The following is a 71651-nucleotide window of genomic DNA, read 5'->3' on the forward strand; positions in this document are numbered from 1 at the left end:
AAGAAACAATAAAAAGTTTCTGGAATAGAGGGGAAGATGGGGAAGGAGCAGGGGAGTGAGTGAACCCTACTCTCATCAGAATTAGCTCAAAGAGGGAATAACATACTCAAGTGGGTATTGTAATATATTTTGCCCTGAGGAAAAGTGGGAGGGGAAGGGGATAAGGTGGGCAGGGAGAGGCAAAGGAAGGGAAGGTAGATTGGGGGAGGTGGCAGTAAAAAGGAAAACACTTTCAAGGAGGGATAGGGTGAAAGAAGATAGAAAATAGAGGGGAAGGAATATGATGGAGGGTAATACAGTTAGCAACAGTAACTGTGAAAGAAATAATGAGGGGCAGCTAGATGGCACAGTGGTTAAGCACCGGCCCTGGATTCAGGAGTACCTGAGTTCAAATCCAGCCTCAGACACTTGACACTTACTAGCTGTGTGACCCTGGGCAAGTCACTTAACCCCTGTTGCCTGCAAAAGAAAAAAAGAAAAAAAAAAAGAAAGAAATAATGAGCAGGATGCTATCAGAAGGATGTATGAAAAATGCAAACCATCAACAGAAGAACTGATAGTATCTGAATACAGATTGAAGTATAATTTTATTTGTTAGCTCTTTCTAAAGCTATTTTGTCTATTTTCTTTCACAACATGACAAATGTGAAGATGTTTTGCATAATTGTACATGTATGACATATTGGATTGCTGGATTTCATAGGGAGGGTTGAGGAGGGAGAAAGAAAATTTAGAACACAAAGTTATAAAAAATCAATGTGAAAAAAATTTTTTTACATGTAACTTGGGGAAAATTCTAAATAAATTTTTTTAAAGTTGCATTAAAAAACTAATAAAGTAATTTGGAGGGGAGTAAAGGATGGGGATTTTTAACTAACCATCTGATGAGATGGGAAAAAGAAAGGAAAAAAGAGAGGAAGAATTAAATAATCAAGTGAAAAAAAAGAAAAATCAACAATTCAGGTAAATCCCCAAACTAGAGAAAGTGTTGACAAATAAAAGGGGAGGAACTGAGGTGAGGAATAGAGCATATGAGAATAAGATTGATTCAAAGTAATTTAAGCAAAACTAATCATAGGAACAAACAACTAACAAGTCATAGGAATAAACAACTGTCAATTTTTGGTTTTATGCCTGTATCCCATAGAAAAAAAACAGATCAGAGAAATTATTTTCATAATGTCTCCTACAGGAAAAACCAGATCAGAGACAGACAGGAATAATATAGTACCATTTTATTTGTCCCAAGAACAAGCAAACATGAATCATACAGAGACCCCTTCCAAAGAAGGAACTCGAAGACTCCCTCTTTCTAAGGGTATATAAAGTTTCTTTGTTCTTTGCTATCATTTTCATTAGCATGATACAAATCGACGTTAAAGCAAATACTATGACAAGAATGGACATAATGCAAATCAGTTTAATAATTTCAGGTATAACAAGAATGTAGAGAATACCAATCAGTTTGATAGTTCAACTTAACAGAAACACTATGATAAGATTATATGATTCCCCAAAAGGGGTTTGTCAAGGAGGAAGATGCCCAGATGTTTTTACAAGATAGGGACTTATTATCCTAGGGAAAGAAGTCAGCAGATAGGGATTTATCTGCTGGCTATCTGGGTTCAGTTTGTAGTTCAGTCAGAGGGTCAGGAATACTAAAGACACAAACAAAAGAGGAAAACAACTCAATTCTCATGGCTTTCTATGTGAAAAGATTAAACAATCCAATAAAATGAGAGTAGCAAGAACGGACAAGAAAACAAAACCCCACGATTTGTTGTTTAAAGAAAGCACACTTACAAAGCAAAGACAAAGAGGAGGAACAAAATTGACTCTGCATCAGATGAAACCAAAAAAGTAAGAGTTACAATCATGCCATTAGACAAAATAAAAAATAAAAAATTTACAATATGGAGGTGTACAAGTGAATTACATTATGCTTAAAGGAACTATAGACAATGAAATTCAATATTAATAGCAAACATATGCTCCCAATACCATAGCATCTAAATTAATAAAGGAAAAATTTAGTAGACTGCAAAAAAAAAAAAGATTAACAGAAGGGAAAAAAGAAAAAAAAGAGTTGGAAAATTTAGAGCTAAAAGATTAATTGTGCCTTCTGTTTTTTGTTTTTTGCAGGCAATGGGGGTTAAGTGACTTGCCCAGGGTCACACAGCTAGTACAGGCCAAGTGTCTGAGGCCGGATCTGAACCCAGGTACTCCCGAATCCAGGGTCGGTGCTCTAACCACTGTGACATCCAGCTGCCCCAATTGTGCCTTCTGAATGAATCAATTAAAAATATACCTATTTCTTAGCACCACATGGCTCATTTAAATAAATAGAACATGTATTAGAGTACAGAGAAATCACAAATAAATGTTTTTTGGGTTTTTTGTTTGTTTGTTTGTGTTTTTTTGCAAGGCAATGTGGATTAAGTGACTTGCCTAGGGTCACACAGCTAGTAAGTTTCAAGTGTCTGAGGCTGGATTTGAACTCAGCTCCTCCAGGGCCAGTGCTTTATCCACTACGCCACCTATCTGCCCCTACAAATAAATGTTTTTAAAAAGGCAAAAATGCTAAACAAATACTTTATAGAACATAATGAAATAAAAATAGATATAAATTCAAGGAATATAAACAAAAGACACAGATCTAAGTAGAGGGAACAATAGAATCCTAACTATCTAGTGGGTCAAAGAACACATCACAGAAACAACAAATAACTATGACAAGGACAATGAGAAAAGAAACCCATATTTCTGGGATGTAGCTAAACCAACCTTTGGAGGAAAACCTATATTCTTTAAAATATACAATAACAATAAAGCACTAGCCCTGGATTCAGGAGGACCTGAGTTCAAATCCAGCCTCAGACACTTGACACTTAGTAGCTGTGTGACCCTGGGCAAGTCACTTAACCCTCCTTGGCCTAAAAATAAAACAAAACAAAACAAAAAACCAACAAAAAAAAGATAAGGCAGCTAGATGGCATGACTGATAAAGCATGAGACTTGAAATCAGGAAGACATAAGTTTGATTCTTACCTCAAACGCTTACTAGTTGTGCGACTGCTCTTAGCCTTGGTTTCCCCACTTGAAAATGAGGATGATGATATCACGTACTTCCCTGGGTTGTGAGGATGAAATGAGATAAAATATGTAATGATAAACAGATATAATAATGTTATTGCTTTTCCATGTTATTGCAAATCTGAAAGTGACATAGAAATGATAGTAATGGGACAGCTAGGTGGCACAGTGGATAAAGCACTGGCCTTGGATTCAGGAGGACCTGAGTTCAAATTTGACCTCAGACACTTGACACTTACTAGCTGTGTGACCCTGGGCAAGTCACTTAACCCTCATTGCCCCAGCCAAAAAAAAAAGAGATAGTTTTTTTAGTTATTTTTATTATTAATAATAAATTTAGAAAGTCAACAATAAACCCAAAATAAGCACAAGAGGAAATCTTGAAAATTTAAGAGAAATAGATAAATTGAGAAGCAAAAAGACCATAGAATTGATAACCCTAAACTCTGATTCTTTGAAAAGACAAATGAAATTAATTTTAGCCAACTTGATTAAAGGGTAGAAAATCAAATTTAAATTTTAGAAATGAACAGGTTAAGAGTCTAGCATTTAGAAGCCACTATTGGGGATTCCCAAGGGCTAGGGTACCTACCTGTCCCTGTCATTTATCCAACCAATGTGTACTGTACTAGGTTCAATGTTAGGGAAAGTCTGACATCTCCTTAGGAGATTGGACTTCCCATTCCCATATTTGCGCGTTCATCCCTACTCTGACTGCCTGAGGGACACATTTACTTTTAGTTCTTGTCTAAGCTTTCTCCCACCAAAGGGAAAAGTCAAAGAGATACCCAATTCTCAATATGATTTAGGTATGGTAGAGATTATTTATTCCCACGCAGAGAGCAATTATAACTATAATGGAGTCACAGTGGGAATTACAGAATAATTAGAACAAAAGTTCATTACCTTAAATGAATTGCTGGTGAAGCTATAAATTGGTCTAGCCATTCTGGAAAGCAATTTGGAACTATGCCCCAGAGGTAACTATACTGTGTTTACTCTTTGACACAATTATATCATTACTAGGCCTATGAAGCAAGGAAATGAGCATTTATTAAGTGCCTACCATGCATAGGCAGGGTAGCTAGGTGGTGCAGTGGATAGAGAAGTGGCCCTGGAGTTAGGAGGACATAAATTCAAATCCAACCTCAGACACTTGACACTAATAGTTGTGTGACCCTGGGCAAGTCACTTAACTCCAATTGCCTCAAACATCTGGGGCCATCTCCAGTTGTTCTGATGTATATCTTGCCACTGGACCCACATGGCTCTGGAGGAGTGAGGTTAGTGATGTTGCACAGCCCTCCCTCACTTCAATTCACTGTAAGTCATGACATCCCCTCTGTATATCATGATCCTCTTTGAGAAGGAAGGACAAACAACAACAACAATTATGCACAGGCACTGGGCTAAGCAATTTACAAATTTTATCTCATTTGATCCTCACAACAACTCAGTGAGGTAGATGCTCTTATTATTCCCATTTTACCAGTGAGGAAACTGAGGCAGATGGAGAAGTAAAGTGACTTGCCCAGGGTTATATAGCTAGTAACTGTCTGAGACTGGATTTAAACTTGTCTTCCTTTCTCCAGGTCCAGTGTCTATCCACTGTGTCACCTAGCTGCCTTTTTTTTACCTAAAGAGATCAAAGAAAGAGGCAAAACACCCACATATACAAAAATATTTATAACAGTTCTTTTTGAAGCTGTTGTTTGTCCTTTGTTCATGAAGAAGACTATGACCAATGTCATGACTTGCAATGAATTAGAATTAAGTTAGGGAGTACTGTGAAAAGTCACCAGCCTCACTCTCTCCTCCAGAGTCATCTGGGTCCAGTGGCAAGATATATATCAGGACAACTGAAGATGAACCCAGATGTTTGAGGCAGTTGGGGTTAAATGATTTGCCCAGGGTCACATAGCTAGAGTCAAGTGTCTGAGGCTGGACTTGAACTTAGGTCCTCCTGAACCCAGGGCCAATGCTTTATCCACTGTGCCACTTAGATGCCCCTTGTTTTTCAGTCACGTCTGACTCTGTGACCCCATTTGAAGTTTTCTTGGTAGAGATACTGGAATAGTTTGCCATGTCCTTCTCCAGTTCATTTGACAGATGAGGAAACTGAGGCAAATAGAATTAAATGACTTGCCCAGGGTCACACAGCTAATAAGTGTCTGAAGTCACATTTGAACTCAGGAAGATGATGCTTCCTGACTTTAGGCCCAGTACTCTATCCATCTAGCTGCACCAGTAGGTACTGAAGTGTGGGCTTGGCTATGTAGGGAAGCAGTCCTTACCTTCAGGACCCCAGAAGTGATTGGGATATTAACTTATCTAAAGATAGGCTCCTACTTTGTCCCAGAAGGAGCTGGCCTATGAAGTACCCAGCAGAATTCCATTCAAAGGGAGGGACCTTCTATTATTTAAAGGAATTCTCCACAGGGTAGAGACTGATAGAGAGACAAAGGCTAGGAGGAAAGTATCCTGGAGGGAATAGGAAGGTGACTTGAATTACTAAACTATTCTGGAATGTTAACCCCAAACTGTATTTTTATATATTGTGATTTTCTTCTTGCAGGACTCTACAAAACATTATCTTAAATTGTCTTGAGAAAGAGGGAAGACTGTTAGGACATCTCTTTCTTTAAATGAGAAACCACTCAGATACAATATTAACATTAAATAAAATTATTTCTGGAAGATCTGTGCCTAAATCACCAAGATTAGTGTTAATATTTGTTGTTCCGCATTTCAAGTGGGATTGTCTCATCTGCAGCCACTGAAGCCACTTAGGTGGGTGCTGCCCCTTGCCATGAGCAAACCTCCAGGCCTTTCCAGCCCACTGGGCCACCTACCAAAGGGATGGAGCCAAAAAAGAAGCAGGCAGCCAGGGGTCCCACCTGGGTGCAGGCTTGCCTAGCTAAGTCTCCCAACCCTACTTGTTATGGAGGTGGGATCTAAATGATTCCCCAAGGTAATCCCCGACTAGGCTCACATCTTGTCACCTCAAGAACCAAGAGCCAAGAAGCAGGCCAACTGGAAAATGGGCTTTCATAGAGGTCCCCTGGGCGCTCAGTTCTTCTGCTTCAGTTAGTTAGGGGACTCTCTCGGTAGATGAATTTGAGGGGCCAGAAGTTGATCCCCAAAGTTCTTTCATGGTCGACAGGCATGGTACCTCTATGTACTCCAGAAGACGGCTAGAAGTAGGGATCCTTGGGTTTGAAACATTGCACAGACATTTAACATCAGAGTTTTTCGATGTCACGACTGGTTTTTGCTTTTTAAAAAAATTCTCTTCTTTCTATTTTTCTTTTTTCCCCAAAAACTCTTTGTTAGAAGCATGGCTCTCTGGGAGTGGGAGGAGGGAGAGAAGGGGAAAATATAAGCAATGTAAAAAAAAAAAATCAATAAAAATCTATGAAAAAAAAAAGAATGACCTCATAGAAGAATGACTTATATTGCGCTTTGAGGTTTGCAAAATGCTTTTCACATGTTCTCAGTTTATCCTCATAACAACCCTGTGAGGTAGGTGCTATGATTATCCCCATTTTACAGATGAAGAAACTGAGGCAGATATTAGTTAAGTGACTTGCCCCAGGTCATCCAGCTAATAAGTATTAAAGGCTGGATTTGAATTCAAGTCTTCCTGACTCCAGACCCAGCCTTCTATCACCAGTGTTTCCTAGCTTGCCCCTATAAGGAGGCTGAGGGAAGTTATCAGAAAAGAATATCACTATGATTGATGAATTTGTCCAAAAGTAATGATGGTGGATGAGGTGCAGAGAACAATTATTGAAAATTGTGAGAAAATGACTCAGGGGTTAGCAGAGAGTAGCACTGAACATTGGAAGAAGGAGGTGTAATCTATCACAGGAGGTCATCTTCAAAGGTGTTCAAGTCATGGAGTGATGGCAAGCTGGGCAAGGGTTTTGAATTGGCAATGGGAAGCAAGGAGTGTTCTGCCACATCCTCCTGGCTCTGAAGATGGGGTGTCGAGGGGTTTGGCATCCTCAAGGGGCAGATGAATGCAAGTTAGTTTGAGGAAGTAGGGCTGTAAAAGGAAAAGAAGGGGGAGAGAAGTTACGGTAGGAATATACTGTTAGGGAAGAAGTTTTTGCCTCTCTTGCTGGGGCCCTTAACAGAAGAGGGAAGGAGGGCGGCTGTGTGATGGGAAAGAGGTCTGTGAACTTATTTTCTGAAATGCTTTGATAATTATATTTCAATAGAATTAGTTTCCTTTGTAATTCTATGCATTTTCTTTCATGCATTTAAAATATTATTCTGAGGGCAGCTAGGTGGCGCAGTGGATAAAGCACTGTCCCTGGATTCAGGAGGACCTGAGTTCAAATCTGGCCTCAAGACACTTGACACTAGCTGTGTGACCCTGGGCAAGTCACTTAACCCTCATTGCCCTGCAAAAAAAGAAAAAAAAAAAGAAATATTATTCTGAAAAATCTTCCCCAGACTTCCAAGTGGGGGTGGGGATACAACAAAAGGCCAAGAACCCTTGCTGTATTGCAATGAGCACAAGGCAGTAGGTACACTACTATGAATATCTTGCTTCACATAAAGCCATGGGCTTATGAAAAGGATAGCAAAGGCTTGGCAGGAGGGATGGGGGGGGGGGGGAGCTACACAGCCATGTTTTAGAAAAGCAGTGGCTTCTGAAGGTTGCATGCAGATTAGGCCATGGAATCACCCTGGCAAGCTAAGTAGGTTGTTTGTCCTTTTTTCTTGAAGAGGACCATAACATCACGATGTGTCATGACTTGTGCTGAGGTAGGGCTGTGCAAGGTCACCAACATCACTCTCTCCTCTAGAGCCCTCTGGGCCCAGTGGCAAGATATATATCAGGATGACTGGAGATGGCCCCAGGGTTAAGTGACTTGCCCAGGGTCAAAGAGTTAGTAAGTGTCCGAGGTGAGATCCTCTTGACCCCAGGGCCAGTGCTCTATCCACTGTGCCACTTAGCTGCCCTGAGTAGATTATTAGACAAGCTGCAGAGAGGGGGCAACTGTGACCATGTTTGATGCCATGCAGAGAGTGAGGATGCTACAAGAGTGGGTGGGCTAATGCAGTACAGCAAGGATACACAGATGCTAGAACATGTGGTTTTTCATGGTTTTTCTTAATTTCCCCTATTTTTAATCCAAGATCCATGGATGGGATGTAGACTCCCCCTTTCCTTTGTCAATTCCCATGAGCTATGAGTGTATATGGTCAGGAGGCCTCACCAAAGATCTGAGAAGTCCACCAGGAAGTGATTTAGGAGGTGGCTAGATGTGGGTGCTTCCATAAAGAAGCATTCGATCTATTTCCTTTCTATTTAATTTCATGTAAAATAAACTATGTTATTACAGCAGGCTAATTGAATATGAGTTATACAGTGCATCAAAAAAGGGAAGCCCAGACACAATGGGGTTTCTTGAGCTAAGTACAGGTTGAAATTCTTTAAAAGATCACTAAAGAGATGGTTGATTAATATCTAGAAAGGGAAGCAGTAATTATAAAGAGTTGGCATGATTTCATCAAGAACCGGTCATGCCAGCTTTAACTCAGTCCCATTTTGGAAAGGATTGCTAAACCAGAGGATGAGGGAAAGGCTGTGGATATAGTTAGGTTGATTTTTAGCAAAGTTGTTGATAGTGTGTCGCAATGCTTCTTGTGAAGGTGTGGATCGCCAACAATATGGTCAGATGGTTTCAGAACTGTTTAGATGGCCAGACTCAAAGAATAGATTGGCTTTTGAAATCTGACCAGCGGATGTTCATCTAAGCAATTATGCACCAGTAATTGAAGTGCGGGCTTGGCTATGGAGGGAAGCAGTCTGTATATCTGTGGGTTGAGTCATGTAGGGTTACTGCAGCCTCCTAGGAAGTCTATCCCATGCTTGTGCCAGAGAGAAAATGAAGAGGCCGCTGGCTCTATTCAAGTACCATCTCCTGGACTACACAAATTTTGCCTGCCTTTATCAGATAATTAACATAATGACAAGTTATTTTCTTTCGACCTTCAGGAAGGCATTTCTGTAGCCTCATGGCTCAAGGGCACCAGGAAAGGAGCCAAGGGATCACAATTATAACATTTGAATGGGAACTAACTTTCTAGGAGAGGACAGGGAAGAAAAATCACCTTCTTCCTTTGCTAATTAGACTTGGAGGCAGGTCTCATTCCTGCCCTTTATGTATTTTGTAATCAATATGCTTGATGCATGGAAGACAGATGTGGAATCCAGAAGGCAATGGAAAGATGGATGTGGGGCAGCTAAGTGGTGCAGTGGATAAAGCACCAGCCCTGGATTCAGGAGAACCTGAGTTCAAATCTGGCCTCAGACAGTTGACACTTATTAGCTGTGTGACCCTGGGCAAGTCACTTAACCCTCATTGTCCAAAAAACAAAAACAAAAAACAACAACTGTATTGGTTGGGGGCAGGGGGCAGAAAGAAAATTGTTATGAGTTTCTAAATATTATTAATTAAAACATTTTTCTAACATGCTAAAAAAAAAGAGTTCCTGTTCCCAAGGAGCTCACTAATGGGGAAGACAACATGCAAGTGACTGTATAAACAAGATATATACAGAATAAACTGCCGGTAGTCTCAGAAGGAAGGTGCTGAGATTAAGGACTGAGGGGGCCAGCTAGGTGGTACAGTGGATAAAGCACAGGTCTTGGATCCAGGAGTTACCTGAGTTCAAATCCGGCCTCATACACTTGACACTTACTAGCTGTATGATCCTGGGCAAGTCATTTAACCCTCATTGCCCCACCAAAAAAAAAAAAAAAGGACTGAGAAAGACCTTGTAGAAGCAGAGATAAAGAAGAATATTCTAGGCATGAGAGATAGCCAGAGAAAATGCCTTTCTACTTTTAAAAAAAAAAGTTATTTTCTGTTTTTTACATCACCATAAACATCCCAAGTATTTGTCTTTTGCCCCTTCCCAAAGAAGCATTTTTTAAAAAGAGGAATAAAAAATCAGCACAATTGACTGATATTTTGAAAAAGTCAGAAAATATATGCAATGTGTAGCACTGGTGGACCTCTCACCTCCACAGAAAATTAGATTGGGGATGTCTCCTCATATCTCTTCATGTGAGTCCCATTTGAGCTTTATAATTTTACTGCTTATAATTTTGATTTTTGGTTTGTCATTGTTCTTTCCATTTATGTCATTGTAGTTACTTTGTATGTTATTTTCTTGGCTCTGCTTACTTCACTCAGCATCAGTTCACATAGACCTTTCCATGCTTCTCTGTATTCATCTCACATATCATTTCTTACAAAGCAGAAATATTCCATTACATTCACATACCCCAATTTATTTCACCATTCCCCAGTTGATGGGCATCTACTTTGTTCCCTCTTTCCTTTGTCAATTCCCATGAGCTATGAGTGTATATTGTCAGAAGATCTCACCAAAGATCTGCAAAGTCCACCAGGAAGTAATTTAGGAGGTGGCTGGATGTGGGTGCTTCCATAAAGAAGCATTCGATCTATTTCCTTTCTATTTAATTTCATGTAAAAATAAACTATGTTATTACAGCAGGCTAATTAAATCTGAGGAATACGGTGCATCAAAAAAGGGAAGTCAAAAAAATGGGCCCAGGGTACCTCAGAAGTTTTTTGGGGTAAATCAAAAGAACCTTCTCCTTGAGAAACTAAACCAAAGGACAGACATACCTAAAGAGATAACCAGCACCTAGATTGAGTTTGCCCCAGGACCACAACCCTTCATTCCAGTCTCCCCCACCCCTGGGGAGATAAGATTAGATTAGGTGTAGCTGCTGCCTTTGTGGCATGGGGAGGACAGAGATGGCTTGAGAGATCCAGAGCTGCCCCTCACCCAACTTCCCCCAGCCACCACCAGTTCCCCCAATAAGGGAACTTTCCACAGTCAGATAATCACCCCCATTGGACCACCACCATCTGTCCTCTGTAAAAGTATCTGCCCATCTCCTGCTCAGGGAGAAAGGTATCTCAGAGAGCCACGCCTCTGTGCCACACCCTCTCCCCATGAGAAGTCAAAAAGAGAGAGAGAGAGAGAAGAAAAGAAAATGGGGGCAGCTAGGTGGCACAGTAGATAAAGCACCAGCCCTGGATTCAGGAGGACCTGAAGTCAAATCCTACCTCAGACACTTGACACTTACTAGCTGTGGGATCCTGTCACTTAACCCTCATTACTCTGCCTCCCCCAAAAAAAGAAAAAAGAGAGAAAAGAGAAGTCCAAGGATTTCTCTCTTGGTTTCCTTTCCCTAGCACCTAAGTAAACTATTATTTTATTCTAATTGGATTTGTGTGCAAGAAAGTGCAATTCTTTTTTTTTTTTTTGGCGGAGCAATGGGGGTTAAGTGACTTGCTCAGGGGGTCACACAGCTTCTAAGTGTCAAGTGTCTGAAGCCAGATTTGAACTCAGGTAACTCCTGAATCCAGGGCTGGTGCTTTATCCACTGCGCCACCTAGCTGCCCCCAAGTGCAATTCTTTAAAGAGGAATTCCTAAGACTCCCTACCCCAAACCCCCACTATTTCCCCATAACAAATATGAATATTTTTCTTCAATAATATATACCTGGGGGCAGCTAGGTGGCACAGTGGATAGAGCACTGGCCCTGGATTCAGGAGGACCTGAGTTCAAATCCGGCCTCAGACACTTAACACTTACTAGCTGTGTGACCCTGGGCAAGTCACTTAACCCCAATTGCCTCACTAAAAAACAAAAACAAGAACAAAACCAAAAAACAATATATACCTGGTTTTGCTGACTCCAAATCCGGCACTCTACCCTCTCAACAATTGTTACTGTTTGTACTTAGTTCTTGAAGAGGACCATGACATCGGGGTGATGTCAAGATTTGCAGTGAACTGGGAAGGAAGGAAGTGAAGAACAAGTACTTATATAGGTCCTAATATGTGTTAGGCATTCCGTTAACCACTTCACCAATATCTCATCATTTCATCATACAGCAGGTTTCCCAAAAGTTATAATGGAAAAGGTGTCAGAGGATAGTGAGTGGTGGAGAGGGGATTCTGAACTTGAAAAGGGTACGAGAATTGGCAGAAGGCAGGTAATGGTGGAAAGGTGTTTGCAGCTGGTTTGTCATTTGTTTAGATTAGGGGAGCAGGAAGATTGACGGACAAGCTAAAGGGACTTGCTAACTGATAGCACTGTATTTGAGAGGGTGGTGGGAGATGTAGATGAGGTGGAGCTGAGCTGAGACAGATGTGGGTGAAGAAATGAAGATGTTGTAAGTGAAATGAGACTATACCAAGATGGTCAGTGTCAAGGTTTAGGGGAGCAGGGAATTGGCATGCCAAGTTCTGAAGACAAGGCAAGAGTGCCCCAAAACGCATCAGGAGATTAGAGGGATTTAGCCATAGGGGAGGGAGAGAATAGAGGAGGCAGAAGCTAAGAAAATCAACAAACCCCAGTATTCCCAGAGGCATGACTATAGTCTGGTTTTTGAGGACAGTGTCCCCGATGTGATTTCAGTGTGATGTTACTTAACTCTCCACTCTGTTCATAGAATTATATCATCATCCATAGATTTAGAGCTGGAAAGAACCTTAGAAACTGTCTTGATGAATCCCCTCTTTTTACAAATAAGGAAACTGAGGCCCAGAGAAGATACTTGCTAGGAACCTCAAGAAGTAGCAAAACAACAATAACAACCAAAAACCACCACCACCAACAACAACAAAACAACCAACTGGTTTTGATATCAGAAATCCCGGGTTGGAAGCAGGGGTGTATTAGAGACAGCTTGAATCTATTAAATTTTCAGTGTGACCATTTCACCTCGGAAATTGGAAAACTCTGCAAATCAGGGCTTGATTGATTGTCTAGAACCAAAAAAAGTGATGCATATTAAATTTATAAGTGTAACTTGCTTTTCATTCATTCCTCCCATCCCTACCCCAAGCTGTTGTTAAACATTTACCAACATGTTTCTGGTTGGAACAACATGTTTCTGATTGGAGCCTTGGAAGCACTGTCCCTTACTGGCTTGCTATGTGATATTGGGCATTGCCTGACCTAAGTAGACAGGATAGGCAACCACTTATGGAGGGGCATGCCCATGCATGATATGGGGCGATTGTCAATATTTTCTACATTTCAAATGATCCACCCGTGAGAGACCTTCCTTCACACTTGAAGGTCAAGACCCAACTATACCTTCTCCTGTGTGATTTTTTCATCCATGTCCTTCCACAAATCCTTCAGAAAGGTTTGCCTGGTGGTGGGTTTTTTTTTTTAATTTTGTGGATATTAGTATAAGCTCTAGGGCTGCCCATTTGCTATTCCTCACTCTCATGATCTTTTCCATTCACAAGTGTCCAAGTTAAAGTCCAAAAATAAAACCATCTTTGAAAATGTACTTATTTTAATACCAGTGATTCTTCTTTCTATAGCCTGTGGGTAGTCATTTCCTGCTAAGTCATTTTACATGTGCAACATGATTTAGATCTGGAAGGATCTTTAAAGATCATTTTTCAATCCCCTCACTTTACAGATAAACATTGGCCTAGGGAGGTGAACCAAGTGACAGAGCCTGGATTTGAATGAGATGTCTTTTAATTCCCAATCTAGCAGGCTTCTCTCTACACCATGGCTGCTACAGTAAATTTAACTCAACATTTATTAAACACTTACTATATGCAAGGCGCTGATACAAAGGCAAAAACCAAAAACATCCCCTGCCCATATGCATTTCATATTTTACCAGGATATATAACATACACACAAAGTAAATACAAAGTAGTGAGTAATGATTAGGGGTAGGGGATTTCATATTTTAACGGGATACATGATATACACACAAGAAGTAAATACAAAATAAGGAGTGATTAGAGGTGGAAGGTGGGAAGTAGGCAAAGTAGAGAGCCAAGTGCTCCAGGAAAATTTGAGGGAGAGCCAAGGGCCTTCTGTGGACAGTCATACACATGGACACCATTTTCCAAAAAATGCCTTTTCCATAGGCTCATGGGGTTAGCGTTGGGAAGGACCTTAGATTCTAACTCCCTTCATTGAAGGGAATTGAAGCCCAGAGATATTGTGATTTCTCATTTTCACAGGCATAAGGGGCCGAAGTGGGGTTCAAACGCAGATCTTTTGGCTCCAAACCCAACCCTTCTCAATTCCACCACGCTGCCTTATCGGTGGCAAATCAGTTATCCTCTGAGCCTCATTTTCCTTATCTATGAAAGGGGTATAATAAAACTTTGCATTGCTTCCCATCTATTGGGAGGAAATTGCTTCCTAAAGCTTTAAGCATCATAGAAATGCGAGCTGCTGTAGTGACTCGTATTATCGTGAAGGAGTCGCTCGTGGAAGCTTCCACACAACAGGGCAAGTTCACAGATTCACCCTTGGCAGCTTCCCACTAGATCCGTTGACATCACCCCTAAGGCGATCCAACCTCGACCAGACTACATGTCCCAGAAGCCTTCCTGCTCTATTCCAGACATACTACAACTCCCAAAAGGCTGAGGGCGGTAACAGCTGCGGGAACCGCCGGAATTCATCAGGTGGTCACGAAACGTTGAGTAGGGATTGGTGGAGAGATGTTTCTCCGTACACGCGTGAGGGCTGATGGGCAGAATTGGGAAGATCTTGCCTCCCGCGTCCTGGCTCTATCTGCGCATGAGTGGGATCTGGTGATCAACGGGACTGATGGGAGGGATCTCTACACCCGCGCCCTGGCTCTATGCGCATGCGCAAGGAATCGTGTACACGGATACATAATCAAGTTTCTGTTCAAGAAGTAACAAGTTGGCTACTTCTCTTACGTTTCATGGAGGCGGGGGGGATGGAACCCAAAAACGGAAGTGACATGCCTCTTGGGAAACGAAGTCTCCACATTTCCTGCGCTTGCGCGGCGCTGGATCCCTCTAGTGTAAGTGTTGTAGGGAGGGATAGGGCCATTTCCGGCTCCACGTGGTTAGTGGACCTGGCCAGATGATAAACTGAGGTCTCCCACTAGAAAACATTCCAGGTCCTGGGTAGGGGGTTGGGTGACAAGGAGACCTTAGGGTGCAAACCCCAGCTCCTTTCATAGTAACTCGAGCTGAATTTCCATAGCACTTAAAGGTCTGCAAAGCGCTTTACTTCTCCTTTGATCCTCTCAAGGACCCTGAGCTGTGCTCTGATTAGCCCCATTATCCAAAATGAACAAACTGAGGCAGACAGTTAAGCGACTTGACTAAGGGTCCGAGACAAGATTTGAATTCGGGTCTTCCAGACTCCCGAGCCCAGTGCTCTCTGCACAGCACTTCCAGCTGCTTTTGTGCCACCTATAGGATGGACCTCCCTCTAAAGGCTATGAGAATTGCAAAGAAAGGGAGCCATAAACCTGGTCATGATTGTGGGAGGATCCCTGGGGAGAACCGGATCATGTTCTTTCTCTTTGAGCCTCAGCTTCAAAAGGACCCTTTCACTTCCTTAATGCCTGCACTCTATGAGGCTGCAGGTAGTGGAGGGCAACAGCCAACTCTGATTTTATCACCAATTGATTTGGGGGGCACATAGCCTGCCTGCGCCTCAGTTTCCTCATTTGTAAAATGCAGGTTTGGGGGCTAGATGGCATCTGAGGACCTTGTCAGTCCTATGAGCTTTTCTGGACTTGAAATTGGATGGGATGGGGCAGCTAGGTGGCAAGCACAGGCCCTGGATTCAGGAGGACCTGAGTTCAAATCCGGTGAGACACTCCACACTGGGCAAGTCACTTAACCCTCATTGCTCCGCAAAAAAAAAAAAAAAAAAAAAATTGGATGGGATGTCTGTGAGCTTTCCTTTCTGGTTTGGGCTGGATTCAAGTCACTTCTGCCTTTCAAAGGCCTTAGACTTCTCTGTTATCTACTCCAGAGGACTGTTTGAAGGAAAGCACTTTTGCACATCATAAAATAGGAGTTAAGAGATTGCCAATGCTCATAGCAACCCTGTCTCTGTCCTGTAGGGTGATACACGTGTATACCCAAGGCAACAGTATTACCATTTTGCACTCACCCCCACCACCCATCTCCCATTTCCTACTACTGCCCCACCCCCTTACACATTTATCCTGTGTCAGAATAGGAACAGAAGACTTGGCCTATTTAGGTTGGATGGAAAGGGGCACAGCCAAGTCTGCCCAAATGCTCAAGGGCATGGTTCAGGCAGATCCCAGTGGAGGGTAGATCAGACCAGGGATAGCAACAGGTGAACACCAGAGTCCATTGGGAAAGGGGATGGATTTGGGGTCAAAAGCCCCAGATTCAAATTCCGTCCTGGCCATTTGATTACTTCTGTGATCTTGGGCACATCCTTTCCTTTTCCTGGGCCTTTGAATCTCATTTATGAATGACAGATTTGAACTAAGGAATGGAGAGGTTCAGAGGATCCTGTAGCTTTAAGCTGAAAGAGATGTAGGTCCCTTTCTGAGCAGTGCTCTATCCAGCATTCTTGGAGATCAACCTTGACCAGGTCTTGTCCATAATTATTAAAATTAAAATCTACGAACTTAGGACCCCCCCCCTTCTCCTTATTTTGGCTCCCAATCCCACAGCCAGTTGAACAGAGAATGAGGCAGTATGGTGCCTGTTCAGATTCTGACTTGGATTAGAAGGCTTCTCCACATTCTGCTGTTCCCCTCTAGGTATGTGAAGGATTTTCGTAGAATGCTAGATTGAGTTGGAAGGACCATATAGGATCTAGCAAGAAGGTACCTCAGATTCAACCTCATCTTACAAATGAGGATGCTGAGGCCCAGAGAAATGAAGGGATCTGCCCAACATCACCCAAGTAGTAAGCTGATGTGTGGGGATTTGTACCCAGGCCCGCTGAACTCCAGATGGCAGACCTGGTTTTCTAGAGCCAGAGTCGCTGGAGCGAGAGGCCCAAGTGGTAGGGAACAAAGGACAGTTTCTCTTGCGAAAAGCAAAGTTTCATGCATGTCGCCGGACTGATGGACGGACAGCCAGCCAATGTAGAAATCAGGCTTTATAAGTGCACCTTTCAGCTTCAGATACTGGGGAATGAATTTGCAGGTATTTACACGATGTCCTGTCCGTCAGATATGCTATAACTTACTGCTATTAACATCACAAACAAAATATATATATAATATATATAAATATCTTCTGATCTATACACAGTGGGCCAGAAATATCCGTGTCTGGGGAAGTGACCCTCGCATCACCGTCACCACCCTCAGGCAGCTAGTTCTGTATATCTATCACCCCTCTTCCTTCCAAGGTTCTGTTTGGCAACCAGCTCCTGGGCTGGGGACTGCTGGGGGCAAGATGGCAGCCTCAGAGCCCATGTTCCTCTCCTCCCAAAGTGTGTCCAGCCACCCCCTGGACAGAGGTTCTTCTCGGGGTGGAGGCCAGTAGGCAAAATAGCCCAGGCCAGGGGAGCAGAGGGCCTGCTTGGAAGGCCGCAGCAGGGAAGTGGGAACTCATGCCAGGTTAGTGTGTCTGTCCTTGGTAGCAGGTCCAGCCCTATAGATTAGTGTAGTGGATAAGAAAGGCAAAGGTCTGAGGTCTCCTCCACCCCACTGCCAGACACTCAGGTTCATGTGCCCCATAGTGACCCAGCTGGGGTGGGGAGACTCGGGCTGATTTAATGTTTTTTAAAAAAATTTAAAAGTTTAAAAAAAATGTTTTGACTTTTTTCCTCCTGTGCACAATATGAAGGAGAGAGCTCCAGTTCCAGCTTGTCCTTGGCCAGTCAGTGCCGCTGGCTTGGAGATCCAGGGACAGGGGGGCACAGGAAGAGGAGGAGCCCCAGCAATCTGTTCTTGTCCAGGATGCTGAGGCTGGGGAGGGCCAGAGAGGGGTGGGGAGGAGAGAAGAGTCCCAGGGCTCAGGAGGTCCAGCAGGCAAGCCCGTGGCCAAGGGACAGCCGTTGGCCATGAGCTCCTCACACTTGGGAGTCGGCTCCCAGGCTGTGGAATTCATCAGGTGTCTTGTCACTCTGGCTAGCTCCCCCTTGCCGGAAGCCAGAGGCAATTTCATCAAAGGTCCGGCCCCTTGTCTCAGGGACTTTGAAGTAGGTGAAGATGAAGAAGAGGATGAGCAGCACAGTGAAGATGATGAAGACGTAGGGGCCGCACAGTTGCTGAAAAGCACAAAGGGGTGTCTGTGAGAGGCCTGGCCTTGGAGGAAAAGGGACTGGCCAAGGGCTAATATGGGGTAGCCATGACTGCTGCTGCCCAGGAAGTCAGAGATTCTCGCTCTGGCTCTGTGGATCACGGAGCAAGCCAAGGCCCCTCTCTTGGCCTTAGCTGCTTAAGCTCTAGGTTATAGGAAGTTTGTGACTTCCCTGTCTGAGAGGGCGGGAGGGGGAGAGTGATGGTGCATAGAAGGACTCACCTCTACATACTGGAAGCACATTCCCACAATAAAGTTGGAGGACCAGTTTGACAGGCCTGCCACGGCAAAGGCAGCGGGGCGAGGGCCCTGGCTGAAGAGCTCAGCAACGATGAACCATGGGATGGGGCCAGGGCCGATCTCAAAGAAAGCCACAAAGCCAAAGATAGCCACGATGCTTATGTAGGACATCCAGGGAAGCTGGTCCTGTTCAAGAGAAGAGGGAAAAGGAGGGGGGTTGTTTAGTGAACCTCGTTGCCAAGTCACCACACAGAAGGAACCCTTGGAGCCTGAAGACTGCAGAGACTGACCCCCCCAAAATGCCAAGCAGGCCTAGGAAGTGCCATTCCTATACTCCTCCTTTCTTCCACTCCCATCAGTCATGTTCCCAGACTTCCCAGTCTGGCTATAGAGAGAGAACACCTGGTCCCTATACAAGCCCAATGGTTGGTTGGATAGTTGAAGGATACCTTCCATACACCTCCCCATTCTCCATGGTCCTTAGGCATGTGGGAGGTTGGAGGCTTGTTGCCCAGTGAGCTTAAGTGCATCTTTTCAAACCCTACCCCAAGGGCTGGTTGAGGACACGGTCTAGTCAGTGCATTTCCCCAGGTCCCATGGCAGAGGGCTCAGGGAAAGGACATGGGAAGGACCTTCCTGAGGCTGTTATTGCTGTTGGTGAGGTGGAGAATCCCTGCCAACCAGCAGTACAGATTCTGGCTCTTTGTGTCCAATTGTGCCATCCCAAGACTTGGGTAAGAACTTGGTTAAAATCCAGAGTTCTGCCACTTGATACCCATAGAATCTTGGGCAAAATGAGGTCCCTCCATAGTCTAAATCTTCTTTTATAACAGGGCCCTGACCTGGGACTCAAGAAATCTTGATTTGCATGTATGTCGGCACTTTGAGCCCTCCCCCTCCCCGGGGAGGCAGAGCCTAACTCACCAGCAGGGCCAGGGCAATCGTCATGAGCACGGCACAGCCTGCCATGCCCGCCAGGCCGATGAGGTGCAAAGTCCGCCGTCCAGCTCGCTCTACCACAAACAGCTGCAGGAGGAGTAGAGGCATCAGAATCATGTGTGTCCCACATCTCCCTTCATCCTGTCTGCCCCATTCCTATCACCCTTGTGTGGCTCTAGGTCAGCCCCAGTCCTTGACTCCCCTCCTAGTCTTCTAATAGGGTCACTAATCCCAGGTCTAGGATCCCTGGATAGTGTAGGGAGACACAGCTTCCTGCTGCTGTCACACCATTATCCAGTGTTGGGGATGAGCTGGCCTTGGGAAGATGGAGGAAGAGGGAGATGGGCATGTAGGATCCCTTCTCCTTGGAAGCAAGGCCTTCAATAGAAATATCCAATGGGGAATAGGTCCTGTGGGGCCAACCCTGGAACCCAAGCTCCTGAGAATGGGCCGGCCTGGAAACTCACCGACACAACAGTGAATGCAGTATTGACCACACCAGAACCAATGGTGGCATAGACTGGCTGTTGCACTCCAGACTTCTCAAAGATGCTGGTGGAGTAATAGAAGACCTGAAAAGCAGAAAGAAGCCATGTAGAGGGTAAGGATGATTCAGGTCACCCCGCCCCAATCCCCTGCCTCTACATAGCAGGGTGTGGGACTAAGGGTCAAGAGCAAAGATAAAAGGGAAGCCCAGGAAGCCACAGAAGGGGCCAAGTTTAAGTTTCACTTGAACCCTATTGGCTTAGGTTGGGTCAATGCGGTTGGGGTTTGAGGCTCAGCCAACCATATGCATTGTTCTGGTGCTGGGCTCATGGTACCAATTCAAAGCCCTACAAAAGGAGCCTGGCAAAGAGATTTGAGGCTGGCTGTTGTGTTCAGCGTTGGGGAACCACTCACAGCATTGATCCCGGACAGCTGCTGGGACAGCTGGAGCACCACAGCGATGAGGACCGGCTGCCGATACATGGGTGAGCGGAACAACTCCAGGATGGTCACCTTCTTCTCACGCATCATCTGCCGGCTTTCCTCCTTCATCTCCTGAAGGTCGCTGCTCACATCAGTGGTTCCCCGGAGCTTCTTCAGGACTAGGGAGAGGGGATAAGAGCTATGAGTACATAAGCAGGGACAGGGGGCAGGGAAGGGAGAAAAGGACGGCAGCAGGTGGGCTACTGACCGCTTTTGGCCTTGTTCTCTTCATTGCGGTTGATGAGCAGGAATCGAGGGCTCTCGGGACAGAAGGGCAGCAGGGCACACTGGATCAGAGCTGGGATGAAGATGAAACCCAAGAGAAGGGGCCACAGTTCTTCATTACCCATGATGGAATCCAGGCCAAACACCTAGGGGGGGAACCAGGAATCCAGACCTGAGTGATAGAATCAACTTGCAGGGGCACCATCAGAGGCCATTTGGTCCAATCCCTTCATTTTACAGATGAGGAAATGAGAGGTGACTTCCTTGGGGTCACATAGTGAGTAAATGTCCTTGCTGGGTAAATCTTGCCCTCCACTCCCAAGTAGAGTTGGGGGAGGAAAAGATAGGCCTTTGTTAACTCTACATGGCACCCCCTCTGATCTGACCAGGTCCTTTCATTCTTCCTCCTTGGAATACATCCTAACTCCCAAGCTTTGCTCAGGTTTGAGCTCCCTACCTAGATAAAAGGCCCTACTTATCCCTGTCTCTAATATATCCAAACCCTACTTAACTTTAAGGCTTAGCCCAAGTCCAAGTTAAGGAAGCTCTCACTGATCAGTCCCAACCCATAGTGGGGTTCCTAAGGTTCTTGGTGTCTGAACTGCTCTGGGAGCCCTGGGGGTGGAGTGAGGGATTGTAGAGATACTTTCAAGTCCATGACGGACAAGAGGGTTGAAATGGAATTGAAGGGATTCAGATTCTATTTTAGCAAGAGCTACCTGGCTTTAGGGGTTAGGTGAGATAGAATTGTGTTTCTGGGGAAGGCCAAAAAGGACTTACCTGGGCGATGAGGATGCCAATGACAATGCCTAGCTGGTGAAGGGTGCCCAAGGCTCCACGTAGGGACGTGGGTGACACTTCGCCCACGTACATGGGCACAAAGCCTGTGGTGAGACCGCAGTACAAGCCAATAATGAAGCGGCCCAAGATCAGCATCTCAAAGGACATGGCCATTTTGGAGAAGCCCATGAGCACAGCCGCAAGAAAGGCCAGGCTGTTCATCATTAGCATGGAGTTCCGCCTGGGAGACAAGAGACCAAGGGTCTTCGGTTATGAGAGTGGGGGGGGGGGTGAGGGAATGAAGGAGTGGGGTGGAGTATAAAGGGTCAAAGTCTGGGACAGAGGCCATCAGAGGGAATGGTTCTTCTCAGAGGTGGTGGAATATGGGTGGGGAATGAGGCATACACTGTTTCCCTCTGCTATTACTTTGTTATAAGGGAAGATTCTATGGAGTGGGAGAAGTCATTGGGAAACATCAATAAAAAGTTTTTTTAAATGGGCAGATAGGGCTAGGGGATAGAACTAGGGTGACTTAAGTGGATTTTTTCTTACCTTCCAAAACGATTGACAAAGAGACCCACAGAGAAGGAGCCAATCATACCACCGACGGAGAAGATGGCCACAGAGAGGGACCACAAAGTGGTCAGTGTGGTGGGTGATATGGGTTCACTATATCGTTTCAGCCAGGTAATATTATAAAATTCCTCTATCACCTGTAAAGAAAACATTCCAGTTCTTTGAAGGGGGAGCCTTGACTAGGAACCATAACAGCTAAGCCACTCCCCCTTTCCAGAACCCAAGTTTCCTTCATCTTCTAGGGTACTAGACTCTTAAGGTTCCTTCCAGCAATGACATCCTCCCATCATACATCAGACTATTTTAACAATGAGGTTCTCTTGATGCATAGGACAGCCCTAGATACAGGTTGCTGACTCTAAATGAATGGTGGAATTTCAGGCAGCAGGGAATCTTAGGGGAGGGAGGTAGAACCTATGGGAAATGGCCCTTCTTTTGTGACTGCAGTGGGTATGAAGGGACACAGGCCACAAGCAAAACAGCCTGGGAGTGAGAGCTTGGTCCCTGGGGAGTTTTTTCTCTGAAGCCCCCCATGAATGTAGGTCTTATAGGTTGGGTGCTTAACTTAGCAAGCAGAGCTCCTACAGTGGCCTGGGTTAGCCCCACCCACCACCTGGGCTTTGGCAGTGCGGCAGCTTTGCCAGCCCAGCTGACAGGTAATGCAGAAAGACAGGTTCTTCCATGCAGACGGTCCCCCAAGGCCAGGAGCAGGGGGTGGGAGGAAAAGGAGGGGGTGTGTGTGTCTACGTGTGTGTCTCTGTATGTGTGTGTATGTTCAGGTTCTGAAATGAACATGGGAGTGGAACCCCAAATCCTTCCTCTCCCAGCTGTGCCAGCTCATTCCCCTTCACCCCCCAAAACAGCTTTCCCCAAACAGGAAAAGGGAGGCAAGAGGAGCCTGCCTTGGAGTTGAGGGATCAGGAATGGAGGCTGCAGGGAGTGGGGGGAGGGCGAATAAGGGAGTGGGTGTAGAACAAGGAAGGACAAGGATTCCAGGAAATGCAAACACCTGAGTCCAGGACTGAGCCTCCAAGACAGCAACGCCCCTCCCTGGCCAGAGTGCCCCACCAAGCCAGGTGAGAGGAGGCCAGGTCAATAGCAGAGTTTGGCAGGAACACCGAGCGTGGTAAGCAGGAGGCGGTGCCTGGTTCTGCCCCAAATACAGGAATGTATGACAGACAACTGTACACAAAGGGCCTACATTTATTTAAGAGACAGTGACTGGAAGACAGCCTCCTGTAGGCATAGAAGGACATTCATATGTGCAGGGGGGAATCAGAGACGGGGCTTAGGGTTAGCTGGATCTGGTGGGTGAGGAAAGGCAGAGGCTGGAGCCTTTAAGAGTGGATATTTTTCTCCTTGTTTCTAGGGCCACAAGTGGAAAATCCCCAGTTGTCCTCCCCACCCCCCTTCTCTCCCTTTGGGAGAAGACTTGGGGAGGTGGAATCTGATGAATATGAAGGGGTCTGAGAGTCTCAAACTACAGCTGAATTATACCCATTTTGTTCTTTTCATAGGTGGGGAAGCTGAGGCACAAGGAGAGAGTAAAAGATGATAAGCTCCTTGAGGGCAGGGATGCTTGTTAATTGACTAATTGAGGGAGGCTCTAAGTTAAGGTAACCAAGGCACAGGGAAGCACTAAGCCAGATATCTTGGCTTCCTGGTCTGGCCCAGCCCTCTTCCCTGTGATATCACCTAGGTCTAGTTAGAACTGGAAACTATAGCCTGGTACCCACTCCTGCCCAGGGCTGGGTTTGGGAGGTGGCTCGTCAATTCCACCCACTTCCCTTTTCAGGTCCTGGGACTGAATGGGCATGGGGGGTGGGGGGGAGCAGTGCCGGGTGCCTTTGGAGGAGGGGGTACATTCAATGCACCAAGTGACCTCTCATTCCACCTTGTTTCCCCATCTGACCAATGAGGGGGTATAGACTCAATGATCTCTAAATCCCCTCAAGGTCTGACAAGTCTAATATTCTAGTAGGAAGGTCCTGGGGGCATTTCTCCCCAAAGGAGCTCATAATTCAACCTCCTGGACTAATTGGCCTTATTGGATTTAAGCCTGGCCTCTGCGATGGTGGTGGGATCACCGGTCAAGGATGGGCCCTGGAAACTCCTTGTGTCTGCAGAAGTAAGTGGAACATCGCCATCTGTCCATGTCTATAGCCAGTTATTCCTTCAGTCTCTAAATACACATAGAGGATCCCAGAAGCCCATTTACAGAAACATGGGAATCTCAGGGCAACTAGGTCCAACCTATAGTTGGGGTATAAACCTTTCTGAACACCTCTACAATATCTATGAAGTGTGGGAGGGAGGAAGGCTGGCATGGGAAGGGAAGGGGAAGGGAAAGGGGAGGGAGAGAAGGGGGAAGGTCTACTATGGAGGGAAGCCTTGTGGTTCCCAGGGGGTCGCTTGTGTGCAGAACAGAGACAAGGAATCCATGGAGGGGGAAACAGGGAAGCACTTCCAACCCCTTGGGTCCAAAGGGCTGGCCTGGGCACCAGCAGAGTGGAAATCTGTATAGGGTAACTGAGCTATAAGCCTGCTCATTCTTACCTAGGGTCAAGCCTCCTATGCCACCCAGTATGCACCACAAACATATGGAGATGCCATGTTCAAGGTCAAGCCAAGTGGCCAATTCACAAAGCCTTTATGCATGAAATGCCCTTTGTGGGGAGCTAGCTGAGGCAGCTAGATGACATGGACAGAGAACCAAGTTCAAATCCAAACTCAGATACTTACTAGCTGTGTCATCCTGGACACATTTTCTAATCTCTCTGCCTCAGTTTCTCCTCTGCAAAATGGGATAACAGTACCTACTTCTAAGGTGGTTTTTGCGAGAATCAAATGAGATAACATTGAAAGTGCTATATGAAAATGTTAGCTAATTATTACTAGTACTGCTACTGTGACCATTACTATTACCAACCATTCCTACTACCCACAAGCCTTTCCTTCAGTGCCCAATTCAACTGCTACCTCCTTTGAAGAATTCCAGTGACTTCTAGTCCATAAGGTCATAGATCTAAGGTTAGAAAGGACCAGAGGTCATCTAATCTGAGCCTCTGGTTAACAAAGTAACTGAGTATGAGAATATAAATGACATGCCTGAAGTCACACAGGCATCCCTTCTTTTTTTTTTTTTTAAGTGAGGCAATTGGGGTTAAGTGACTTGCCCAGGGTCACATAGCTAGTAAGTGTTAAGTGTCTGAGGCCAGATTTGAACTCAGGTACTCCTGACTCCAGGGTCGGTGCTCTATCCACTGTGCCACCTAGCTGCCCCAGGCATCACTTCTTAAAACATCCCTAACAAACTATGATCTGGTTGTCACCCACAGCACTGAGGAACTCACTACCATGCATGGCAACCCTTTCCACTTTTAATCTCAGGCTATGTATGAGAAGTTCAAAATCAGAATCAGAGTCTGGAGTTGGAAGGGCCCTCAGGTCCCCATTTTGGTAGATGCCCATAGCTCCTAGCTCTTTTCTCAGCCTGTTCTCTTCCTGCATCCAGACTGATAATAAAGAAGTCAATCCAAGAGGAGGGTGAGATGCTGGCCTAGCTCAGTGATGCCTCCTTCCAGTATCCCCAGAAATGCACCTTAGTGAGGTTTCCCAGGAAGCAGTTTAGCCTGTTAAATAGCAGGACTTATTTTAACTGTGTAGGATAGAAACCACACTGAAATGTATCCCTGAAGTTCCAGAAGGCATCATCCTCTAACTATTTTTCAAAAGCTCAAGCTCACTAATAGCTAGTGAATTACACCCCTGGGCTTGGGGAGGTCTGGGGTAGGGAGGTGGGGGATGCTGGAGGCAGTTTAAACCTGCCTGTAGCTTATCAATGTTAGGGAAATAGGTAAGTTACAAACCAGGGTCTGATTGTTTTGTTTTATAGAAAGTGATGGAGAAATATGTTAATATTGCACATTCAAACTTAAGTGAGTCATGAGCACACTTTTTTTTTTCTTTTTTCAGAGAATGGGATGAGGAGTTATGTATGCACTATACTGAATAGCCCCATAAGCTCTGGAAATTGTCTCCCTTTTGCAATCTCTCTTCTCTACGTCTCAGCTGTACACATTGCTCTTAATTCATGTCTTCCTCTTTCTGTAATACTAACATTATTATTATTATTTTTTTTTTTTTGCGGGGCAATGGGGGTTAAGTGACTTGCCCAGGGTCACACAGCTAGTAAGTGTCAAGTATCTGAGGCCAGATTTGAACTCAGGTCCTCCTGAATCCAGGGCCAGTGCTTTATCCACTGCGCCACCTAGCTGCCCCTAATACTAACATTATTAATACTAACATCTGGCTTAGGCTCAGAGACTAAATCTGTTTTTTTCCTAATCCGCTGTGGCCTTGACCCTAGATATAGAGTAGAAGGGGAGGGGGGGTCTCAAGAGGTCATCTACCTCAAGTCCCTTCATTTTACAGGTAAGGAAGCTAAGCCCCATGGAGATTAAGGGATTTGCCCAAGATCACACAAGGCAGTGAGTGTTAGATGGAAGAACCAAACCCAGCTCCCCAGACTCCAGAGTTAATGCCTACTCAGTGGTCCCAATGAAAGATTCCAGAGTCTTGGCTTCACTTTGCACAAGAGAAGCTACTGGCTAAGTCAGACTCTTTGGAGTTATTCCAATCTCCCAGACAACTAAACTGAGAGTCTCGATATCAGAATCAGTCTAGAACTGAAAGGGCCCTTAAGGTGTCATTTGGTCTAGCCTGTATGAAATCTGAAAGAATCACGGGCCTTCCCCGCGACACATCTGACAAATCATCTTGCTTTTGCCTGAGAACTCGCTACCTCTAGTGGCAGCCCATTCTGCATGGTATCACTCTCAATTGTTAGAAATTTGCCCAAATTCTCTTTGTAACACTCAGCTTTGGGGACAGCTAGGGGGCGCAGTGGATAAAGCACTGGCCCTGGATTCAGGAGGACCTGAGTTCAAATCTGACCTCAGACACTTGACACTTACTATCAGTGTGATCCTGGGTAAGTCACTTAACCCTCATTGACCCACCAAAAAACCAAACCAAAACAAAACAAAACATTCACCTTTTTTTTCCTTTGTTCAGTTCTGGGGGAACCAAGGAGAAGCAAGGCAGATCACTCCCTCCATGACACAGCCATCATCTCTACCTACTCTAACCCCAAGCCCTCAGCAGGTGTACCTCTATGAACAGCACCCAGAAAGTCAGTGAGAGAGTGGATATCAGGCTGGATTCAGAGACCCAGGCTATTTCCATTTTAGGACATTTGCCCCTTCTCTTGAGCTGAGCTGGTGGGGCTGAGTGGAGTGGGCAAGGGAGACACTCCAGTCCTGGGCTACTTGCCCCTGGTGCCTCCAGAGAAACTGGCAGATTTCCAAACCTGTACTTGGAAGATTTCTTAGCTTTGGGGCAGACTGAGGGCCCCCACAAGGGAGGGAGTGGGGCCAGGAGGAAGGCATTTGATGGGGGCCCTTCTGAAGGGAGTCTCAGAAGTCTTGAGGGCTGAGTCTGAATGTGCAGTACAGCATGTCAGGCTCCAGCTGGGGCCCTTCCTGCTATCCCAAGACCCTCTTGGAGCCCATCCCATCTGATCTCTTCCATTAGATGGGAGAAATGGAAGAAAAAAAAGGACTCGCCAAGGTCACATATCAAGTACAGCAGGGATTCACCCAGGTGTCCTGTCTCTCGAGTGTTCCTTCATTCTATGATGACACACTGCCTTGGGGCCTGGGAGGTGAGAGGGACAGGGGAATGTCTATTTACTCACTACTCGCTCATAAAATCTGGGAGGGGCTCAGTTTATCTATCTCATCTAAAATCCTCTATAAGCAGGCTTCTGTCCCCACCACTTCACTGACTGCTCTGAGGTCGCCAATGACTTCCTATTTGCCAAACCCAATGGGCCTTTTTCTCAGTCTTTGTTCTTTAGAGCTCTGTCAGATGGGACACACTGTTGACTACCTTCTGCCTTTGATTTCCAGTCTCCTTGGCTTGGTCCTCTTCTACCCAGGGATCTCCAGTACCCCACAAGACATCTCCCACCTAGATGTGGTCCTTGGCTCTGTCCCTTGTTATGATGTGTTCACCAGTTACAGACAGAGCTTTGGGAAATGGGCAAAGCTTCCTGGATGAGAGCTCAGTGCTCTTTTAAGATTCAGAGGGGAATCTGAGCTATTTTCCATGGGGTCAGACCCTCCTCCCCAATTCCTTACTGCCATTCTTTATTTTCCTTAGAGGGATCAGGGCAGGTGAAGCTAGTTCCTTTGCAAAGGACAGCTCAGGCAGGGCTGGAGACAAACCTGCCTGTGCTTGCATCACCTTCTGGCAACTAGTTCTAAGGATCACAGTTCAGAGCTAGAGTTCTAGCCCCCTCATTTTACAGATGAAGAAACCGAAGGAGGGGAAGTGATCTGCTTAGGGCCAAATTACTAGTAATTGTCCAAGGCAGGATTTGAACCCAGATCCCCTGACTTTATGTCCAATTGTATTAGGGTTGCTGGCTTTGTCAGCAGCCAGGCTTAGTGACAGCAGTGATTTCTTTTCATTTGCTTTGCAGTGATTCTCTGCCCCCAGAGGCTGCTAGACTGCTGATCTTATAGTCAGGAAGTTTAGTCATTTCAGTTGTCTGACTCTTCATGACCCCATTTGGGATTTTCTTGGCAGAAAAATACGGGAATAGTTTGTCATTTTCTTCTCCAGCTCATGTTACAGATGAGGAAACTGCGGCAAACAGGGTAAAGTGACTTGCCTAGGGTCACACACCTAGTAAGTGTCTGAGGCTGGGTTTGAACTTGGGCAGGAGTCTTCCTGACTCCAGGCCTGCCTGGCCCTATTCACTGAGCCACCTAGCTGCCCCTGCAGTCAGGAAGAGCTGAGTTCAAATCCTATCTTTTATTCTTACCTAGATATGTGATTATGGGCCAGTCACTCTGCAAGCCTCATCTGGTAAAATGGGAGGCAATGCCGTATTGCAGTACCTACCTCACTGGGTTGTTGTATATGAGTTGTGTGGCCAGTTATAGCTATTCTAAAGTCTACCTTGGAGGCAACACCCAATCTGCAAAGAAAGCCGAGTCCTGTGGCTCGGGCTGATCAGGAACAGAGGTGGGAGCCAGAGAGCCCTAAAATGCTCTCATCCAGTAAACGCTGAATGAGTTGACTCCATGGACACGGCGACGTCTATTTCAGAATTCTTAGCTTACTTCCTGGTTCTCAGCCAGGCTCTGGGTTAGAGGGGCTGTGGCACATAATTAGGAAAATGAGTTGACTGTTCCTGGGAAGTAATGTGATCTAGTAAAAAGGGTGGGGTGGCAGTCTGAGGCCACAATCCAACATTTATTAGCCGAATGACTGTGACCAAGTCACTTGGTTAAAAGACTGAGTGTGAAGGTTTTCCTTTTCTATAAAAGGAAACATAAATCCTTGTGCTAACCTACTAGCTTCTACGGTTATTTCAAGGAATGTGCTTTATAAACCTGAAAGCTCTATGGCAATACAAGTTATTCGTTCTATAACTTGTCTTGAGCTACCCAACCTCACAGGTTAGAAGCATTCCTCGTGTCCTTCTGACTAGTGAGAAAGTCCTGGTGTTTCCCAGAGAAAGGGAAAACTTCCTTTTTTTTTTTTTTTTTTGGTTACAAGGAAGGAATTTGGGAAGGAGTTCAATGATCTTTAAAAAACTTGCATTATCTTTTCTAGTTTCCTTTTCACTTTTTTCCTCTTAATGATGCAAAAAGAAAAGAAAAGAAAAAATGCCAGCGAAACATTTTTTTAAAAGTATACAGAAGAGAAGTGAGCTAGGTTAAGAGGACATAAACAGGGGGCAATGCTGGAATTACCACATTAAATTTTATGTATATAGAAAACAAATATATAGTAGATCCCCATTTTCTTGCCTTTTTGTATTGAAATGCTCGTGTTTGCTAATTATTTTCTAATTTACAACAAAATTAGTCATTTAGACTGGATAAATACCTCCCTGCTCAAAATCTTTTGAAACTCTCAGGGCAAGGGATGTAGTCTTATTGGAATATCTGAGGGCTTAGGTTTCAGGCTTAGCCCAATTACTGAGATTTCTGTATTTTACTCTTGACAGAAAAACTATTCCTAACCGAAAGTGAGGCTAAAAATGAGCTCTGGTGCCATGGCCCCCAGCATACTATATGGGCCAGTCACTGGGACTCCAGCCTGCTCTAAGACAATCCCTCCCAATGCCTCTTCTCCCTGCCCTGGACAAATCCATTCTTTGTTCATATGCCACCGATGGGACTGATCACCCACATCCATGCAGCTAGTCACACGTCAATCCTCTGTTGAACAAGTCTCAGGGATCCCTGTTTCCTAGACAGTAAAATCCAAGCTTCTCTTCCTAGCATTCAAGGCCTCCATCATCTGCTACCATTCTTTCTAAACCTATCTAGCTAAACTGAACCATCCGAGGTCCCTTGGACCTACCCTGAGCCCATGTTTCCATGCTGGGTCTTTGTTTCCACTGTACCTATTATGTCTGAAGTATCCGATTACCCCTGGGAATTCCCACCTGCTCTTTAAAGCTGAACCTGGATGCCTTCTCTCCTAGGAAAGTCCTTTGAACCTCTCTGGGCCTTGGTTCCTTATCTGTCAGATGAGGCAGTTGGACTAGATGACCCGAGGTCCCTATGAACCTTCCCTGGTCCTCTGTCTTCTCCCAAACACCTCTCCTTGGACCTCACATCCAATCTTGTCTATTACGGTTGCCTGACTATGTCTCAGCACCCTCTTAGGCTGTAGACTCTGTGATGGCAAAGACCATGTTTTTCCCCCAAAATGCTAGTTTGGATTGTCAACCAGTTTCGAGGTGCTTAATAGTTGTTTGGTGAACTAGACTGAACTTTAGTCACTTCCTGTGAAAGATCCCTGCTTCTAAAGGAGGATGACTCAGCATCCCAGACTGCTTGTAACCTTCCTTCCTCCCAGAGGGTGTGGCTTAGGTAAGCACCTACGTTCCAAATAATACAGATTGGCTCTGGGCACTGCCCATTTCCCTTCTTCAGCTCTACTGAGGTCCTCGGGCAACCTCAATCTGGCCCAGAGTTCTCAGGATCTCACTATGTTGGGTGAGAGATCAGAAACAGAGTTGGCCACCTCAGGGGTTTTGTCAGAGGACAGTGTGAGGGTACGGTGGCAACAGGAAGGAGGGGATGGGGGTGCACTTACCTTCTGTGGGGCATTGATGACTCCAGTGTTGTAGCCGAATTGTAGGGAGCCCAGTACTGCGCCACCCACAGCCATCATGAGGGAAGCTGTAATCTGCTGTAGGGAGAGAAGCAGATAGAGAAGTCAGTCATTGAGGTTCTGGGTTATATTCAGAGCCCCTACAGGGAGAAGTTGTTATTAGAACAGTCATGGTGACTGTCCCTTAACATTTTTATATTCTAAGTCAGGGTAAACACTCTTGAGAGATACAAGATACAGAAAACGAGGGGGAAGTTGGTGGTTGTGGTGGAGGCGAGGATTGTGTAGGGAGAAAGGAACAGGCATTTTACTTTCTTTTTAATTAGTATTTTCACTTCCAAATTTTCTCCCTCCCTCTATGGTACCTACATTAATTAAGTACCCACCATGTGCAAGGGACTGTGCTAAACAGTTTATCTCACTTGATAAGCCTGGCTGGGGATGATAAAGTGATGAGTTGGAATAGGAGTGCCAAGGAGGAAGAGTAGAGGGTGTCTCTCCCCCTTTACCCCCCATTTGCTCAGGAGAGCAGTTTCTGATGAGGCCACTGCCTGACAACGCTGGGCATAGTCAGGGCCTGTTTCCCAGGAGAGGGGCCTCACAGCCAAAGCCTCAACTTTTTATTTCTCATTATTCCCCTTTATGCACTCCCTGTCCCAGCCAATTTGGCTGGCTCCTCATTCTCTAGACCTCCAGCCTTTGTACAGACTGGTCCCACCCCCACCCCCACTCCCACCCCCAACCTGGAAGGGACTCTTTATCCCTAACCTTCAGCTCTTAAAAAAGCCCTTTCTCTTCCTTCAAGGCTCAGTTCTAGAAGTCAGTGAAAGTCTTTCCTGACCCACTCCCTCCCTCAATAATCATGTGGATACTTAAATCACATCCCCTCTAAGTACTACTTAAAGGCAGGCACTAGCTTAGTAGTGCACTTGGCTTGCAGGCCTTGAAACAGTGCCTTAGACCCTCAGCCTGGGCTCCCTGGAGCCCAAGTGGAACTTGAGATCCTCAGTGGGAACACCAAAGCGGGAGGGGAGGAAGGGCATGGGGAAGAATGAAGAGGAGAGGAAGGTCTAGGGAAGCCCTGACTTGTGTACACACAGCTTGGGTGTTTCTGTAGCTCTCATCTTTCTGGAGAAATGCTGAGCAGTGTTTCCGGGTTGCAGAAACAAAGCTGAAGTCTGAGGAGAGATCAATTTTCATTTAACTCTTGGTACAGTACCTGTAAAGGGCAAGGTAGTATTGGCCTGCCCGTGTCGGGCCCAAGCCTTACTCCAGGCCCTCTCTGGTGCCCCCTCATTCTCAGTTCCACGCCAAGGCTATACTAGTGGCTCAAGTTTACCAAGCATACTCTTTGTGGCCGTTTGCAAAATGAAGGGACTGGACTCTTAATTTCCTTTTAAATTCAGAAGCCTAAGATATTCCTTTTCTCCTCGGCTGGGGAAGGGGGAGACAGGGGACAGACAGTGGAAGTCAGGGAGCTGAGAAGCTTTTATTGTGAGGCAGGGAAACAAACAATAGTGGAAGAGGTGCTGGACCCAGTTCAAATCCAGGCTCTGACACTTACTGGCTTTTGTGACCTTGAAACTAATAACAATCACTTCATTTTTCTGAGGCTCGGTTTCTACACCCTACTCTTAATGAGGAGGGGGGTATCCCAATGTTACAGATGAGGAACAGGTTCAGAAGTCATTTGTCCAAGGTCGAAGTCATAGTCATCACCTTTTCTACTGTACCACAATGTACCAAGAGGAATCTTATAGGCTTTTCCAGCTGGTAGATGAGAAACCCAGGCTCATTGAGGGGAACACACACACCCTGACTCCAAACCTGTGCCCTCCTGGAAAAACCTCCATCCTATCAAGCTCCTGAATTGGAGCCCTGCTTGGGCCTCAGCCAGCTCCCACCTCACCCACTCATAAGGCCCTAAAAGGGCTTGCCTAACTTGAGGGCCAGGGATGGATCTGGGTTTGGGGCCCTGGGTTTGTATCCCTTACTCTCTGTGTGTCCTTGGGCACTGGTGACATCACCTTGCTGGGACAGTTTTCTCACCTGTAGAACACCAAAGGTACTGGACTAGATGACCTGATGTCCCTTCCTGCCCTAGCTCAGCTCTGGGAAACCTTCCCTAGAGGCCTCAATTGGGCAATGAGTCCTCCTCTTTTTGATCTTCTCAACAGCTAGGAGTAACAACAGTCAGTGAGTATCAAAGGATCTGGTCATAATTATTTTATGCTGTGTGGGGTTTATGCCCCAGACTCAATTCTGAACTCCCAGAGGGCAGGGGCCAGGTACAGAAAAGCAATGTTGGATAAATACTGGTTGACAGATTTGGGAAGACAGGCTCTCCAGGGTTTTGAAACAGCACAGATCTGAGCCAGACTGAAAAGCAGGGTGTCACCTTCCCGAGGAAGTAAAGAAGACAATAATCTAGCACTTTCCCAGACACCATGTTTGATACAACCTTTATGAGTCAAGCACTGGTAGGTAAATAATATTAATGCCCATTTCACAGATGAGGAAATTGATGCCCGGGGGAAAAATTTACTTGCCCCAAGTCTCTGACGAAGGTAGATAGCCTATGAGGAAAGGTTATCCAATTGGAGTAACTGAGCTGGATTTATCAGCTCCAGCAACTGATAACTACCAGCATTCAGAGGGAGGAGTAGAGGGAAGGAGATAGGAGCTGGGAACTGAATTGGACTGTATGTCTCTAGAAATATTCATTTTTTAAAAAATTTAATTTAATTTAAAAAAATATTAAATTCAAAAAGCAAAGGGGCTCTGTTTTCAAGTTCTCCCTGGGGGTATAGCTCTTTGGGGGTTAGGAAGAGTAGGGAGGAAGTAAATCCAAAGTTGTTTTGTAGGGAGCAACCTGGTGAGCTAGAAAAGACCACTGGTAAGCCTTGGGTCTTGCAGGCAAAAGGAATGAAAGGAGTGCATTCCCAATTTCTGTTCTCTGTGACCTTGGACCAATCACTTTCTAGTTCTAAGCCTCAATTTCTTTATCTGGAAAACAATGATAAAACCTCACATTCATAAGCCAAAATGTGAGTCATTATAATCCCCAACCTTCCCTGCCCACTTCTTCCTTAATTCCACAGAACCATCCCCTGAGATGGGCAGATCAGAACATCAAGTTCAAGGCACAGGTCAAATTCCCTCCTTTTCTAAGACTTTCCCAATGGTACAATCATAGAAGGTCCAAACTAGAATTTTTCCTAGTCCCACTCCCACTGGAAGCATGATGCCCTTTTTTTTGGGCGAGGCAATGGGGATTAAGGTTAAGTGACATGCCCAGGGTCACACAGCTAGTGAGTGTCAAGGGTCTGAGACTGGATTTGAACTTAGGTCCTCCTGAAGAATCCAGGGCCGGTCCTTTATCTACTGCACCACCTAGCTGCCCCCAGCATGATGCCTCTTTACAGGAACCCAGTTACATGGCTACCTGGCCTTCTCTTGAATGCCTCTAATAACGAGGTTACTAAATCTACACAAGCAACCTGCTCCATTGTTTGGCACCTGGAATCATTAGAAATGTTTTCCTTGGATGTAAACCTTATATAAACATTCATCTTAAGTCTATCTCCACATTCCCAGTTTCTCAAAGTTCTGCATCTTGGAGCCAGGCTGCTTCTTCTTGATTCAAGGCTGTCCAGAGCTGAGGTTTGTAAGCAACCTTTCTCTGGTCCTTGCCCTGAAAAGGCCTAAGAGGGGGAAAGGTTTTAGATTGTGTTTTAGTAAGTGTATTTGAGTCTGGTCTCAATTAGACAGGGCTGGCTTTCCTGTTTCTGCTCCTTTGTTCATCCCTCCCCCCCATGGGGAGAGCTGGGCACTGTGATTGGTGATTGGGGGACAAATAAATGAAGGACCATCTTGGGGAAGAGATTGGACTTGTTCTGACTGCTGTATGTCAGGGAAGACTCCTCTAGAAGTCTGGTGGGATGGTGTAGGGAACATTCTGCCTCAGGTATAGGCTGGACTAGATAGTATCAGATATCCCTTCCACATCTGAGTGAATGATGCTCTATCTTTACAGAGATAACAGAAGGAAAACTGGGGATTCCCAAAACCTGTCTTAGTCTACTTTTTTTTTTTTTTAGTGAGGCAATTGGGGTTAAGTGACTTGCCCAGGGTCACACAGCTAGTAAGTGTTAAGTGTCTGAGGCCGGATTTGAACTCAGGTCCTCCTGACTCCAGGGCCGGTGCTCTATCCACTGTGCCACCTAGCTGCCCCCTTAGTCTACTTTTCCTCCTGGATTTGTACATTTTTTTTAATCACAATGCCGGAGCAGGAAGTGCACTAAATCCAACCCAGACCCCCAATTTCCAGGTGAGGAAATTGAGGCTTTTGGCCTGGGTCAAGCATGTTGCAGATACAGGATTAGAACCCAGGCCTCCTGATTCCTGGTCCCTAACACTGCCTTGAATAAGAGTCCATAACTTAATCCATCCAAAAGCCTCTGGGTCCTGAGTTGGCCCTTTAGGGCAGACATCATACACCTGAATGACCTTTAGGTGACCCCAGGTGTTAGGTTCTCATTATCCTGAAATCCAATCACTTCCTCCAGGGTTGGCTTCAGAGTCAGCTCTGACTGATTGATTGTTCTACCTCTGCTCCCAGAGGTCTCATCCTGTCTTCCAGGTTCCAAATAGGCCCAAACAGGCAGGCTGACAGAACAAAGAATCAATGCTTCCAGGTACTTTACTCTGCCAACACGTGGGCAGATTGGGGATTTAGGAACTTGGGGGACTCAGGAGCTGCTGAGATACAGAAATCCGGTGGACCCTGTCTTCAGGGCTACCATAAAGGGCTCTGCTTTGGAATCTTCTCATGTAAAATGAATTTGTATAAATAAAAATCTTGGTTTTGTTTTTTTGTTTTTTGGCAGGGTGACTTGCCCAGGGTCACAAAGCTAATAAGTGTTAAGTGTCTGAGGTCACATTTGAACTCAGGTCCTCCTGAATCCAGAGCCAGTGCTTTATCCACTGTGCCACCTAGCTGCCCCCTAGAAATCTTGTTTTAACTGCACCAGGACAGCTTAGTCTAGAAGGAATGCCTTTTTTTATACTATAGCTCAAGGAGAAGAGGTAGGCCATCAGGACTGGACCTGGAGTCAGGAAGATCTTGAATTCAAATCTAGCCTCAAGCATGTAATAGCAGTGTGATCCTGGACAAGGCACTAACCTAAAATATCCTCACCTGTAAAATGGGAATAACCACCACCTACCTCAGAGTTGCCATGAGGACTGAAGGAGATAAGCTAGGTAAAACACTAGAACTCTTATTAAATGAGATGGGAGGTAAGGAGTTAGGGGCTTTCATTCAGGCAGGGACATCTCCAGATGCTCAGAATGCCCCAAGTTGGGAGCCTAGCGAAGACTGAATATTCTATTTATTAACAGACCTGATCTATTGACTCCCAAGGTCAGACTTTCCTGTTCCTTCCCCTAGTGCCATCTACCCTGTAAGATGGGGCCATGCCAGGACTGGGTTCATTTCCAGCCTAGTGTTACCTTGTTCATTTCATTGGCTGCCTAACCTTGGATTCTCCCCTAGCATCCAAGAAGAGGCCCCTTGGTACTCAAGGGAAGCTCTGGACTCAAGCCTCGTGACCAGGTGTCTTGGGAAAGGCTGGATTCAACTTTACTTAACAATCTGATTAATAAGGATCTGGAACTGGCCCAGGCATGGGGTGAGCAGGACCTGGTCCCAGGTAGGCCCAGGACGGGTGGGCACAAGGCCACATTCTTTACATTCAGCCTCGAATGGGCAACTTTGCTTCAGGGACCAGCATCGAGGAGAAAAGAGGTACAGGTGCTTAAGAAGCATTTGCTGATTGCCCTTCATTAAGTCACTTCCTTTTTTCAGGGCCAGGGCCTCAGTTTTCCCATCAGTAAAATGAGGTGGGTGGGTTAGATGGTCTCCAAGTTCTACCAGTCTATGTTGTAAGTTCTCTCCCAACTCTGATGGTCTCAATTCTAAGGTCCTGCCCCTTCCAGTCCTGAGGTTCTATGTTCTAAGAACCCTCTTAGCTGTGACCCTGTGTCTCTGCTGAATTTACATACTAAGAAAAGCAAGCTGTACAAGTCGGAAATTCCTCATTTCACAATCCCCCCTTTGTGCTGTGCATATTGGAAGTGCTCATTTTATTTGGTGTTTGTTAAGATCAGAGGAAACTACATCCTGAGGTTGCTTCCAGCTCAGAACTTGTATGACTCTTTCCTGGCCTCCCAACATTCTCCATTCTAAGATCTTTCCCAGTGAGAGCACTGGGTGTTCTCAGGTCCCTCCCAATTCTAATCCTGTCTATTCTCTGGTTCCTCCCAGCTCTGAGAGCTGGTCCCTTCTAAGGTCTTTTGAACATTTTAAGGTCCCTCCCAGCTCTGACATTTTATGACTTTAAGGTTTTAAGTATTTACTGAGTGCCTCTCTCAATAAATGGTAGGACAGAATTAGTCTCTGGGGCTGTCAAAAGAGTATCCAGGTGCTTAATATATAAGCTTCTCTCTCTCTCCTTAACACATATGAGTGAACAAGGGAAAGGAAGCCCAGGAGACCATCTGCAAGGACGTGACTGGCTTTCAGGGAAATTGAGCAGGAAAGAATTAAATGATTCACCAGGCTAAGCAGGCTAGGTAAATTCCCAGAATGCTAGGCCTCTAGCTATTCAAGATCTTGCGGTTCCCTTCACTTTCCCAATAAATGATTTCTTCTCTGGGTCTGTTTCCTTTTCTCTAAAATTAAGGGGTTAAACAGTATAATTCTCTCAAAAATCCTTTCCCTCTCTATAACAGATTACATGTATATAGTCTCCTTTTATTCCCAGAACCACTGGATGAGGGAGACAGGACAACCCTTACTTTACTGGTGGAAAAACAAATTCAGAGTAGGAAACTAATATAGATATGGGTTAAATAAGTAAATAAGAACAGAGGTAGGCACCCCAGCCTCCTGACTCCACTTATAGCTGAGATTAATTTGATTCCTAGTCCCTGAAAAAGTACAAAAGTATGGTTCACTCTACAAGGTGTATACTGGAAAAGAACAAGGGAGTTATTTCTCAGGGTTAGCACCGGCTATCCTGGTACTAACAGTTCAAGTTAAAACGAAAGTTTATGACCAATCGTTTTCCCAGCTAAGCAACTGTACTGAAGGTCTTGGCCCTTCTGGACACACAGAAAGAGACAGATCCCTATCTGGGCATCTCAGGTAAGTGGTTTGAACCCTAGATGGGAGGTACCCTTCCCTTCCCCTTCTCCAGGAGGGGCTCAATTCCCCCCATAAAATCCTAAGTAACTACAGAATCACCTCAAGCACCATTTCCCTAAACTTATTCTAGGGGAACCACTCTCCAGAAGGCCTGGTTAAGTCAACTATTAGGTCCCTTAGTTAAGTCAACTATTCTGGGTGAAACCACAAGATCAGGATGGGACCTGCTTCCTGCAGCTTCCTAGATAAGGGCTCAAAGTTTTGTTTTAATCAAATTAACCAATGGTTTATCTATTTGGGGTTCTCCCTCCCCCATAAAAGCAGTTCCTCATTTTATTTTAGTTCAATGGTTTTCTTACTTTCAATTTTATCTTTTTGATTTTCCAGGATTTCTGTTTTAGCATTTAATTGGGGATTAATTTGTTCTTTTTCTAGTTTTAAAATTTTTATGCCCAATTAATTGATCTGCTTTTTCTCTATTTTATTATGTACTTAGCGATATAAAATTTCCTCTAAGTTACTGCTTCATCCCATAAACTTTGGTTATGTTATCCCATTGTCACATTCTCTAAGGATAAGGAAAGTATTGTTAGTTTCTAAGATTTGTTCTTTGACCTGCTTATTCTTTGGGGTTAGATTAAGTTTGCAATTAAATGAAAAAAAAATTTTTGTGGGGCAATGAGGGTTAAGTGACTTGTCCAGGGTCACACAACTGGTAAGTGTCAAGCGTCTGAGACCAGATTTGAACTCAGGTCCCCCTGAATCCAGGGCCAGTACTTTGACCAGTGCTTTATATACTTAGACACCTAGCTGCCCCCCTGCAATTAAATTTTAATGACTGCCTATTACTTTTTTTGGGGGGGGGGTGAGGCTATTGGGGTTAAGTGATTTGCCCAGGGTCACACAGCTAGTAAGTGTCAAGTGTCTGAGGCTGGATTTGAACTCAGGTCCTCCTGACTCCAAGGCCAGTGCTCTCTCTATCCACTGCGCCACTTAGCTGCCCCACAATTAAATTTTAATCATTGTTTCCAGGGACCCTTATTGAATGTAATTTTTATTGCATTCTGATCTGGAAAGGATGCATTTAATATTTCTGCTTTTCTGCATTTGGTTGTAAAGTTTTCATGCCCTAAAACATGGTCAATTTTTGTATAGGTGCCATGTACAACTGAGGAAAAGGTATACTTCTATTCTCATTCCATTTTCTCTAGTGATCTATCATATATAACTTTTCTAAATTTCTATTATTTCCTTAACTTGTTTATTTGGGTTAGATTTGAGAGGGGAAAGTTGAGACTAGTACAGTTCTACTGGCTATTTCCTTCTGTAACTCATTTACTTTCCTTTAAGAATGCTATACCAAAAAAAAAAAAAAGAATGCTATACCATTTGGTACATATATTTAGTATTATTACTTAATTGTCTATGGTACCTTTTTAACAAAATGCAGTTTCCCTTCTTAGATTTCTTTTTGCTTTTGCTTTGTCTGAGATCATGATTGCTACCCTCCCCCGCTTTTTAACCTTATTGGAAGCTTAGTAGATTCTTTTCCAGCCTCTTATTTTTAACTGTGTTTCTTTGTTTCAAGTGTGTTTCATTGTAAAAGACCAGTTGTTAGATTCTGATTTTTAATTCATTCTGCTATCCACTTCCGTTTTTATGGGTGAGTCCATCCCATTCACAATCAGTTGATTGCTATGTATTTTCCTCCATCCTATTTTTTTCTGTTTATCCTTCTCTTTTTACCCTATTCCTCCTAAAGAGTCTCTTGCTTCTGACCACTGCCTCCCTTAATCCATCCTTCCCTTCAAACAGCTCCTCACCTTATCCCCTTTCTCTCCTACTTTCTATACCCAATTGAGTATGTTATTCCCTCTTTGAGCCAATTCCAATGAGTAAGTTTCAAGCATTGCTGCCCCCCACCCCACCCACCCCAATCTGTCCTTCCACTGTAATAGTTCTTTGGCACCTATTTTATGTGAGATAATTTATCCTATTTTATCTCTCTCTTCCCCCTTCTCCCAGTGTACCCCTCATTTTCACTCCTTAATTTTATTTTTCTGAAATCATCCCATCATAGTCAACTTACAACCAATGTCTATGTATCCTCCTTCTAACAGTCCTGATAATGATAAAGTTCTTATGAGTTACGAGTATCCCTACCCATGTAAGAATGTAAACAATTTAACCTTATTGAAACCCTTAAGATTTGTCTTTTATGTTTCTCAAGTCTTGTGTTTGAAAGTAGTCCGTGGGGTTTAGAGATCATATAATAAAGCAGGAGGGCTTAGTGGAAAGAAGGCTGCATTTGGAGTCAAAGGCCCTGTGTCAGATCCTGGTTCTGATACTTGTGTGACTCTGGGCCTCGGTTTCCTCATTTGTAAAATGAGAAGGTTGAACCTTCGAGTTTCCTTCTAGTTCTAAATGGAAGAGCTTATGGACTGGGGGTGGGGTGGGGTGCACTGTAACCTTATTCAGTCCAGAGTGTGTGCAGAGAATGGTAGAGTGAGGCAGCATGGGAAAGAGGAAAGCCCTAATTAGAAGTCAGAACATCTAGGTTCTAATCCGTAGCCTTGCCTTGTTCCTTCTCCAGAGCCTCGAATTCACCCCATATGTAAAAAATAAATCTCACAAAATGTTAGAGCTGGAAGGTACCTTAGCTAGCATCTATAACCACCCCCTTCATTTTACAGGAGGAAACCTCAGAAGCTGGGCCTAAGTTTATATGGCCAGTAAGTGGCAGAGATTAGAATTTGGAGGTCGGTCTTCTGTCTACAGGTCCAAATGCTCCCTACACAAGCCATTGGGGAAACCTTTCCCCCACTAGTGATATGTCCCAGGCTGTAATTTGTTCCTGACTGAGAGGGTCTTCCGTGCCCCCCCCCCCCCGCCATCGAAGAGATGAAGAGGAAAAGATTAATCTGAAGATGAAGCATGAGAACCAGTCAGAGTAATGAGAGTATCTGGAAGGGCAGATTTATCTAGGTATCCCTAGGAGGAAAAGGTAAATCAGTCTTGCTGGGGAGAGCGCTCTCCCTGAGATGGGTAGGAGATCGGTAGGATTCAGTCTGAGTCCTGGTCTTGGGAAACCAGAACCGGGACCCTTTGGCCTCCCTGATGCCCCTCTGGGTGCTCACCCAGGCTGAGCTGTGTTTGGCGTGGAGTTCCGATCCCTCTAGGACCGACATGGGGGAGAGAGATAAGAAATTGGCTCTTTCCTCCTCTCCCATCCCCCCCTCCCCCTTCTGCCAGGAAGCTACAGCTCACTCAGCCTTCAACTTTCTGCTTTTTGTATCTTTCCAGTCCATCAGACAAGAAGCAAGAGAAGGATAGGGGTGGGGAGTTGGGCTGTGTTCCTGCCTCCCCCGGATTCTGATTCCTTCTCCTAAGGGACCACCTGGTCCTGCGAAGGCTCCCCTAACCCCTTCTCTTCAACCAGCTTCGGGGCTGGAGTCGGAGATGGGAGAGGGGGCTCGGCCTCTGTAGCCAATCCCGAGCAAGCTCTGGGAAGCCCCTCCCTTCTAGCCCCTCACCCCAATTTCCGGCAGCTTCAGAGCTCAGGAGGGAAAGGGGCGGGGGGTGGGGGTGGGGGGGAAAGAGTTGGGGGAGGGACGGAGGAGAAAAGGGGCCCCGGGAGGGCTCTGCCAGGGAGCGGCCAGCCTCAGCGAGAAGGCTCAGTGCGTGCAGAACGTGCGACTCCAGCTCGCCCGCCCCCTCTCCCTCCTCCCCGACATAGGCTCGTTAGCCAAGAGTCCTTTCCCGGCGAATTTGGGACCGGGTCCTGGAGCATCTCTCCCTCTTTGGCACCGCGGCCCAGTAGGTCGTCCTGAGGAGGGTTGAGGGGAGGGGAGCCAGAAGTCTTAGCCCCCCAAGGCCCAGCAGGGAGTTGCGGTCTGGCTGGGCAGAAATCTGGACCACCGAGGTCAGAGATAGGGGAGTGCCCGGAGCATAGAATTCCCTATCGGACTCTTTTGTTCCCTACTGACCAAGAGGGTCCCCAGGCTTCCCGCGACCTCCCTAAACGGGGGTGGGGCGACGGAGGAGGGGACAGTGAGAGGGATTGGGACTGTTCCTCTGCTAGTTCGTACTCCCACGCACGCGCCCTCCCTTTTTACAACTGTAATTTGGTTTCTTTAAATCAGTTTGTAAATCTCCACTCGCCAGATGTGCTTTCGCGAGAGGCTTATTTGCCCAGCTGACATCACCAGGGCCCCCACCCGGTCCCAAGTCTCTCCTTTGCCCAGGATTGACTCGGAGATCCTCCATTCCAAGGTTTAGTGTCAACCCTCGCCCACCCAGCCTGGCCCCACTTGGCGCGCTTGCGCCCTGCACAGATCACACAGCCGGATAGGGGAAAGCGACCGAAGAGATGTACTCTAGCTAGCTCCCATTTTCTTATGTAAGAAAACTGATCCCCGGAGAGGGGAAGCGACTTGCCCACAGTCATACAGCTAGGAAAATGGCAGAGCCACGACTCGACCCCAGAAAAACGGCCTCGACTCTCCATGGTGCCTGCAGAGGCCTGGCGGTCAAGCCGGAGGCTTTCCGTGAGTGAAGGGAGTGCGGCCGTCAGGCTGGGCAGGGGGCGCAGGCTCCCGCAGAAATTCCCGCCGGCGGCTGGCCCCTAGCCAGTCGGGAGAGGCGGGGACTGGGGCGGAGGCACCACACCTCAAGGGGAGCGGAGAAAGGCGCGCGCTCCGCACCTTTCTGGCCCCGGGCTCCCCCAGCCCGGGCCACGGTTCCCACGTCCTCACGGTCCCGGACCCTCCCAGGGCATTCGGATCTCAGCGCCCCTCACCCTGCGCGCCAGGAGCCCAAGAGGGCCTTCTACGTACACAGCACGCGGCTGGGCCGGACTGGGGAGCACCGCGCTACGCTCCCCGCGGCGATGCTCTGAATCTCCAGGCCCCGCCGGGCTGGGGCACAACCACCTGCTGCTCAGGCCCCCGCGCTCCTTCTCCTCCACCCCCAGAGCGTTCCGGAGTCCTCCGCGGCCCCGGGGAGGCTACTGGACACTCCGGGCGCGGAGCCCGCCGGGCCGGAAGCCGCCTGGCGGCTCAGCCCCTCCCCTCCGCATCACCAACGGAGCACGCCGCTCGTCTGGCGCGGGGCTGGGGGGCCGGAGAACTGCATGGCCCTCGGCCTCTTCGTGGGGACCATACCTAATCGCGGGTCTTACCTTGCCGCCGGACTCCATGTTTTTCGCTGTGCGTTCTCGCCGCCGCCGCCGCCTCTGCTGCCTCCGCTTTCTGCGCTCCGGCTCTGGCTCGGATCCCCAGGGTTCTGGGGCGGGAAGCTGGGGCGCGCTGCGCTCCCCTGCGCTCTGCTTTCCTTCCTACTCTTTTAGACTTTTCCCCTCTCCGCCTTTTTCTTTTCTACTTTTTCCTTAACTATCTTTTCTCCTTCCCTTCCTTTCCTTCTACCTCTTCTTGTGTCCGGTCCTGCGCTCCCGGGGCCTTGCCGCTTAGTCCGCCCCTCGGGTCCCGTCCCTCACTCGCTCTTGCCGGGAATGCAGAGCCTGTGGTTTATAGAGGCAATGTGTGGCCGAGACCCGCTTTCTCTGATTGGCTGTGGAAGCCAGGGGGTGTGTTGGGGGTGTGTTGGCCTCTTAACTAAGAGGCCCAGCTCTAGGCTCCTCCTCCTCGGGGGAGGGTTTGGGGAGGGGGGATCTGGCCGGATTTGCTGGACCCTAGGATGCTGCCACTGTCTGTGTAGGAAGAGGAAACACCCTGGTCTCCGTGTCCCGGAGTCCATCCATTCCTGGTGTCCAAGAGAGGTCCAGCTTCTTCCATAACCCCTCGGAAAGAGCTACTTAAGACACTCAGGGATCGTTTCCAAGCCATCCCTACAGGACTGAGATGATAGCGGAAACAAGAAGGGGCACTGCTGTTTGCCCCCCTGGGTTTGAACTAGTCGAGTATGGCTCTAGCACTGCAAGGAAACATGAGGGATGTAGGGGCACCAAAGGACTTCAGGGAGAGAGCGATGACTCGAAGACCTGGATACAAACCCCACTTCTGATGCTTGCTACCTGTGTGACCTTGGGTAAGTCACTAAATCTTGGGCCTCAGTTTCCTTAGCTGTAAAATGAGAAGTTTGGATTAGCTGGCCTCTGAAGTCCCTTCCAGGGCCAGATCTATGAGCCTATGATCATCAATTCTCTCCATTTGACAACCGAGGAAACTGAGATTCCATGAGAAGTGGCTTACCCTTAAAATAATACCTTACTTTTGTCTACAACTTTATTATGTATTACTTTTCCATTCAAATCAAATCAACAAGTATTGATCAAGTGCACAGACTGTCCCGGCCACTGAGGCCACTGCTAGGTGGGAGTTGGGGGAGCCACAAAGATAAAAATGAAACAAAAGCTTATTTACATTGACGTGTGTGAGCAACATGTACATACAAACAGGTGAAGAAATTAGGTACCAAGTAACTCAGGCGGTCCCTCCATCTGTCAGATTGCATGGGGACAATTGGTCTGTGAGGTTAGCAGGGCAGGCAGTGGGTCTCCCTATTTTCCAGGGAGAGGGAACAAGTTCACTGTGAGATGACTAACTCTAGGTCAGACCGTGAATTGGTGACAGGCAAGAGCACAACACAAATCTCTTTCCCTAGTAGCATTGACCTGCCTTCTTACAGAATCAGTCCAGGTCATCCCTCCCTCCCTGTAAACCCTAACAAGGAACTCTGTTCTCCCTGTATGACTTGAGTGGGGGAGGGGGGGGAGGGATGTGTTAAGGAGAGTCAGGCAGCTATTTGAGATCCCAAGGAAAGTGCAGGCTGAGATGCAGAAACTTTCTAACATTCCTCCAGGCTGGACTCACACAGGGCGCTTTGTCTTAAAAGAGCCGGAGTTTATTCCTGGCTTGAACCCGCATCTATTCCCAGAGATTGAGTAGATTTCAGAAGACCAACAAAAGAAAGGAAACCTTTGGGGTTGGTGGAGCAGAGCTTGGCGGCTGGCAGAGTAAAGGCCCATGCTATGCCGGTGCGTGTGCGAGTACACGTGGGGAATGGGGGAATGGGGGGGAGGGGGGGAGTGGCGGGGGAGGGAGATGTGTGTGGAAATAGAGGCGATTTACTCTCTGGAGCCTGGAAGCAGGCAGGGAGGGACTGGGTGTGTGCTTCTCATGCTGAGCTGAGTCTAGTGAGTAAGTCTCCAGAGCAGCCTATTTTACCTTTAAAGGAAAGTCCTTTTCCTTTTCCAGCCTCTCCCACTTTTCCCTTTTCTCTCTTTTCCTTCTCCCTCTCTTACTTGCCTCCTGTCCTCCATTTCCTTTTTTCCTCTCCGCTTCATCATCTCTCCTTTCTCTCTTTCCTTTTCCTCTTCTCCCTCTCCCTATTTTTCTCCCTTTCTTTCCTCTATCCCCTTTTCCTCCTCTGTTCTCTCTTCTCTCTCTTTCCCCTGGGGGAATTCCTGTCAGTTACAGGAAGTGGACCCCTTCTGATAACCTATAGTTGGCAGGGACCTATCCTGGAGCAGTCTCTCAGAGGCTGGGGGAGAGCCAAGCTGCTAGGGATTTAGGGGTGTTTTCCAACACAAATCCTCCCAGGCTTCAAGTAAACAAGATATTAGATGGGTTTATAAAGGCTACTGAACAGTTGATAAAGACCTTATAGACTGAAGGGGACCAAGATGTCTGTTTATTATTCTTTGGATTTGCCTAATTACTACCTCCTTTGTCCCACTGCCTCAGGCTTATTATCATCAGCCTTCCCCTCCTCTTTCATTATTTACCCAATGTGTATGAAGCCTATATACAGTATAGACAGCTCTGTGCTGGGGGAGTTGTACAGAGGATGTATGGGATGGAAGTGTATGAAATCATGAGATGTCACACTTGGAAGAGAACTTTCCTAATGAAATATAGAGCTGGAAAGGGCCTTAGACCACAGAATGTCAGTGCTAGAATACTGGCCTTAGAATACAGATGTCAGAAGTGGAGGAGGGGGCAGCTAGGTGGCACAGTGGATAGAGCACCGGCCCTGGAGTCAGGAGTACCTGAGTTCAAATCCGGCCTCAGACACTTAACACTTACTAGCTGTGTGCCCCTGGGCAAGTCACTTAACCCCAATTGCCTCACTAAAAAAAAAAAAAAAGAAGTGGAGGAGGCCACCTTATCAAGTCCCCTCATTTTGCAGAAGAAACAAACTCAGAGGAAGGAAATAACCTTCCCAAGGTTACATGATGAATTAATAAAGATGAATGACTGCTCCCTCACCTCAAGCAAGCAAGGAAAGAAGCATGTATTAAGCTTATACATAGCATTGGTTAAGGATATACAACAGTGCCAGCAATATAAATACAAGCAAAAAGACAGTCCTTGTCCTCAGGGAACTTATATTCTTTTGCCTGGCAATGAGGGTTAAGTGACTTGCCCAGGGTGACACAGCTAGTAAGTGTCTGAGGTCACATTTGAACCCAGGTCCTCCTGAATAAAGCTGATGCTTTATCCACTGTACCACCTAGCTGCCACCTAACTGCTCTCTAGGAAGTTTATATTCTAATACAGGAAAACACACACAAAGAGGCTGAAATGGGGATGTGTGGTATGGAATGAAGGTACCTGGAACAGGGGCATGATTTTGAACTAGCTGTGTGACTTTGGGCAAGTCACTTAACCCCCACTGCCCCGCAAAAAAAAAAAAAAAGATTTTGATTGGCTGCCCAGCGTGGCAAGGTTAACCAAACCATTGCTGCCACAATGAGGACTCTGATGATATCTCCAATCCAAGGAGAGTTTACCAGGTACAATCTATTTGACAAAACAAAAACCAGTCCCTGCCCTGAAGGAGCTTATATTCTATCTGAGGTGAGAGAGGTGGTTTTGTGGGGGAGAAAAAGATATAAGCAGACAGGTATATACAGGATAATGAGTAAGAAGAGGAAGTTAAGAAGAGTTTATGGCTCCATTCTTCAATCAGAGAGTCGAGGTACTGATGAGGTGGGAATACCAAGACTGATTGGACCTTGCAAGGTAATGAAATTTCCCAATGATGAGGTTATAGGGGTATGGAGGTGTGGTAGAGAAGCCAAAGAAATCCAAAATGAGTGTAACCCTGGGCAGGAAATGAGATTTCTGAGAAAATGGAATGCTGAGTTCTGGTATAGCAAATAGGTCAGTTTAGCTAGAATGTTGGTAATGTGTGAAGGGGAAAATGTGTGATAAGCCTTTACCACATGGCAAAGAGCTAAAATGGATGTTTCTAGAACTCTTCTGCAAGGGGAAACTTCTGCAGGTGAATGACCTCTGGGGTCAGACCTTGAAGTTTGCCACCAGTGACCAATGAGCATAATTATATAAAAACCACCAAAAGATCAAACCATATGATTATACCAATAGGGAGAAGACTAGACATCTGATTTCATTTGTATAGCTAATTCTAGGGTGAGAAAATTCCCTCTATTGATTCTAGTTGGCATCTTCTCTGAAACTTATAGTCTTAGAGAGTTGCCTACATCACTGAGATGTTAAGTGATCTGCCCGGGATCCCGTCAGAGGCAGGACTTAAACCTGTCTTCTAAGCTTCTGGGCTAGCTGTCTATCTACTAAGCTATAGCAGTCTGTGTAAATCTTTTTTTTTTTTTAATTTTAGTGAGGCAATTGGGGTTAAGTGACTTGCCCAGGGTTACACAGCTAGTAAGTGTTAAGTGTCTGAGGCCGGATTTGAACTCAGGTACTCCTGACTCCAGGGCCCGTGCTCTTATCCACTGCGCCACCTAGCTGCCCCCTGTGTAAATCTTAAAGATGATATTTAGAGAGGCAGAGGCAGACCAATCAATAAGCTATGATAGTAATCCAGGTCCAAGGAGATAAGGGCCTGCATCAGGGTGGTGTCAATATCAGCGGAGGGAGTTGGAGCACTGGCTCTGGAGTCAGGAGGACCTGAGTTCAAATATGGCCTTGGACACCTGACACTTCCAAGCTTTGTGACCCTGGGCAAGTCACTTAACCCTCATTGCCTTGCCAAGGAAGAGAGAAGGAAAGTTAGAGAGGTGATATCAACAGGCCTGGGCAACAGTTTGAATATGAGAATGAGGAATTGAGGCTGACACCTACATTGTGAGCTTGAGGAAATGGAGAATGATGGTATCCTACATAATAATAAGGAAGTTTAGAATCAGGGCAGAGTTTAGAAGGAAAGATAATGAATTCATTTTTGGACACATTTAAGTTGTCTACGGTATATAAAGTTGGAGATGCAAAGAGGGTTAGCAGAGAGGTTATGTTGGGGGACTTGCAACCTGGATGGGGGGAGACTAGCTCACCCAAAGAATTGGAGGCTCATCACAAATCTTGTAAAATACAAAGATTTATTAGGAGAGAGAATTATATGTCTGGGGAACAGATCACCATCGAGACCGTCCCACTAGAGTGAGAGAAGACCTGGTCTCTTGTATGTTTACAAAGCAAGAAGGAATGCAAAAGAAGGGCAAGATAATTGGGAGATCTTTGAATAGTAGAGTATCACTAGGATATGCAGCATCCATCTATATCCTGCATATCATCTTGCAGACCTGGGTATTGCTTATCAGTCATTCTCTGCAACACCCATTCCTGAGGTGGGGGACAGAGCTGCTTTTCTCTCGGGAAAGTTTAAGGATTCCTTGGGGGTTGGAATCTTTAGGTTTCTTGGGATTTCAATACATTCCTACAACAGTTAGGGCTGGAGAATCATGAGTGTATTAGTATTAGGGCTGGAGAATCATTATAAATATGATATTTGAATCCATGGGAGTTAATGAGGTCACCAAGTGAAATAGTATACTGGGAGAAAAGAAGAGGGACTAGGATAGACCCTGTGGGAGGTAGGCAGAATTATTATCCTTATTTTACAGATTATGAAATCAAAACAGACAGAGGTCAGATGATTTGTCCAGAGTCTCACAGCTATTAAGTGTCTGAGGTCAGATTTGAACTTAGGTCTTTCTGACTCCAAATCCTGCCCCCTCTCTCTGCTACATCTATACTAAAACCTTTACAAAGCCTAGGTAATAGAAGAATCATTTTTATGATAAAAAAGTATCTTTTAAAAAATATGATGAAATGGTACATGAGCAGTAGTGAGGAGGCTTTAGAGGGAGTGGCTGGAGAAGAGGTTCTCTTCTTTGCTGCCAGAAGGCCCACTCCTTGAAGCACCTTCCTAACTGGCAGTCTGGTTCCCTCTCTCTGAAAAGTAGATATTTTCTCCTACTCCTTTTAGGAAGGAGAGAGAAATTCCCTCTTGGGAAGAAAGATTTCATGACTTACCTCATAAAATGATAGGCATTAGAGCTGGAAGGGGTGTTAGAGATTATCTAGTCTAACTTCATCATTTTGCAGATGAGTTTGAGGAATGTGTGTATACACACATACACATACATACATACATACCCACAGACCCAAATAGATGTTAAAATCCCCATTTTGCATATAGGAAAACAAAGGCTATCGGAGGGAAAATGATTTCTTCATATAGCCTAGGGAGTAGCAGAACAAGAGAGTTTATGGAAATCAGCAGCTCCCTAGTTAAGGAACTAATGGATTCACTTGGAAATCCAATAGGTTAGACATGGGGGTTGTGGGTCCTGCCAGTACTCCAGGTCCTGCTAGGGTCCCAGAAGCTCTAACTCTCCTTCCCCCAGGAAAGACTGAGTCAGAAGGTGAAAGGGGAAGATGAGTCACCTAGCCCTGCCACCTGCTTGCCCATGTGACAGGCAGGTGGAGCCTGGTGCTGGCTATGGCAGAAAGAGGGCATGGCTGGCACTGAGCCATAGCTGTCCTGCCCCCCCCCCCAACCTGGGCCCTCTCAAGCATTTAATGTAATCCAATTCAAGTTGCCGATTTTTTTCCCCGTAACCAACTGTGTGTTAGGCTCTATGCTAGGCACTAAATGGTGACCTACTTACTACCTGTAAGAACCCTGTGCCTTGGGCAGACACACAGACGGGGGGGGGGGGGGAGGGGCATAGACAGGTTCTTCTTGTCCCCCTTTTCTCTGATCTTTTCAACATCCTGGGGAGGGAGGCAGGACAAGCATCACTATTTCATAGGTCAGAGACTATTCAATTTTGAGCTGACAGAAAAACTGCCCAAGGTCCTAGAGCTTGGAACATGAGGAGGAGGCTCTCCGCAAGAAGACTAGAGAAAAAGCCCTCTGGCTTTGTTTTCTCCCCCTCTTCTCCTTTGCCCTGTCTTGCCCTTCCCTCTCTCTTCCCTTCCCTTCTCCTTTTACTTTTGACTTTCTTTTCTCACCTTTTCTTTTTTGTCTTTTTTGTTTTGTTTTCTTTTCTGTGTGGCAATGTGGGTTAAGTGACTTGCCCAGGATTACACAGCTAGTAAGTGTCAAGTGTCTGAGGGTCACATTTGAACTCAGGTCCTCCTGAATCCATGGCCAGTGATTTATCCACAGTGCCACCTAGCTTCCCCCTATCCTTTTCTTTTTAAAATACATGACATATCCCTGCTAGAAGTTGTCTCTCTGCACCTTGGATGGGCTCTCTGAGAGAAACTTATGGGAGGAAGTAGACAAGGGTGGCACAGAATTGGCAGTCATGGATGGGTTGCTATCTCTAACACTGGAGGGACTACGAACAATAGAGGGCCCTTTAAGGTCTACAAACCCGTTTTACTTACAATGGAGCCTCACAATAGCTTTTCCAGGCTTATCTTGTATCTTGCCTACCTTTACATATTCTCCACTGCCCCTTACAGGACATTGCCTCTACACCTCTGTGTCTTGGGGCAAATGGTCTCCTGGAATGCAATCCCTCCTCACCTCTCCCAGTCTAACCTACCTTTCTTGGCTTATTCCCTTTTATCTGCTCTGGCTGGAGAACTGGCTGGAGAATGGTCTTCTTGTGGTTCCTCATACATAACAGAGACTCTCTTCCCTCCCCTCAGCCTCTCAGAAGCTTTCTCCAGATCTCAGCCATGTCTTACAGGAAGCCTTTCTCAATTCTTCCCAGAGGATAATGGGGCAGGAGGGGATTCAGTGCTGGAGAGGAATTAAAGTGAACATCTAGATGGGGCAATGGATAGAATATTCTCAGAGTCAGGAAGACCTGAGTTTGAGTTCGACTCTGACACATTGTGTGACCTTGGACAAGTCATTTAACCTTTTTCAACCCCAGTTTCCTCATTTGTAAAATTGGAATAATAACAGCACCTTTCTCCCAGAGTTGTTGTGGGGATCAAATGTACTATTTAGATGGAATGCTTTGTGAATCTTAAAGTGCTGGCTATTAACATTATGAGTGGCCACAGATGACCTTGTGCAGTATTTTCTTTGAATATGTTTTGTTTTAATTTTACATAGGTAATGTTGTCTCCCAATAGAATGTAAGTTCCAAAAAAACAAAAACGAAAACAAAACAAACAACAACAACAAAAGAATGTAAGTTCTTTGAGGGCAAGCATCCTTTTCTTTTTGCCTTTATACCCCTAGGACCTAGCAATGTGCTTGGCACATAGTTGGCACTTAACAATTAATATTTATTAATTAATTTATTAAGTATTTATTTATTAATTTATTAATTAATATTTATTAATTGATTGCTTAGGACCCCTTTTAAAGCATAGTTTCCTTTTAAGCATTGGCCTGGTACATGAGATCTTTCCTGATGCCCTAAACTGTTCCCAGCATAGAACCTGGCATGAAGCACATATTTAATACATTTATGGAATGGGATTTAGGTATTTACAATAACCATCATTATTCCCATTTTACAGATAAAGATACTGAGGCTCGGAGAGATTAAGTGACTCCCTCATAGTCACCCAGTAGTCATCATCAGAAGATTTGCACTTGTATCTTCTTGGTGCCATTCCTCTGCTATGGCATACTGCTGCTCTGGGTATTCTCACTGTAGGATTTAGGAGATGATGTGGAGTAAACACTGTACTGGACATCAGGAGATCTGGCTTCTGGTCCTATGTCTGCTACTAACTTGCTTTGAGAAAACCCAATCCCTGCTCTGGCCCTTGGTTTCATCCTCTATAAAGTGGAGGTGATAATCCCCACCCTTTCCCCCTCCCAGGATTCTTGGGAGGATGGAATGAAAGGAGGAATGTGAAAGGTCTTTGAAAAGTCGGGAAGGGATCATTGACTCAGCTATGGGGAGAAATGCAATTGTAGAAACAAAACAATGGGCTGTTTTTCCACCAGCCCCAGGTATGAAGGCAGTGTCCCAGGGTCTTTTTAGGTCCCTGACTCTCTCCTCCCTGGATCTCTGCAGAAGAGTAAAAAATGCTCAGGAAGCTGGGCAGGGGCTGGGATTCTCACTCCCAACAGCTCAGACAGGGGTGCCCCATATTCCATATCATCCAGGGGACCTGGCTCATTTCCTTTAACTTCAGAAATTCAACTCAACAACTGGAATCCTAGGATTCTAGAGTTGGGAAGGGCCTCTGAAGGCCATCAATATCCAACTGGTACCTAAACAAGAATCAGTGGACAAGTATTTATTAGCACCTACTGTACACTGGGATCTGTGTTTGGCGCTGAGATCACAAAGACAAAAGGGGAAAAGACCTTTCCTTCATGGAGCTTAGTTCCTCTCTGCTTCCCTCAAAAACCCCCATTTAGTTTTTTTTTGTTTGTTTTGGTTTTTTTGGTGAGGCAATTGGGGTTAAGTGACTTGCCCAGGGTCACACAGCTAGTAATTGTCTGAGGTCGGATTTGAATTCAGGTCCTCCTGAATCCAGGGCTGGTGCTTTATCCACTGTGCCACCTAGCTGCCCCTAGTTTTGCATGAAGATCTTTAGGGATGGAGGACCCCACCATCTCTCCCAAGGCAGCCTATTTATTTATTCCACATTTCAGTACTTCTAATTGTTAGGAAGTTTTTTCTTACATTGAGTTTAAATTTGCCAATCTGCCTCTCTGCAACTTCTGGCTGGTGCTCATTTGGTCCTATGTGGCCAAGCAGGACATGTCTGATTCCTCTTCCACGTGATGATGCTTGAAAACAACTATTATCATGAAGTCTTTTCTCTTCCTCCTCCTCCTCCTCCCCCTCTTCTTCTTTTTCTTCTTCCTTCTCCTCCTCCTCTTCCTTCTCCCTTCCTCCTCCTCCCTTCCTCCTCCTCCCTTCCTTATCCTCCCCTTCCTCTTCCTCCTCTTCCTAATATAGCACTTCTGAACATGCTCCAGCATATCTTGGTCTTTCTTCTAACATGGCACACAGGCTTCAACTCTGTGCCCCAGATGTGATCTGACCCCATTCATTAAGAATCTGTTCTGGGGCAGCTAGGTGGCGCAGTGGATACAGCACCGGCCCTGGATTCAGGAGGACCTGAGTTCAAATCTGGCCTCAGACCCTTGACACTTAATAGCTGTGTGACCCTGGGCAAGTCACTTAACCCCAATTGCCTCACACACACAAAAAATAATCTGTTCTGTTCAGATTAGGAAGATACAAAGTTTAAAGAAGTTCTTGTAGCTGCTTTCCCAGATGAAGGTTACAATCTAAGTTAAGGCACATACACAGTTAACCATGATAGATTGTAATAGTCTAGAGACAATATAACAGTGATACATGAGCAGGTGTAAGGGGGAAAATGATGAGCTCAGTTTGAGACATTTTGAGACAGTTTGAGTTGAATTCCTCATTTCACAGGCTCAGAGAGGTTGTTATCTTAATCAAGGTCATACAGGTACTCAATAACAGATTAAACTCTGATTCCAAAGCCAATGTTCTTTCCATTGTTCCAAACTCACAGCAGTGAGGGGAAGAAGAGTTGGGAGATGTGGGGGGGGGAGGGGGAAGATATGATCAAAGGCAGAGTCCAGTCCAGTCCACAACCTGGACCTTTTGACTCCCAGGCCAGTATTTTCTTCCTTGCTGCACCATCTCTCTGTATGGAAGTGTACTGGGGGTAGGGGCTATGTAGACAGACATCCTTCACCAGGCTAGGTTCTAGGATTTGTTTCTCCCAATCTGGAGTTTGGGTCAATTTCTTATCTTTGTCAGAGGGAAACTGGTAGACTAGTCCCTGACTCTGGGTATTTTTGAATGAATGAATGAATGAATGAATGAAAAAGCATTTATTAAATGCTTACTAGGTGCCAAACCCAAGCCTCCGGTCTTGGGATGCAAGTATAAAAGCAAAGTGTGTGCGTGTGCGTGTGCGTGTGCGTGTGCGTGTGCGTGTGCGTGTGCGTGCGTGTGTGTGTGTGTGTGTGTGTGTGTGTGTGTGTGTGTGTGTGTAAGAGGGGGAAACCCTTAGGGGAGTGGATGGGGAAGAACAATTTGGACTCGTTTTGGATTTCTTTGACATTTCCATCATGGTAGACTTCTTTGTCTCCCCACTTCCCAACTTTTTAGTTTCCTTGTGTAAGGTTTTCCCTTATTATAGTGTAAACTCCTTGAGGGCAGGGATTATCTCTCTTCTTCATATTTGTAAGCTCAGTGCTGAACATAGTGCCTGGCACATAGTAGGTGTTTAATAAATGTTTAATGATTGCTGAGTTTGGTCCGAAAAGTTAAAGGTATAGTGATTGGGGCCTCTAGTCAGAACACATTTCAAATTCTGTGTTCAGTGCTGGGTGTAGACTGATAACTCCATCCAGGAATAATGGCAGAGTTGATTTGGTCCTGGTTCATGGTTCCAGAACTGGGGGATGGTGGGGGGAGATATGGGGAAGGAAAGGGTCCTTGCTAACGGGAAGAAGGTGGGGCAGGAGGCCTTGGAGGAAGTAGCTAGAGAAGAGGGAATGAAGGGAAACATGCATAGACTTTTACTGAAATAGTAGATCAAGAGAGTCATTCACCAAGCGGGGGAATAGGACCTCATGTCAGAAACACTTCCAGGTCATGGTCTCTTTAAGGTTAATAAGAGAGACTTGGGGGCAGGGGTCAGAGAAGAGGGCTTCTTTGCAGGAGATATCACCAGCCGTTTGTCTCCATGTCTGGACAAGGCTACTGTAATCATTAAAGGGCCTACTCCCACATAGTGCAGGGTATCCTTTTTGGCACTGCTGACTCAGACCTCTAAAAGGGCCACTCCTGAGGGTGATCCAAAAAACCCTAGAGCTGGCTGGCTGCAGAGATGAAGTCATTGTGTCCTGCACCCTTGGTCAGGACAGGCCTTCCCTGTGTAGGTCAGAGATGAGTGTTCTCAAGATTTCTTGGCCCAGAAGACACCCAAGATAAACAAGGGAGCCCTCTTGTCCAATGAGGGACCCAGCTGGTCAAAGAAAACCTATGCAACTCCTTCCTGTCTCACCATCTTCAGTACATTTGTCCTAGTCTGATGGCCCAGGCTCAGAGTTCCAGTGGTGGCCAATCTGTGACTCACTAAGGGATAGGGCGTCAACATCTGAATTCCTGTTTGCTGGGGGGGGGGGGGCAGGGAGGGGAGGCATCTCTGGGAGCAGTTGGATCAGTACTTGCTTAACTAATCATTACAAAGCAATTTAAAATGACTTAAGAAAGGGCAGTCTGAGGAAACACTTTCTGTTGAATATACAGCTCCCTGCATCTTCCTTTTTATTTTGCATCCCTCCTGGGGTGGGGCTTTAGGGAGAGATCTCCAAGATAGTAGCTACCCTTGGCTATGTTGAGAACTCTGGGTCTGAGCCAGGGCTGTCTCCTCCAATCTAAATCCTTCTCAGTCTACAAAACCTAGCCAATAGAATCACAGGCTCCAGAGCTGGCAAGGACCCCAGAAACTACCTAATCCAACCTATGCCTGAACAGAAACCTCTTCTACACTAGACTCTACAAGTGGCCATCTAGCCTCAACTCGAAGAACTCCACTGAGGGGGAACATCCAGCTTTCTGCAACAGTGTATTCTACTTTGGGGAAGTTAAATTCCTAGGAAGTTTTATTTATTTTCCTCTTTCATATATTGAATTGAAATCTGCCTCTCTCATGTCAGTGTAGTACAAGTGCAAAGAAGACCAGCTCTGATGCTTGGTTCTCAACCACTTAATTCTCACTTAATTCTCACCGCTGACCTGAGTGACTTTTGTGCAAGGCTTTCATTGTTCCTGTAGCGACCCTTTCACAGAAGAACAATGAATTAAATTAGATTGAAATGGGTTAAAATGTCTGCTGAGGAGGTTATGGAGAAACCATAAGCTGGGACCTGGAGTCAGGAAGACCTGAGTTCAAATTTGACTTCAAACACTTAATAGTTGTGTGACCCTGGGCAAGTCACTTCACTACTATTTGTTTCCGTTTCCTCCTCTGCAAAATGGGGATAATATTGTGCCTACCTCCCAGGGTTACTATGAAGATGATAATTCTAAAGCACTTAGCATTGTGCCTGGCACATAGTAAACTCTATAAAAATGCTGTTGTTGTTCAGTTGTGTCTGATTCTTCATGACCCTGTGAACCATACTCTCCATGAGGTTTTCTTGGCAGAGATGGTGGAGTGGTCTGCCATTTCCTCCTCCAGTGGATTAAGGTAAACAGAGTAATCTCTGTAACTTGCCCAAGGTTACACAGCTAGTGTCTAAGGCCAGATTTGAACTCAGGTCTTCCTGGCTCCAGTGCTGGCATTCTCTCTACTGAGTCATCTAGCTGCCCCTATAAAAATGTTAGCTTTTATTATAAAAATAATTATTATTATTGCTATTATTATTCAAAGTCCTAGAAAATGAAGCACAAAGGGCTGTTACTAGACCCAGGGGCCACTTTCTGCAACATTTTGGCATAAAGAGAATTTAGACAAATGACAATAACAACAATTCTCATTTCTGTAGCACGTTACAGTGGATGTAGACATTGCGAATATGCTCATTTTACAGATGGGAAACTGAATCCTATTGCAAAAGTGATTTGAGGGGTGGCTAGGTGGTGCAGTGGATAAAGCACTGGCCCTGGATTCAGGAGTTCCTGAGTTCAAATCCGGCCTCAGACACTTAACACTTGCTAGCTGTGTGACCCTGGGCAAGTCACTTAACCCCATTGCCCTGTAAAAAAAAAAAGTGATTTGGGCATTATTTTTTTCAGCTGTTATTGGACTTCTATTATATCAGATCTGCAGAGGGCATAACCTTTGGATAACCAACCAACAGATCAAGTCTGGATCTCAAAAGGTCTGAACAGACTGGGATATTAGGTTGCATCAATAAGATGGAATTAGGTAGGAATGAAGGGAAAGCCTAACCATGGATTTTTTTTTAAACCAACTTTATAAAAACAAGATGGGGGAGACAATTACATAGCAAGACAAAGAATCTCTTGAAAATGTCTGAGGAGTGGATAGAGCACTGGCCCTGGAGACAGGAGTACCTGAGTTCAAATCCGGCCTCAGACACTTAACACTTACTAGCTGTGTGACCCTGGGCAAGTCACTTAACCCCAATTGCCTCACTAAAAAAACCCCAAAAAACCAAAAAAACAAACGAAAATGTCTGAGGACTTTAATAATAGCTCATGTTTATATAGCACTTTGAGGTTTGCCAAACATTTTATACATATTATCTCAGTTTATCCTCACAGAAACCTGGGACATAGATGATGTCATCATCTCCATTTTACAGATGAGGAAACCGAGGCAAACAGAGGTTAAAGGACTTACCCAGGGTCACACAGCTAGTACATATTTGAGGCTAGATTTGAATTTAGGTCTTTCTGACTTGAGGTCTAGTGTCCTATCCACCACACCACCTCACTGCCTCTAGGTGAATCACAACCTCAGGATGAGTCCACAGTTCTCCATGGCAGCCAAGAAGCACCCATTCATTGTTCTAAACTTCATTATGAATGAGGAGGCTGATGTACTCTCTCTTTCTATCCTATCCAGGACACACTTGGAATTCTGTGTTCAGTTTTGGGAAATTATTCTATATTAACTTTAGGAAAGCCTTGGACAAATTGACTTCTATAGTGAGAGAACTGAAGGTTAAGTAAGTATATGAGGATGGGATGAAGGAAATGGGGGTGTTTAACCAGAAAAGGAGAAATAAGAGGGTACACATAGATGTTTTTAAGGGTTTGAAGGGCTATCCTGAAGGGTTACAAGAGGTATCAGACTTGTTCTTGGCCCTCAAGGGCAAAACAGGGAACAATGGAAAGTTGCAAACAGGCAGGTCTATCTAAGGACTAGAGCTGCCCCAAAGTTGTGGTATTTCCCCCTCCTTAGAGCTTTTCAAACAAACCCTGGATGACCACTTATCGAAGATGTTCTAGAAAGCACTTTGGGTCAGTTACAAGTTGGACTAGGTGCCCTCTCAGATCCTTTTCACTTCTTAGATTTTGTGATTCTGACTCTACCATGTTTATTCGATTCAATGTCAGTAATTTGGCCCATCGTTGACAGTCTGTCAAGATATTTGGATCCCAACTCTTCTGCCTACTGTCTTAGCTATTCCTCTCTGGTTCAGGTGTGATCTTATGCTTTCATGTCATTGGCAAATTTGGTGAACATGCCAACTATGTTTTCAGCCCAGTTGTTGATAAAAATGCTGAACAGCATAGGACCAAGGACAGATCCAGTGGCACTGTTAGACACCTTCCTCTTGGGTGACGCCCACCTATGTGGGTCTACTCTTTGGGACCAGGTATTTAACCAATTCTAAATCCTCCAATTGGATTATCATCTAGCTTATTTTCCTCTAGCTTGTCTGCAAGGGTAGCATGAAAGACTTGGTGAAATGTTTTGCCAAAGGCTAGGTATAGTAAGCCTAAAGTATTCCCTTGAATTACATTCTAGTAATCCTGCCAAAAAAGGAAATTAGCTTAGTCTGCCATGACCTGTTCTAGATGAAGTCATGCTGCCTTCCATTAATGATCACTTCATCCTTTTCTGAATGCTCTCAAACCATTAATTTAATCATATGTTCCAGAATTGTTTCAGGAATTGGTCAAGCTCACTAGCCAATAGTTTGTAGATTCTCTCTCTCTGAAAATCAAGTTGACACCTGCCCACATCTCTAGCCCTACATCCACTCTCCCATTTTCTTTTTTTCTTTTTGGTGGGGCAATTGGGGTTAACTGACGTTCCCAGGGTCACACAGCTAGTAAGTGTCAAGTGTCTGAGCCTGGATTCGAACTCAGGACCTCCTGAATCCAGGGCCAGTGCTCTATCCACTGCGTCACCTAGCTGCCCATCACTCTCCCGTTTTCCATGGCTTTTTAAGTATCACGAATGGTAACTTCGTATTATGAGGGCATAGTTCACCTGGGCTTGGAGACTTGAATTCATTGAGTCTCAGTAGCTGCTTTCTTATTCCACTTATCTTGGGTTTCAGCTCCCTGGGAACCATTTTCTGTTCTATTTGCCTCAGAGGAAAATGATTTTCTTTGGTCAAGAAGACAGGAGCAAAAGAAGAGTTTAATAATTTTGTTTTCTCTCCATCATCTGATATCATTGTTGCATCAGGAGCAGCTGTCTGATCTTTTTGTCCCCTCAAAAGCTGGAAAAAAAAAAGTAAAGCCATTTTGTGGTTCTTCAAGTTCCTTTCAAGATTTGGTTTCTTCTGGAGCTATAGAATGCTTGACATTATTATTATTAATTATTATTATTGGATATACTCTTAATTACTATTATTCTCCCTATCTTGCTAAGGCTGAAAGGCAGTGGCCACTCACAGGCCTGATGCTACTACTCATCATCATAGGAATATTGATTGTCCATTTTCAACCTAGGTCTGTCAGTCTTTCTTTAAGCAGCTGGCTACCTCATGCTCTTGGGGGTCCATAATATTGGTGCTGTACTTTGTTCAATTAACCTATTGGTTTAACCCCCTGAACCTCCAGAACTCCCAAGCTCAAGTAAATTACCAGCTACTGCCCCCCCAGTAGCCAGGATTACAGATACAATCCACCACACCCAGCTCTTGACTTTATTCTTATAGAACTATGTCAACTTTGTGTGTGTGTGTCTGTGTGTGTATTTGTATGTGTCTGTGTGTGTGTGTTTTATCCACTCTCCATTGCCAACCCTTGCTTCTCTTATACATAATTTTTTAAGAATGAAAGTTGGCACTGAATTTCCTGCATGTCTAGCACGTCTCTGTCTGTTTCTATTCCAGACAGTTCCTCCTTTTCTCACTCATTGGGATCACATCTGTTTGTGTTGTCAGAATTTCATCTTTGAGACTTTCTGCCAGTTTCCTTCAAGAATCTCTGGCTCCCAGATACCTCTTCTCATGCATGATTTGTCAGATAAAAGTCCCTTGCCCAAAGGTTCCTGTCATTTTTGTTTCATCTGTCAGTTTCTTCTATTTGGTTAGAATAGGCTCCAAAGTACCAGTTCCCCATCTTACTTCCTCTGACTTTTGAAGCACCATGATTGGGTTGGCACCTTCCCCTTAGCCATGGCACAGGCACAGAGGATGAGGAAGGGTGTGGAAAAAATATGCCCTAAATTCCTTCAAAGTATTAAAAAAAATTTTAAAATAAAATTGCTTTTTGTTCCATTCTGAACTTAAACATTAAAAAAAAAATTTTCTGATACATAGCAGAGCGTAGAGAATTGTATATTAAATCACTGGGGGCAGCTAGGTGGCAAAGTGGATAAGGCACCAGCCCTGGATTCAGGAGGACCTGAGTTCAAATCTGGCCTCAGACACTTGACACTTACTAACTGTGTGACCCTGGGCAAGCCACTTAACCCTCACTGCCTTGTCCCTGCAGAAAAAAAGAAAAGAATTCCCCAGATTTGGAGTATATGAAATCACGACTCTCCATTTTACATTTCTTGCTTTAAAATGTGTGTATGTATATACACATACTTTCAAAACTATCCAATTGTCTGTGCTTCCTTCTAGACTTCCTTTAGTTATCTTCTTTGTATTTATAAAAATGTTTCAATGGCCCTCTTATTTTTGGCATTACTATTTCTAATTTCCCCTGTCCCTCTCAACCCATCCCCTCAAATAAAAAAAAAAAGAGAGAGAAGGAGAGAACGCCTTGTGACAAAAAAGCATAGTCAAGCAAAGTCTACATAGGGGCCATGTTCAAAAATACATTCCTCTTTTTGTACCCTGTATCCATCCCCTCTTCATCAAGTTTCATCATAGGATCTCTGGAAACAGGTTTGATCATTACACCTATCAGAGTTTTCATGGTTTTTTAAAAAAAGCTGTTTGTCTTTACAATACTGTTATTACAATAGAGTCTCTACAATGATGTTGTTACATCATTCCCTTGGTTCTGATCACATTCAATCTGCATTAGTTCATACTACCCAGGATTCTCTAATATTGTCTCTTTTGTCATTTCTTACAACACAAAGATAGTCCATTGTATTCATATACCACAATCTGTTTGGCCATTCCCCAACTGAAGGGCACCCCCTTAGAGTCTAGTTGTTTTCTAGTTTTCTAGCTCCATTCTAGTCCTTCCCTCCTCTCCCTTCCACACTGATAACCCTTGATTTGTGTCCAAACACTCCCCACTTAACAGGGCAGGAAAATGCCATCAAGAAAAATGAAGTGATTTGTTTATGGTCATATAGGGGACAAGCAGCAGAACCTAGATCTGAGCCCAGGTCTCCTGCCTCCATGTCCGATGCTCTTTCCAATATATACCACAGCTCCTTCCCTATGAGCTTCCCTAGTGTCCTACATCACTGGCCTGGGCCAGAGCTGGGGGGAATGTTATCTGGAGATAAAAGGAGCAAAGATGGAGAAATTCTCCCTTTGGTATAGACCCAATGCCAATGACTTAGGCAAGATCATTATTGTGCCCACCCTCTATTTTCTTTCTCCTTCTTTACATGTTATTGCATAGAACTATTGTTCTCCCTCTTCACACACAATGGGGATGAGGGGTGGAGGAAGGTTTTGGCTTAGGTCCCTGTTATGGTCTGGGAACTTGAAGGGGTGGGGGTAAGGAAATTTGGGTGTATCCTGTTGCTCCGTTGGCAGTGTGGGACTGGTCTAAGCTTGTACCTCTCTGGAGAAGATTTAGGCCCAGGTAATGGGCCCCCTGGGTAAATGAAAGCTGTGACTCAGACTCCATCCCTGGCCATTGGGAGCCCCACCTTTCCAGGTGCTAAAATTGGCTGTTAGTTTCTCTCTCAAGATTGATAGACTAAGGCCTAGGGACCCAGGCAGGACAAATGAAATGGAGTAAGATCAGGTTCCTCAGGGGTGGTACGTTTTCCCAGAGGACTGATGTCATTTCAGTCCTATGCCTTAACGACACTACCAATGTCTAGTTAGAAGTTCTCAACCTGGGATCTAAGAACTTTTTTTTTTTATTAAAACAATTTTTTTTTAAGTGAGGCAATTTGGGGTTAAGTGACTTGCCCAGGGTCACACAGCTAGTAAGTGTTAAGTGTCTGAGGCCGGATTTGAACTCAGGTACTCCTGACTCCAGGGCCGGTGCTCTATCCACTGCACCACCTAGCTGCCCCAGAACTTTTTTTTTAATAGTCTTTTTAACAGAAGCACCAGAAATACCAGCAGGAGGTTTTCGTGCCTGGGGCATCCCCACTTGCCCTGACTTCAGATGGAGGCCTTTCCTAAACCCAAATCTCCACTGTTTACTCTTGAACTGATCTGTGCAGCATTTAAATCCATGGGCTCCTAGAAAAGGGAGCAGTCATGGTGGGGGCATGGAATGAATAAAGAAGTATTATTTAATATGCCTGTCATGGGAGGTGGTGGCTTCCCTTTTCAGTGGAGGTCTTCCAATGAAAGCTGTGTGGTCACTTATGTGCTAGGCACTTTACTAAGTGCTAGTGATACCAAGACTGAAAAAGAGATCAATCTCTGCCCTCAAGGAGTTTATAATCCATAAAGGGAAAGACAACTCACATAGGAGAGAGGTGACCAGGGAAGAGAATTTTGTAGCAAATGGGGGCAGGGGAAGATAGCATATACTGGTGGGAGCAGCAGATGGTGAGATAGCCTGTGTTGATGGCTTGATGAGATGTGATGCACAGACAGCATTGTATTCCTAGGGGCACAGGGGAGAGAGCACTGGGCCTTGTGTCAGGAGGACTTGAGTTCAAGTCTGCCTTCAGATATTTACTAAGTATGTGACTCTGGACAAGTCACTTAACCTTTGTTTGCCTCAGTTTCCTCCCCTGTAAAATGGGGATCATGATAGTACCTACTTCCCAGGGTCATGAGGATCAAATGAGCTACCATTTATAAAGTGCTTAGCACAGTGCTTGGCACATAAGTAGAAGCTTAATAAATGCATGGTCCATCCCCTTTTTCTTTTCTTTTTTTTTTCTTTTTCTAAGCTTTTAATGAAATTTTATTTTATTTTTGAGTTCTATTTGTTCCTGGCCCCTTACTCTTCACCTTTGTTTTTACCTCCCTGTTATATTTTTTTGATGGGTCAGGGATTGGGGCTGGGGATGGATTATATAGAAACTCCCTTCACTGATGCATATTGACAATTTCCCCCAATTTAGAGTATGAGACTCGCCTGGAACATTGAGAGGTTACGTGACTATTTTAACTATGTCTTAGTGTCTGATACCCTTACTAGACTAAGCTTCTTAAAGGCAGGGACTAAGTCTTATCTAAGCTTTGCATTTCTACCCACCCTCCCCATTCCCCCACCTAGCAGTAAACAGAATACTCTGTACACAAGCACCCACAGTAGATACTTAATAAATATTTGTATTGTTGTTGAATTGAAATGAATAGTGTTGGGAGTAGGTGAGACATACTAGAAGGAAAGAATTTATCTTCTGTAAAATTTTGAAGGTGATCTGCATTTGGGATTGAATGATTATACATTTTGAGGCTAAAATATTTCCTCAGTTAAGGTTTTTGTGGTTTTGTTTTTGCTTTTTTGGTGGGGCAGTGAGGGTTAAGTGACTTGCCCAGGGTCACACAGCTAGTAAGTGTCAAGTGTCTGAGGCTGGATTTGAACTCAGGTCCTCTTGAATCCAGGACCGGTGCTTTATCCACTGCACCACCTAGCTGCCCCCATTTCCTCAGTTAAGGTTACCAGTTTGCATTTTCTTGTTTTTATCTGACCCGAGGGAGAAGTTAGGTAGCCAGTGATTAGAACACCCAAAGGTCATTAGTGACCAGGGCAATAAGAACCACTGTTCAAGAGGGAATGGGAATAAGCATTTATATAGTGCTTATTATGTGTCAGGTTCTAGATAAGTACTTTACAGTTGAAGAAACTTAAGTGAGTTGCCCAGGGTCACACAGGTAATAAGCACCTGAGGTGAGATTTGAACTCTGGCCTCCCTGATTCTAGACCTAGCATTCTATCCATTGCTCCACCAATTGCCTCCCTTCAGAATTAGGGTCAAAGATGTGAGTGAACCCAAAACACATAGCTCTAAGAAAGAAGAAGCTCATATCAGCCCTCAGAAAGTTTTGACACAGAAGATGCTAAACTTTTTGCCATCCGATTTGGATGCTTGTGACCTGGTTTAGGGGAATGTAGACTGAACAAGTTAGAATATCTAGGTGCTTTTCTAACAGATAATGGTCAAAGGATATGCACACTTTTCAAAATAAATAGTAAACCAAAAGTTTGTCATTAAAGACCAAAGGAAATAAAACCATTTTTTAGAAAGAGGAAGCAAAGCAAGATATCAGGAACCCCCTGGAAAAATTTTCAAAATCACTTAGCAGAAAAAAAATTCAAATTTAAACGACTCCAAGATCACTTCACACTTACCAAATTGGCGAAGATGAAAAATTAAATTCTTTCAGGGCTATGGTGAAACAGGCACGCCAATCCGATGCTGGTGGAGTTTTGAATTGATTTAAATGTTTTGGGAAATGATTTGGAATTATGTAAGAAATAAAATTATTCATACCCTTTTGACCCAGAAATCCTATAGACTCTTGGATTTACATCCCCAATGACATCTGAGGCCAAGAAAAGATCTCTCTGTCCTAAAATATTCATAAGTAGCCCTATTTATAATAGCAAAAACTTGGAAACAATCTGTATATCTGATTATTGGGAAGTGACTGAAGAAATTGTGATTCATGAATACTGTGGATTATTATTATCCCATAAAGAAGGACAAATATGACAAATTAGAAGAAATGTGGGGAAACAAATTAAGGGATATAGAATGAAAAATAGAGCATCCTGACCACAACTATATTTTAATCCCAGAATTTTAGAATCAGGGCCTATGTAATCTAATCCATTCCCTTAAAAGAATCACTATTACAATATATTCAATAAGTGGCCATTCAGACTTTGCTTGAAGACTTCCCAATGAGAGGGAAGCCATTATCTTCCAGGATCACCAATTTTGGACAGCAGTGATTGGTTGGAAGTTGTTTTGTTTTTTCCTTTGGAGAATCAAGTCTTAATTTGTTTCTTGGCCATTTCTCCTTATTGCTCCTGGTTTTGTGTCTTCTCCAGCCAGCCAGAGCTAGCCTAGTTAATCCCTTTTCTACATGATATCCCTTCAAATGCTTTGCTTGAAGGTAGCCAACTTGTCTTCCCTGGGTCTTCTTTCCTCTGGGCAAACTTTTCCCTAGTTCCTTCAATCAAGCCTCCTGTACATGGACTCAAGGCCTGGATGCCATCTTGACTGACCACCTCCGGACATCCTTCAGTTTATGTCCTTACTAGACTCTAGTGCCTGGAACTGAACACAATGCCCCAGAGGAGGTCTGAGGAAGGCAGAGTACAGAGGTTCTGACACCTCCCTATTCCTGGAAACTATGAGTATCTTAATGCAGCCCATGATCTCCTTTACATGAAGACAACTATAAAGACAACAAAACTCCAGTCAAAAAACAATGGACAATGTTGGTAGGGACTTACTAAAACTGAAGTGCACACACCCTTCCTTTCTTTTGACAAACTTCTGAAATGTGAGGTTACATGTATCCTCAGCCTCCGTTACCCTTTTAAAATTGTTTTGCTAAAGAGTTTCGAGGAATTTTACCCTGCAGGAGATTGAATCATGAGTTTGTGGGGGGTTGTACACTCTGTCCGAGCCTAATTGGTCAATAAAAATACTGGCTTCCATATGTACTTCCATTCTCTTTGTCCTGGTACATTATTTCTGAATGGGTAACGTGATGCATGGCATGGTAGGAAAAACACAGACTCAGGAGTTAGAGGACCTGGTTCAGTTCTCACCTCTGATGCTTAATATCTGTGTGACCTTAGGCAATTCACTTAACATTGCTAGGACTCAGTTTTCTCGTTTGTGAAATCGGGAGGTGGGACCAGATGCCTTCTTCGGTCTTCTAGATCTATGATAGCACCTCCCTCCCAGGGTTGTCGGAAAGATAAAAATGAAAAAAAGTGTTTTATAATACTTACCATGCTATAAAAATGTTAGCAAGCTGTGTGGGTCAGAGAGCTAGTTACTATAGCGAGGACAAAATCTCAGAGCTAGACGAGACCTCAAAAGCCAACCCAGAGGATTTAGGGGTTCATGGCCTTTCTATTCCACCACTTGGCATGTTTCCCTCCCACATAGTTCAAGGGAGGGAAGGCAGCATCTGAGAAAGAGGCTGATTCCTCAATCAGTTTATGCTCTGCTCTCTAATCCCCACCACCTCCCACTTTGGGGGTAGTATGGTGGAATGGGAAGAACACTGACTCAGGGTCAGACACACCTCTGATGTTTACTACCTGTGTGACCTTGGCAGAGTCACACAATCAATCAATAAACATTTATTAAGCACCCATATATGCCAGGCACTGGCTAAACACTGAAGATAAAAAAAGAGGCAAAAGACACTTCCTGCCCTCAAGGAGCTTACCATCTCTGTTTCCTCATTTGTAAAATGAAAGAGTGGGAGTAGATGCTCTCTGAGGTCCTTCTCATCCCATGGCTCTGTGTTCCTCTGGCCCTGAGGTCACAGGGGTTTAGGACTGCAAGAGGGATTTAAATAGCTATGAAAAATCAGAAGGGGGTGAAAATGACTCGGTCAAGGACAAGGTTCTTTGGACCTGGACACCTACTCAGGGAAAGCAGCAATCCCTAAGAGGCCAAGTAGTCCCTGCCCCTGTAGACCTCCTACTCCCCCAAAGAGACAAAGCTTCTCATCAGAAAAGAGTTTCATGAGAATGGCAGGGAGCCTAGGAGGCAGAGTGGAGAGAGTGATGGAGACAGTGATGGGAAGTGGAGGAGGTTCAAGTGGGGAAACCCAAGGAAGGCTTCTGGTTTATAATTTATTCCAAAAAGCAAGAGTGACTTGCTAAACCTGTCTGTAGGGAGGGTGGCTCCAGGCCTAGAATCCTTACCCTGGTGACAAAAACATTCCCCAAATCTTCACTGTAGATGTGCCCTGGCCTTTGATGTCTGGGAGACTTGCCCTTTCCAGACCAGAGGCCAAGGTCCAACTCTACTGTTTGTGCCTCCAGTAGGGATTTAGCCCAGGTGGGTCTGCTGCTGGGGTAGGTGATCTGAGACAATGAATAGCCAACAAACTAAAGACCCATTGTTTTTTCTCCTCTTTACTCCCTTGATTTAACCATCAGCCCTCAGCATCCAGGCTCTAGTCCCCAATCCCTAGACTACTAACCCCAAGGTTTTAGTTTCCCACTCTAGGCTCCCAATCTCCCATTCCTTGGCTGATATCTGGCATTTTCTTGTGATCTGTAGCCTTCAGAAGCCCTGCCCTCTCCCTCCTCTTTCCTCTCCCATCTAGCTCCTGGCTCCTCAGCCATTCCTTAGTCCTTTGTCCCAGCTTCACACACCCAGGTATTCCCATGAATCTCTACTGATTAAAACAATTGGGAGTGAGAGAGGGCCCGATCTGCAATCAATGAGTTCCTGATTAGAAAGTTGAACCATATAGCTATCTGTGTAGGTCTGGGCAAGGTTAAACCTTCCCTCCAAATTATTTTCTTGTTCAGCCTCTTCTTCCCAGTCTGAACTGACCAAAGGCTGAACAGAACGTGATGGGGGCATAGATGGGGATTGATGGGAAATGGCTGCTAGGCCCCACACCCTTTCCTGAATCAGGTGGAAACATAGATTGTCATATCTGGGAAGAAGCTTCAGAAAACAGTCCAACTCTTCTGTTGTTTAGATGGAGACATTGAGGGAAGGGAAGGGACTTGTCCAAGGTCATATACTAAGTGTGATCCCAGAGATGGTATGTTGTATGTGTCTGTTTGTCAATCTGTTTCCCAGAGGTGTGTTTGGACTTATATACTCACATGTCTATGACTGAGTGTCTCTAAATGTTCATGGATGGGTTTTGCTTGTAGAAGGATATCCTGGTGGACTAGGAAGGGAAGAGCTAACGAATACAAGCCAATATGTATTCACCAAAAATAATTTTGTTAGACTAACCTAATTTTTAATTTGCCAGCATGAATTAGCCTGGTAAATCAAGGAAATATTATAGACAAGGAAAGACAACCAGCATTTATTAAGCACTTATCATATTCCCAGGTTTTATCAAGCACAGAGGATGTAAATATAAAACAAAAAGACAGTATCTACCTTCAAGGAGCTTATATTCTAGTGAAGCAAGAAACGATAAAGGAGGGGGGAAGGAAAAGCCCTTGATGAGTGGCATGGTATTGAAATCCCCAAAGTTAGAAGCACAGCCAGAAAGAGAATGGAGGTTGGCTGACCTGGGCCTTGCCCCGAAATGGAGGCTCCGGTGGAGGAACGTTCCACTCTCTCATGGATGGATGGATGGATGGATGGATGGATGGATGTTCCATTGGAAAAAGGCCCCAGGATGAGACCACAGCTGAGGCAGAGTGCTGAAATCTGCAAAGTCAGAAGCACAGCTTTCTACAGGAAGCCTTTCTTAAAACCCCCAACTGCTCTTGCCTCCCCCTCCTTATATTCAATCACTTTGTACTTATTCTCTTTATATTCATTATGCAGAGATTTAAATATCTATTTGTCATCTTCCCCATTAAAATATAAATTCCTTGAGATACTTTCATCTTTTGTCTTTGTATTTCCAGCACCTAGCATAGTGTCAGACACATTATTATTGTTGTTCAGTTGCATTGGATCCTATGTGACCTCATGGACAAAGTCCTTGGGGTTTTCATGGCAAAGATGCTAGAGTGGTTTGCCACTTCCTTGTCCAGTGTATCCCCATTTCACAGATGAGGAACTGAGGCAAACAGGGTTAAAGTGACTTGCCCAGGGTCACACAGCTAGTAAGTTCCTGAGGCTGGGTTGCAGTTCAGGAAGATGAGTCTTCCTGACTCCAGGCCCAGTGGCCTAGCCACTGTAACAAAAGACCTTATCTAGTAAGTGGCACTTGAAGATAGACTGGAGCCGAAGATCCGCTCTCTCAGTTGGAGACTGGCTCTCTCAGTTGGAGATCTAGCCTAAGAAACAAGTCACTGGGAGAGAATGTCTTTTACTCATTTCCGACTTTTCAGGGTCAATACCTCACTTAAACAGGTCAGGTTGGAGCTACTATAATAACGCCCTGCTTTATCTTATTTTTAGCTTCCTAAATTGGGTGCTGATCCTGAACTTTACCCTAAAACAATTGACATTCTGACTACACACAGACAGATCATTCTGAAAGAACTTGGTCATTTCCTGTCTGTTCAGATTGAGTCAATTACATTTTGTGTGAATGTGTGAAGTTGTTCAGGGTTTATGATCTCTGATACCTGCTGATCCCCTTTATAAAGCCATGTCAGTATTCATGCTTTAGATGCAGCTCCAGGCTTCTGAGTAAGCTAGAAACCTTTCACCTCATTCATTTCTGAGTTCCAAACTATCTTTTCCAATATAATTTTTACCTTCCTCCTTCACTGGATCCACCCTTCCACGCGAGTGGTTTAGAGAAGCTCTCTATAGTTTTCATAATATGTTAAGCTAGGTTGGTTGGTTTGTTTTTTTCTCATCCTGGACTCCTCTGGTAGTCTGGTGAAGCCCTCAAGCCCTTTCTTAGAATCATGTTTTTCAATAATTGAAGGAAATGCTCAATTTTAGTTAGAAGTTAGTGAAAATAAAGATGTTATTCCCTCCTTTCCCCATCCAAGATCATATTATCCCCTGAAATCTATTCATGGACTCCTCTGTAGAGTTCAGGTTAAGAATCCCTGCCCTTATAGTCTCCCAATCTCCAATCACACTGGTAGACCTGCTCCCCAGAGAGTGGCTCAACTTGAGGAAACATCAAGGGCTGGGAGACAGCCTCCCCAACCTAGTGTGCTTCCCTACCTTGATTCTGAGTCAATTAGTCAATAAAATTAGTCCATCAGATTTTATTAGCTTTAAGAGAGGGTTATTTCAACCATTCTGTTTGGGTTTTTTTTTTTGGTGTGGTTTTTTTTGTTGTTGTTGTTTTTGTTTTTTCAGGGCAATGAGGGTTAAGTGACTTGCTCAGGGTCACACAGCTAGTAAGTGTCAAGTATCTGAGGCCAAATTTGAACTCAGGTCCTCCTGAATCCAGGGCTGGTGCTTTATCCACTGTGCCACCTAGCTGTCACCTAATATGGTAATGTTTTACATAATTGCACATGTATATCTGATTGCTTACTGCCTCAGGAAGAGGGGAGGATAGGGAAGGAGGAATAGAATTTGGAACTCAAAACTTTAAATAAAAATGTTTGTTATTTTTAAAAAAGAGAGAGGGATATTTACTAAGGTAAATAGTAAAAACAATTGGTACAAGGGGGCAGCTAGGTGGCACAGTGGATAAAGCACCAGCCCTGGACTCAGGAGGACCTGAGTTCAAATGTGGCCTCAGACAGTTGACACTAGCTGTGTGACCCTGGGCAAGTCATTTAACCTTCATTGCCCTGAAAAAAAAAATTGGTACAACATATCCTCCACTCCCACTGCCCCCCAAACCTCTGTGATACTCTCCCACCAGTATATATAGAATATAGGGGAAAGTGAGCTCAAGCCTAGAGCATGTGTAGCAAAGGGGTAGCTTCACAGTCCCTATTTGTTTGAAGTTCTTTTTTGTCCTCTGTGTGCTACTGATGAAATTCTCCATAGGCATACATAGCTTCTCTGCTGGGGTCCTTGTAGAGTCCTGAATCTGTCTTTCCTTATCACATCTAGTCTGTCCTTCACTCTGGATGCAGGTGGTGCAAGCAGCTGCTGACATAGGGGAATGTTGCTGGGAAGCTGATGAAAAGTACCAATATTCCAGACTTCTAGACTTCTGAAATTTACAAGTTCCTCCTCTGGTCAAGGTGGAGAGAAGAAACTCAAAGCATTCTCCATTCTCCCCCGCCCCCCCCAAGAATTCCCTTCTCAGAACATTGGTTGGAAGCTTCCAGGTGAAATCCTCCTAGGTTCTGGACTCTTGTGCTATTTTTATAGAAGAATCATGACCAAGCCTCTTAACGAATCTGAACAGATTCCTGTATGCCTACTTCAAATGTAGGAAATGTTCAGGCCTTGTTCTCACCTAGTTCATACTTCTTATCCATTGCCTGCAATATAGTAGGCACTTCAATCTAGATGAATTCTTATCTCACAGTATC

General features: G+C 45.0%; 1 protein-coding gene across 2 annotated transcripts; it reads right to left on the reverse strand.

Moving 5' to 3' along the window:
• Positions 1 to 13778: 13778 nt before the first annotated feature.
• On the reverse strand, positions 13779 to 43588 carry SLC2A1 (solute carrier family 2 member 1). 2 transcript variants are annotated; one of them, XM_043994518.1, is made up of 10 exons: positions 43536 to 43588; positions 31129 to 31224; positions 21919 to 22079; positions 21367 to 21607; positions 20570 to 20732; positions 20293 to 20480; positions 19860 to 19964; positions 19378 to 19479; positions 18436 to 18639; positions 13779 to 18181 (listed from the first exon to the last, which is right to left on the reverse strand). In XM_043994518.1, the coding sequence occupies exons 1-10, from the start codon at positions 43551 to 43553 to the stop codon at positions 17984 to 17986; spliced, it is 1476 nt and encodes a 491-aa protein (XP_043850453.1). In that variant the 5' UTR covers positions 43554 to 43588; the 3' UTR covers positions 13779 to 17983. The 2 variants fall into 2 exon arrangements, with proteins under 2 accessions (XP_043850453.1, XP_043850454.1); XM_043994519.1 differs by lacking the exon at positions 43536 to 43588 and adding an exon at positions 43192 to 43296.
• Between the last annotated feature and the right edge of the window lie 28063 nt (positions 43589 to 71651).

This window comes from Dromiciops gliroides, chromosome 3, assembly GCF_019393635.1.
Source record: "Dromiciops gliroides isolate mDroGli1 chromosome 3, mDroGli1.pri, whole genome shotgun sequence".
Classification (NCBI taxonomy): domain Eukaryota; kingdom Metazoa; phylum Chordata; class Mammalia; order Microbiotheria; family Microbiotheriidae; genus Dromiciops; species Dromiciops gliroides.

What these genes read in the sequence shown, in the direction of transcription:
- SLC2A1 (XM_043994518.1), bottom strand. An exon ending in TTGGCATCCTCATCGCCCAG is followed by an intron (nt 20,733 to 21,366) that starts GTAAGTCCTTTT and finishes TTCCCCCCCTAG; the next exon opens with GTGTTTGGCCTGGATTCCAT. An exon ending in AGCTGTCCGGGATCAATGCT is followed by an intron (nt 19,965 to 20,292) that starts GTGAGTGGTTCC and finishes TCTGCTTTTCAG; the next exon opens with GTCTTCTATTACTCCACCAG.